Below are 72,089 nucleotides of genomic sequence, written 5' to 3' on the forward strand. Positions count from 1 at the left end.
TCAATACGTAACTTTGTCGAAAGAGTCCTTCAAGATAATTCCTTGATTTGCATGAAAGAGAAGGTTGAATTAAATATTTCATTCAGTCTGTTCTTAATTAAAACACCAAATAAAAGAAATTACGGTTTATAATAATATTCTTAATTTTATGACACCAGTATGACTACGTTTATTTTGATTGGATAACATGTAAAAAGTGTTTGTTTCAACCTTTTCTTTAATTTAAAAAAAAAACAACATGTAATGTAAAACAAAATTGGACTTATTAATCTTTGATTGACATTACAATGTAGTGCAATATAAGTGTAGGTAAATTCTTACTAAGATAAGAAGCAGTAATATGGGTACAAATAAAAATCAAATGACTCAACAGTCACAAATTTCTTCAGAATATATTTCGCTTACCAAACTACTCACTCGATAAAATAATTATCAATATGTAGTTTTTTCGAAAAAGTCGTCCCACATACAAGTAAGTGCTGGAGCGTTAATAGAGATTTGTATGAAAGAGAACAGTCACATATTTTAAAATTACGTAGATGTAAATAAAATTTCATCCAGTTTGTATTATAAAAAAGATATTCAAAAAGCACTAATCGAAAGACAAATTTAAGGATTTTTATTTTGCGCATACCCAAAGTAGTCGTCCGATAAAAAGTTATCAATACGTAGCTTTATTGAAGGAGTCCTCCCACATATATGTATGTGCTGGAGTGTTAATTGAGATTTGTATGAAAGAGCTAGATCAGTCACATATAAATAAAATGTACAAAAAAATTATCCAGTTTGTTTTTTAAATAAAGATATTCAAGGCACTAATTGAAAGGAAAATTTAAGGATTTTTTTGCGCATACCCAAACTAGTTCGATAAAAAAATATCAATACGTAACTTTGTCGATAGAGTCCTTCGCGATAATTCCTTGATTTGCATAAAAGAGAAGTAGTCATGTATTAGTAAAATTTGAATTAAATATTTCATTCAGTCTGTTCTTAATTAAAACACCAAATAAAAGAATTTAAGGTTTATAATAATATTTTTAATTTAATTACAACAAAATGACTAAGTTTATTTTGATTGGATTACTTGTTAGGCACCACAATATTTACACTGCATTGCAGCAGAGTGCAGTATGGTGTAGTTCTACTTGTATCTTAACAAGCACAAATATTTTACTAGTTAATGCTTTAGAAACATTCCCCACCATCCATCCTCCAAAGTTACCCTTTATATACAATTTTCTCTTGCGGCTGATTCTAAGTTGCAAAATTTGCATAATGTCAGTTTCTTACAAAGTTCGATAATCAAATTATGCCCCTTTGAACAACGTAGACAAAACGATTATGCAAATGTTCAAGCAAAACTAACGAATAACAGGCTTGTATACTATATAAGACTAGAGAGTCACTTACATGTTAAGTCTGGTCTTACAAGTAATGTGAGTCTATCTCACTAACCAATTACTGCTACCTAGCTAACTAACAGAAAAGCGCCTCTGGTTGTTCTGCAGAGTAATCTGGTGCTTTGTTTGATTGAATTTAAAACTGTTCACTTATCTGTTATACAGGAAAGTTTATATTTATTCTAATGTTGAACTTCATTAAAAATAAGTATGTTTAAAGTAGACAGTACGTTAAGCATGCATTGTAGTGCAATGATATTTTTATTTAAGAGTATCTACTTCGTTTTCCTAAACTTTAAAAAAAAAAGAAAAATAAATTGTAAACCGTGTTTGTTTCAAACCTTATCTTTAAATTTAAAAAAATATGTAATTTTAAACAAAATTAGACTTATTAATCTTTGATTGACATTACAATGTAGTGCAATATAAGTGTAGGTAAATTCTGATTAAGATAAGAAGCAGTAATATGCGTACAAATAAAAATCAAATGACTCAACAGTCACAAAGTTCATTTCTTCAGAATATATTTCGCTTACCAAACTACTCGCTCGATAAAATAATTATCAATTTGTAGTTTTGTCGAAAAAGTCGTCCCGCATACAAGTAAGTGCTGGAGCGTTAATAGAGATTTGATATAGAGATTTGAATGAAAGAGAACAGTCATATATTTTAAAATTACGTAAATGTAAATAAAATTTCATCCAGTTTGTATTAGAAAAAAGATATTCAAAAAGCACTAATTGAAAGACAAATTTAATGATTTTTATTTTGCGCATACCCAAACTAGTCGTCCGAAAAAAAAGTTATCAATACGTAGCTTTATCGAAGGATTCCTCTCACATATATGTATGTGCTGGGGCTTGTTTCTCAAAAAGTCGTAGATTTGGGCCTAAGTTAGTCCGACTAAGAAAGTTACGCCAAATTTTACACGGGCCTAAATCGCGTTTCAGAAAGCGTCGTAAGACTGGGCCTAAGACTTAGACCTCTCCGCTAGGTACTAAGCATGCGCAGATCGTATTTTATTTGGTTTAGAGACTACAATGACATGTGGCTGATAAAATTAATATCAAACTTAAACTTAAATAGAGGATGTAAAGCACGAGAAGCATTTTTTCCCTTTTCAAAGTTTTTCAAGCAGATATATTATGCAAACCCATCTGTGTTTTCAAGGTCAAAGCATTAACATAGTACCGGATTCAGTAATTTTGAAAAAGGGACAGATTTGGGTTTGGTAAGGGACCCACAGCCACACCAAAAATTGACTGAGTAAAGCTTTTGTTATTATTTTGGACACGATTGTGATACTAGTACTTCTATATACATTTGTACATGTTAAGCAACAATTTTGAAAGGCGGGGGAGGGGGTAACCAGTATCCAGAGGAAATTTTTCTCTAGAGTGAAGGGGCGGAGGTCCCGGCGTCACGGTGTACTACTGTGAAAAATTTAACATTTTCGAAATTATATCATACTAATAATAGTTATTAAAACATGGATGAGATTTTTGAAAAAAAATTATCAGTTGTCATAAATTTATATTTTCAATAATTTTTTTTTTCAATATACCTATATTTATAATGTTGCACTTTGGACATACAGTATTACATGAATGTATTAGATATGATAATTTACTTATCAGTCCATATAGAAATACGTATACATCACTTGCATTATAGCACACACATTCTCAATAATGGATTGCAAAAGTTTCATTAGTTTTAAATCGAATTCTTGTTATCCACATTATAGCAAGAAATCTAGTAATTTTTATAAATTACTGAAATATTTCTATTTGAATATTTTCAAATCAGATTTATTTAGATCGGAAAAGGTACAAAGTTAACAACAACGTATTTTCCTTAAATCTAGCCGCCATTACTTTTCAATTTCTATTGAGAATATTTCATACAATATTTTTTAGATGCAGGATGTTTCTTTAAGATGTAATCTAGACTTAAAGATTTTAAGAAGTCGCGATTTTCATACTCGTAAAAAGTTTTTGGGATATTTTCTGAATCTCATTTACAATAAAACATTTTTTACACATTATTGAGTAGTTTTGTTTCAAATGTAATAGGATTTATTTATCTGCTCATAAATCTATCAAAAGAGCCCCTTCAACCAAAACCCGTCTGAAAACAGGCACGTAGCAATAGGGAGGGGGGCTGCTCCCCCCCCCACTTTTTCCCAACATTACTTTTACTATTGAAAGAGCCATTGAAAGGCTGGTTGCCCCCCCCCCCCCCCCACCACACACACACACATTTTACTACAGTCAAGTGATATCAGGGAAATGTAGTATTGTATGCAAGAAAATTGGTACTGAAAGAAGTTGACATTGAAAAAAAAGTTCCAGTTAAAGGGGGAAATTAAAGATGCATTACTTAATTAAGGTGCATAAACTTGGTTGATGGCAAATTACCGTATATTTCTCATGATCTAAATATATTTTGAAAAATGAATATTGTTTTAGGATTTTATTGAAATATTATCCTTCTCAAAAGAAAACTATCCGAGACCTAGCATCGTTTTAAAAATGTAAATGGGGGATCAGTGGGGCGGGTGGAGGGTAAGTAATTGAGTAACCTAAATATTCAGCCGAGAAGAGATATACTGAAAGCGATCAGCCCATAAATTAAACAGCTTTTTTTAAAAAAAAAAACCAGTGTTTTTCCAAAGAACCGGCTACCGGCCAAATTGACTGCTTTAAATCCATCGAATCCAACTTGAATTCAAAATTCTTAGTTACACCGTTTGCGGGAAAAAGTCTGCATCCTCGATGGATTTAACTACCTTTCTATTTTCCTACATAATATACAATATTGTATATTTAATGACTTTTTGCATTATCATATAATTATGTACATATATATGAATAGGTATTGTATCATATACGTATAAATAAAATAGTTATTCTTTTAACTCTTTATGATTAAAACACATGCCTTTTTTCCAAGTTGTGTACAGACTAAGAACTTACGCCTACTCATGAACAGGTCTAGATTTAAACCCAAGTTTAGTCTCGACTAAGTCTCCGCCTTTTTGTGAAACGCTACTTAGTCCGATTCTCGGGTTTAGTCACTGACTTAGTCCGGACTAAGCTTACGACTGGTCGTAGGCCTTTTTGAGAAACGGGCCCCTGGAGTGTTAGAAACAGCTAGATCAGTCACATATAAATAAAATGTACAAGAAAAATTATCCAGTTTGTTTTTTAAATAAAGATATTCAAGGCACTAATTGAAAGGAAAATTTAAGGATTTTTTTTGCGCATACCCAAACTAGTCGTTCGATAAAAAGTTATCAATACATAGCTTTATCGAAGGAGTCCTCCCACATATATGTATGTGCTGGAGTGTTACTTGAGATTTGTATGAAAAAGAACAGTCACATATAAATAAAATGTACAAAAAAAATCATCCAGTTTGGTTTTTTTTAAATAAAGATATTCAAGGCACTAATTGAAAGGAAAATTTAAGGGTTTTTTTTGCACATACCCAAACTAGTCGTTCGATAAAAAAAAATATCAATACGTAACTTTGTCAAAAGAGTCCTTCGAGATAATTCCTTGATTTGCATAAAAGAGAAGTAGTCATGTATTAGTAAAATTTGAATTAAATATTTCATTCAGTCTGTTCTTAATTAAAACACCAAAATAAAAGAATTTAAGGTTTATAATAATATTTTGAATTTAATTACCACAAAATTACTAAGTTTATTTTGATTGGATAACTTGCTAGGAACCACAATGTTTTACACTGCATTGCAGCAGAGTGCAGTATGGTGTAGTTCTACTTGTATTTCAACAAGCACAAATATACTGAAAGGAAAAAGAAATGCATATTAAACTTTTAAATTGAATTAAAACTATTATTTCGAAAATGTGTTCCAATATTGTTATCAAACATTTTAATTCATCTTTAATCAACGAGTTACCAAATTCTTGTGTGACTTTGACTGATAATTCCTGAGTTATTGAAATTGATATGTCGATACCCCCCAAAAATATAATAAAAATTCTCATCATCTCCCTTGCACATTGTTAACAGCCTTGATTTTTCTGTTTAATGAGTTCACCAGGGCATTTATCTTTTTCAGAGGATTATTATTCAACCTTTCCGACAATAGTCTTCATGGTTGTACGTGGCTGCATAATTCCAAAGCCAACAAATCCCCCCGCCAATTGAATGCCACTGATTTTCGTTTTGGGATAGAATTTACAGAATCCAGCTGGTTTAGTACATGTGAAAGTTTGAAACAAAGTCTTGACAAACACTGGCTACATTTTCCCAGTGTGCACATGCTAGAAACATTACGCATACGACGCGTACGTGCGCCTGTGAGAGTAAAATCGATGTAAAAGTTGCCAAGCTCGCTGACCAAATTAGAGCAAAAAATTTCTGTCAATTTTAGGATGGAAAATTTGGGTATGATAGTCTGCTGTATAAATATCGGTTTCAGTGATAATGCATTGACAATAACTGAGGTGGCATGATGAAAAGCCCTATGACGTTGTTACGCGTCAACGTCACCGACATGGTTAGTTGGAAACCTTTTAATTTACCCTCTGACAACTGAAAAAACCCTTTTTTTTGAAAACTTTAAAACAAACTGCACAGCAACATCTTAATTGTTGCCTTTTTATTCACTTACGCAATTCAATTACTGGAACCAGTGTAACTTCCGTCAGCCGTACCATGATTGCAAGAAATTTATACTGATTGCAAATGCGGGAAAAGATGTCTATAACTCTAAAGCATCGATTAGCACTACAAATTGTGATCATAAAATTGTCATCATCAACATGTACGTGTTTTTTGGCTTTTTATCACTTCCCTACGTTATGCCATACATTTCATGGTTGAGTAGTTTTGACCAGCGATTTTAGTGCAAAGTAATAAAAAACATTTATGACCAATTTTCATTTCAATTAATTTTCGGCCACATAGTCAAAAAAATTCGCTTATTATGATCTTGCATATTATGCACTTATTACACACTTGCAAAATGTGTAATAATATTGAATTAATCTTGAGCATCTCAAACCACTTTTTTTTTTCTGACCCCACAAATCAGATGTTTCGAGCTTACCTACGGCATCTATCTTCCCTTTATATAATTTCTGTTTGTGTTTGGCTGTATTTCTTTAAAATTTGCATAATCTGAAGTTCGATAACTCTACATATATTTATGTTCCTTCGAATGACGTCAACACAACAGTCACTGTTTATGCATTATGCTTAAATATTTATCATTGAACTTGTTATTTTCTCCATTCTAACTTGGTTGAAAATGTCTATGTAAAAATATACGCTAAAAATAAACACTTGGAATCTTACATAAATACATGATAAGCTACATGAATGTTTCATAAGAGGAAACTTTTAAAATGTTTGCTTCTTCCAGTTGCTTGCCCCTTTCTTTGAGACCATTATATTTTTAAATGTGAAAATCATATAACACTTGAAAATCTTGGGGAAATTTATAGATAAGTATATAATTGAGGATCGTTAATTGCAGTCATATTTTATATTGCTGCATCTGAATACTAGTATCCCGGTGAATATTGTGTTTTTGTTTTAAAGTGAAAGAAAATACATGTAAGTGAATTGATGGATTTAATTTTCACATGCACCAGGGCGCCCAGGTGATGAACATCGCATTTTTCAACTACATTAGATTTACAAGCAAATACAAAGAAATGTGGCCCCCCGCTTTCGGTAGATGGGAAGCCATTCTTAGCAGATGGGAAGCCATTGCGTCAAATATGAACGCCCTATCATATGCCATTCAAATGTAATAACCAAAGTTGTTTTTTCATCAGGTCGAACAAAGGTAACAGTCAAGTTCTAAATAATCATTTCATTCTCCGAAAAAATTTTATCACAGGTAATAATAAGTCAGATATGAACGCACTATATTCGTTAAATTCTCAATCAAAAGTTACAAGGAAAGATAACATCTTTGAAAAGTAGGTCAACGTCAAGGGCAAAGTCATGAGATATAAAATATCATAGCATATTTAAGGAGGTCTTACTACGTGCACAGGCAATACATGTTTACATTTAAAACATGAAAGCCCTATCTTTCCTCTTTCAAAAGTAATGACCTTTTTTGAAAAGTATGTCAAATTTGAAGGTCAAGGTCACAGGGTCAAGATCATAGTATATTAGAAACATCTTACCATAGGTAACATATATGTATAATATAAAAGCCTTATCTCTTCTCATTCGAAAATTGTGACCATAGTTAAAGTTTTTGCGACAGACACACGGGCTGACAGACGAATACTGTGAGTATGGGATTTATAATGACCCCTCGCGAAAATGTGTTTCACACGATTAATATGTATCTTTGATATTAAAAAGGAGAGAGACAGATAATCTTCAAATCAAAAAAGAATTCAGCATCAACATTTAACAAAAGAAGCATGTGTTATTTTTCGCTGATAAGCATCTTTTTTGGTAGTTTGAGTTACTCCCCTTAGGCCTATAACAGTTTCCTTTTGGCGCGGCAGCTGACTCACAGTAGCACGCGAAGATGGTGCACATGGTGCGCAGCGATCGTCCGTGGTCTTTGGCTTTCGTTTCAAGGAAGGTAATGAGGTAAATCAACAAATTAAAAATAATAAGTAAATAATTAGGCCTGCTATACAGATGCATGTATTAAGTTACATGGACGGTTTTGCAACAGTTGGTGAAGGCGGAGCACCAATCTGTCTTTTTTGACAACCCTAATTGGCCCAAACGTTATATACAATGACATGTACAATGAATGTGTGTCTTCTGAATGTCAAGAAAAGTTGCAGTATACAATTAAGCAATTCAGACAGGTCAGTATTAATTTGAGTAACATAAGCTAGGTCATTCAATGTGCTTCCACCATAAATTCAAAAACGTTATTCTTATTTTTACCCCTCCCCCCCCCCCAAAAAAAAGCCACCATACACACAAAGTAAAGGGGGAAAAACACAAAATTTAAGCATCATTCTAAAATTTCCCATTATATGAGAATTCTTGCAAATTGTAACAAAATTAACCTATTACTTCATTGAAACAAAAACGTTTTGGGTACCGCTTTAAACAAGAGGCCCAGGGGCCACATCGCTCACCTGAGTACATCGGCTGGGAAAAGAACAAACTAGAATCTACACTACCCGAGGATGATTCCATATATATAATCACTAATCATGGCTTTTAAGTACTTGATAAAAAGATTTTAAAAGGTTTCCCTATATATTCCTATGTAAAACTTTGATCGGCCATTTTGGCCCCATCCTACCCCCGGGGGTCGTGATTTGAACAAATTTGAATCTACCTGAGGATGATTCCACATGAGTTTCATTTTTCCTGGCCCAGTTGCTCTTAAGAAGAAGTTTCTAAAGATTTTTCCTATATACACTTACTCCTATGTAAAACATTGATCGGCTATTTTGGCCCCATCCTACCCCGGGGGTCGTGATTTGAACAAATTTGAATCTACACTACCTAAGGATGATTCCACATGAGTTTCATCTTTCGTGGTCAAGTGGTTCTTAAGAAGAAGATTTTTTAAAAATGCCATTAATTTTTCTCTAATTCATAATTATCTCCCCTTAAAAAAAGGGCGTGGCCCTTCATTTGAGCAAACTTGAATCCCCTTTACTCTAGGATACTTTGTAGCAAGTTTGGTTGAAATTGACCCAGTGGTTCTTGAGAAAAAGATAAAAATGTAAAAAGTTTACAACAACAACAACGACGACAACGACAATAACGACGACGACGACAGACAACGGGCAATTTTTTATCAGAAAAGAGATGCCAATTCCAAAAGAGTACATGTAATTTGGATTTCAAAGTTTTGTATTTATTGATTTAGATGATTTAGATGGGTTTTTTCATAACCAATCTTTACATGGATGCTAATTGTAGAAAAAACTTGGAATATGGCCAAATTTATAAAATCTAATTAAACTTAGGACATGGAAATTAGTTAATGTAGACAAACATAACCCTCCATTTAGGAGTAATAATCTCAAAATAACAAAACAACATTTTTGTACTCCTTAGTTCTGTAAGTGGCAGTGGCAATATACTCAGGATATTGTCCAGGTGTGGATCTAGAAATTTTTCAAGGTGGGGGGGGGGGGTTTGAAGAGGAAAAGAGTTATTACAAGTATAAAATACATTTTACATATACCTGTACATGTAGTTAAATAACTCGATAGGATACAGGGTTGAGTATTTTTTTTTAAGTGGGAGGTTGATCAATGTGAGAAAAAAACTTGTACACTTATATACCAAACATAATTTTGGAGCTATTGTAAAAATAATTTTTTGGATATGCTAACCTTTGGTGAAACTTTAAAGGTGCATGGACACACATTTGAAGTTAATATTTTCTGTATATTATCACGACTAATATACTTTAATAGCATTTCACACAAATACAAATGTATATATTAAAAATTTTATTTCATCTTAAAGTTATTGAAACTTCAAATTTTTGGATGGGTTTGATTGACACAACCTTGCACTCTCACAAATTTTACTTCTATTCTTAATACTTAAGAAAAGTGGCAATCATGTTGTCTATTGATGAAAAATATTAAAACTTTAATCCAGAGAAATAATTATATTCAGAGTAGAAATGTTAGAAAGCAAAACCCCTTCACAAACTTATCGTCATTCCGCGCTATGTGTTGTGTACAGAGTTTAACAAATTGATCACACCCGTGAAACGTACACAGCTTTTGTGAAAAGGTCACAAGCTCTGTTATTGTTGATTTTTTCTTTTCGACTTGCTGACATTGTTCATAACTCTTAACAAAATCTGAAAACATTTTGCTTTCTTTTGTATCTTTGCTTATTTTTCCTGATTATAGTTTTGAGTTTAAATGGGTGAATATAATGAAAAATAAAATAAAAAAAAAATGAAAACTAGGATTTCTTTAATTTTTTTAATAAAAAATATTTGTTCCTGAAGGTGCAAATATTTGGACAATCAAGATAGCACTAAATTCGCATTTATTTATTTTTTTTTTTTTGTAATTTTCAGATTTAAAAAAAAAGATTCTAGAAGTTTTTTTTTTCAAAGCATGTTTATCAGACTGAAAATGAATTGGTAACATGTACATGTAAGCCATGGTATTCTTCACAAAAAAAATGAAGGTTTAATATAAATCTTAAATCTGTGTTATTGTTCCATATCCTCCTTCCTTTTTTGTTTTATAAAAAATAATTTTTGTCTTGTCTGGTTCAATTTTTTAAAAACAATTTTAAATTGAACCAGACAAGACAAAAAAAACCCCTCCTTATTCGATTTTATTTACATAACGAATATATGAGTATATAATCGAGTTTGCTGATATTGTAGATCGGCGTCAACTTGGGTCCTGTGTATGCTTTTCACAACTGAAAAACCTTAAAAACAAAATTTAATATGTTCAATAGTTTGTATACTGTTCTATTAAAAAACAATATGGCCGTGACCTATGTTGAATCAATTCATTAAGAAAATTATCACTTTTATTGTAAGCTTTTTTCAATGTATAAGTGATATGTGTTTATTGTATATACACTTTCATAAGATACAATATGCAGTTATGTCCAAAACATCTTTATTACGTATATAGTTCTTCCCTAAGCGCAATAAAATTGGTTGTCTACGATCCTTATGTACAACTGATAACATTATAAACATGCATCCTCGCAATGCCAGGGGTCCCGAGTCAACACGTTGCCTTTGGACCAACGGCAACGTGCTGACTCATGACCCCTGGCACTGCGAGGATGATTAAGATGATATAAGATGCAGAGTTTATAAACAATATTAAACATCATTTTTGGATATTGGTCGATCATATGAACATTTAAAAACTGTTATAATCACTGGAATGGGAATGAATAAGTTCAATCATTAAATATTTAATTTTAGTTGTATCAGTCCACCATATATATTTTACCTTTCTTGACCTCGAAAGCTTGTTGGATTTTTTGCGACTGTTGAGAAGAGCCACATTTGCTGGACTTTTACATTTACTGATCGCATTGGTAAATTATTTAAATGATCCCTACATTTTATGATTTATTTTTCTCAATTTAAACTCCAAGTATGAATTGTTTAAAATATACTTATTTGGACGTTTACAGATATCGACCAAAAGAATAAGGAAAGCAAAACCTGACACTAATCGATTTTATGAAAAATGTATACGTGCATTTGGTGCAATCGATATGTCATGCAAATTTTGTTTGAAATGTCGGTCGACAGTAGCATTTTAAACGTAATTAATATCGAAAGAACGTCTTTTATTATTTTTTAAACAGGACTTAAAATGTTTATGAAATTGATAAAGTTTCAACTAAATCAACAATCATTTAAATGATGCAGTACAATGCGCCAGAATTGATGAACACGTAGTCCAAAGTCCTTAAAGTACTGTAGACGTACTTTTTTCCACGGGTCAAAATTCCGCGGAATCTCAATTTCTGTTTAATCCGCGAGTAGAAAATTATGCGGATTTCTTAGTTACATTTATATTAAGTACGTTTGGACAAATTTCCACGTAAAATCTGTGACCGCGTACATAGCGTAAATTGATACCTGGCGGAAAAAACTACTTCTACAGTAATTTAATGTGAATCATATCTCCATGTCCATTTAAATAAAAAAATATCAAGTTGTACATCATATTCTTGAGAAAGAACTTTGTAAATTCCTTTCTAATCTAGCAGAGACACATATAAAATTCTATATCTTTGCAAATACCAAAAAAGTGGCCTCAACACTTGCATTAGGTCATAAAAATTTGATTGATTAATTACATATTGTTTAACGTCCCTGTCGAGAATTTTTCACTCATATGGAGACACCACCACTTGCCGGTGGAGAGGTGCAGATTTTGTCCTATACTCGGCACTCAGGGTCATCGAGCAGGGAGGTATCTTTTTCGTGTCCGCACCCACTGCGACACGGAACCTTATATGGTCTCATCGGAAAAACCGGTCTCCATGTCCCACAGTGGTATTTGAACCCGCGGCAAAAATGATCAACTCCTTACGCTCTAACCATTGCGCCACGTGGGCGTCCATGAAAATTTGAAAAAAAAACATTAAGAAAGAGATTTAAAATGTAAAACGTGTAAAAACAAGTTTTAACTTTTCCAGAAAATTGCGTATACGCAAGAACTGTTTAGGATGTATTGACAAGAGTGTCTTAGTCTAAAGTGATATTGATATTCGTTAAATATCGCTGTAGTCGAAGATAGGGGCATTGAAATTTTGACCTGTCCGTATGTTTGATTTTATGCTCAACAGGTCTGTTTGTCAAATAAAAAAATTTAACCTTGCCCAATAACTTTTGAATGGTTTATGCTAGGACTTTCATGTTTGACATGCAGGCATATTTCGTAAGACACGTTATTTCTATGAGTATCAATATATTTGACCTATTGACCTTGCAGTTTGACACACTTGAAAAATTTACAATTCAATTGAAATCAATTTACCTTTTATCAAACTGAAGCCTTACTTATAACTTTTGAACGGTTGACAGTAGATAAATTTCTTCATATATTTTTAAATTTCATTGAACTTTTTTTTAACATGCTTCCTCTTCTCCTCTGCAGGGCCCTTGTTGTCTGGTAAATTTTATATATATATTCTGAATTTAGTTTTCAGTACTTGCAAGTAGTTTCTGCGATTATTGATAACTAAAATGTTTTAATAATACTAAAGAAAAGATACAGATTAACCTTTTAAAAATACCAATCCTCTCGTTTCAGTTACAATGCCTACAGGGATATCTGACCTACCGGATGAACTTCTTGTGATGATATTTTCCTTTCTGTCATTTTATGACATTGTAAAGAACGTTAAAGTTGTGTGTACTCATTGGCGAGATTTGGGAGACAGGAAGTGTTTTTGGAATACACGTGGACTTCTGAAATGGGTAAAAGAAGCCAAAGACGAACAAGGATACATACAGCGTGTTCGCGTGATAGGAAGGCACATTGATGAATTGAAGTACTCAGAAATAAATGAAGAAGAACCTGACGAATATCTCGCCTCAAACATTGAAAAGTTTTATTTGAAAAGATTCTGTGACCCAGCGCCATTTCAGTCGAAGCATATCATGGATATGTATGAAGAATATAACGGACCTCTCTTATTTCTCAGAGAGGACATTCTCTGTCCGAATTTGAAAGCGATTTATACTGTTGATACAAATGTATCTCCTACCTGTTTCCGTAAACTGCTTGAAAAATATCCACATGTAACAATTATTGTGTGGGTTACAAGCCTCTTTTCACAGCTCTGTCCTTATTTGCCTCCAATACGACATCTACCGAAGCTGGAAAAACTAACAGTCGTCGAATGTCAGGATACGGATGACTTTCCAGGGTATGAAGATTCCAATATTGTTTGGAACCGACAAAACAGGGATGTTGAATTGCAGGATTTGGTGAGCGAACATCCCGAGTTAGAAAGCTTAAACTCTTCTCTGAGGAGTACAAGTGGGCGCACAATTAAGACAATATTTGAGAAGTGTCAAAACTTACGGATTTTAAAAATAAGTACTATTAAAACACACGAAACAGACGAATTACATCTCACTTCGTCATTGCCGATGCTTGAAGAATTATCTTTAGACAGTTTTGACATGGATCCAAATGAAATGAAAAACTTATTTGTCGCAGCATGTTCAAGCAAGAAGTTAAAAAAGCTTACTCTTTTGGATTGTGAGAACATCACAGAGGAGATGTACGAGTACATAAGCAAAAACTGCCCTCTTCTAAACACGTTTGCTGCATCTAAGCGAGAATTTGATGATAGAGATCTGCGCTTTTGCTTGGACCATTGGGAAAATACTTTCCTAAACAACAAAGCTCTGGAATATTTGTCCATTTGTAAAAACCTCCAAGAACTTATCATATGTTACTCAAATGAATCAGCAGTTACCGATGAAGGGATTATTGCTCTTTCACGAGGATGTGTTCAACTGAAGAAGATTTATATTGAGGGATGTTTAGGGATCACAGACTATGGAATCATGGAACTGTCTCGGCATTGCAATGGACTTTGGTTTGCCAATCTTTGTCACTGTCGTCATGTCACAGGATTTGGATTTAGTTGTTTGGTTATGAATTGTTTAAGACTTCAGGAAGTTCAGATGTACAGTTGTCCATTTGTTGAGCAAGTTGTTCTTTGTAATAGTCAACGTTTTCCGGAAATTCCAGTCTCTACTCTGCATCAAAATATTGCAGCAGACGACAATAAATGTGATTGTTATGAAGCCTTTAGATCCGGAAATTCATACAGCGAATCAAAGTGCTGTCCTAGAGTCATTCAAGGTCAAAGCGAAATCAAAGTTATGTACGGGTTAACTGATGAAATGATTAAGCAAAAGAGTCAAAGGAACGGAAATTTAGAAAATCAAACTACATTGCAATCAAACATTCTAGATGACTCCATTGTATTGAAAGCCTGTAAAACAATTAATCCATTGCAAGTTCCATTCGACCATTCCTGGATACAAAATCTAGATCTGTTCGCTTGTGAGAGAATTTGTGATTCTGATATTTTAAAGGTTTGCAAATATTGTCCAGAAATAAGAAACCTTAATCTGGCACACAACAACAATTTATCTGATACAAGCATCATTGCTTTGGCTAGACACCTAACATTGCTGAAGGAATTAGACTTGGAAGGTATCACAAAGTTGACGAACGCTTCCTTGGCTTGTCTTGTCGAAAGGAGTTTGGAGTTTCTCTCATTATCTGCTTGTCCAAAAATGTCTATCATTGGTTTTAAAAGTTTTCTTGTGTCAAGTAAAAACTTGCAAAAAGTGAAGCTCCTTCTGAACAAGGATGATCTTTCCGTGGAGTTGAGGCGAGATACAATTAGAAGTATGCTTTCCGAAGAAGACTGTGGATTTTTTATGGATCCTGATGATATTTCGTATTATGCTACACTTGAATCTAAAAACAGCAAAGATGACTAACATTGAATGAGTCTTGAAATCTTTGATAACGATTTTGCAAATCATGAAAGTAAAAAAAAGACTGAAGACATTCATTCAAATTCCTCTATTTAATCATTGTAACCATGGTGAATGGTAATAAATTCTGACAACCAAAAGTAGTGATCGCAATTCATCCTTGGATCATGGATTGTTATAACGTTGTTTCGCACTTCTATAATTTTCAGATCCTTGTATGGGGGGTATTTAATTGGATGGCTATATATTTGCTATATATTTGCTTCAACCAGTTAGGCATTGGTTTCATGTACTCTTTAAAATCCTTGTCTTTATGTTTGGCAATCGTTCACTTTTAAAAAAGGTATTTCCACCCTTCTGTGACGTCATAGGTTTTTGTAAAAACTTTCAAATAAGATTAAACTTTTTGCATTCTGGAAGTCTATATTTTGTAGAGGTATTATTCAAATCCAAGAAGCGAAATAAAATATGCTTAAAATATTTCCTTTACAGTTTACTTTCATTGAATAATTTGTTTTTATTTCCTCAATCTAATTAAAATTAAATCTTTCAAATCCACTATCTTTTTTGAGATTGTTATTGCCACTGCTCTCACAAAAGCGATGGGACATTAAACCTCATTCGTCTTTATCTGCAAGTCTGACACTGAGAATGTATAATGCTTTCATACTTCACATGTACATCGGCTGTGACAACATCTTTTCAAATATGCTATAACTTCGGTAGATAAATTATTATGCTGTACGGGTTTGGGAAAAGACAAGAAAAATTCGCATTTTTCTCCAAAAAGTGGAAATCTTTGGGTTTATATATCGTGAAAGCGTAAACTTTCCCAACCGAGGTTATACCGTATAACTTGGGTAGTTATCTTCAAAACCATCGCAAATGTTACCATCGAGTATTGGTTACAGACTACTAATTTTACCCCTATTTCATTGACCACGCAAATAGTTCCAGTTTAAAAATAGAGGTTTTTTCTTAAAAATTCTTTGGGGTGTTTATGGAGTGGAAAGGGGTAATTTTGGGGCATAAATGGAAAGGAGAGGGTCTGAAAAAACTTATAAAAATGATAGTAATGGGAAATTTTGCTTTTAAGTGCGTAGTAGGAAGGGTGTAAAGAGGCCCATATTTACCCTTTCCTCGTAGAGAAAGTGAAAAAAGCAGGGTAGGGGTTATTTGCGATGCCATAAAAGGACTTGCAGTCTATGAATGTTCCTGAGAACTTGGTAATTTTTTGGACTTGAAATGGTCTTACTCTGTGCCAAGTTTCAGGTAAGTTGAGCCGATGTAATTTTTAAAAAATATTTTTATGTTATTAAGGAATGTATAGCAAAATAATTGGTAGTCTGTGTCCTATTACAATTTACGATATAAAAACAATCGATGATTTTTTATGCCGGGGTCCTACGGTACCGGTGTACTTAACTTTGAAAGTCAGGCAATCGGTCAAAAAAGTTTTATACAATCATTTACCATGTTGTGTCAATAGGAAAATCAATTAATTATCTTCTTATGATGTTGTAATTGTACTATTTACATTTTTTAACACGAGAAAGACAGAAATCTAACCGAGTCTAGCGTTTGTGTATTCAAGGGACGTTACTCTGGTACCGGTGCAAATGTATGGCGAGCTATAATAGTCATAAATCAAAACAAAAGACGTCTTTTTTTATTATTAAAATCAACATAATTTCCCATTAAAAAATAATGTTAAATAAAAAATGGATTTATATGATATTATTAGAAATTATTTCATCTTAATTCGCTAAAATATATTGATCTAATATTTTTTTTACTTCATTTATTTTTTTAAAATATTACATTTCTTCTATTGATCTTATTGACAGATTTATAATCAAGTTAAATTATGCAATTGGTGAAATTTACTTTAAATATATATTTTTTATATTAATAATAAACATTATTTTACTTCAAAATAAACCAATAAAAAAAAACTATTTTTTAAAATCGATGTATTTTGGTACCTTTTCAGGTTGATTTGAATCAATGTCGTCACAAGCTTCATTATTATTTCGCCCTTTGAAAAACTATATCATTTCAACAAGAGCAGCCTGCCATATATTTTTTAGACATGACATGTGACCTAAATTCATCGTACGACAACAAAGCTGAAGACATTCAGGGAAATAATTTACATGCAGTATAGCTGTTTTAACACTTTAATCAAAGTCTTGTATGAAGTGTGGTGCAAAATAACACAGAAAATATGGGTCTTTTGGAAAATAGCAGATTACTTATCAAACATCGTAACATTTGAAAAATTAATTATATGGAGCTTGACAGCAGTTAATCCGAGATTCCTCTGACTCTAACCCCCGCTTTTATATTATGACTTGTGCGGGGGAGAGTCAGAGCGGACTCCATATTGAAAACTGGGAATTTGGCGAAACTAACTGGTGTCGCGACTCTGCCTACCTTTTACAACTTTATTTCGCGGAGCTAACTCCCGAGACGCGAGAAATCAGTAAAATGATTATTATTCTACTTGTTAATCGTCATTACAATGATGCTACCGCCGTTTAAAAGGTCCTACCACCGACAAATGAAGCATCACTTGAATTAAGTCGCCTCCTCGCCATTCGACTTCTTTGCGCATGACGTCAGCACACAAATACACAAAATTCCAAAGTAACACGTGCTCAAAACACGTGTGGACCTTTCGGAAAAATGTGAAAGTTTTGTGAAAAAATACATAAAACAATATAATGATGTTTTACTTATTTATTTATAAGGAAAGCAACTGTCAAAAACGACTTCTATGCTAAAATTAGGTTAAAAACTGCATTAACACCAAACATGATGTTTTCACGTGATAGTTTTGTTTGTGTATTTGTGTGTGACATCATGCGCAAAGAAGTCGAATGGCAAGGAGGCGACCTAATTCAAGTGAAGCTTCATTTGTCGGTGATAGGACAATACCTTTTAAACGGCGGTAGCATCATTGTAATGACGATTAACAAGTAGAATAATAATCATTTTACTGATTTCTCGCGTCTCGGGAGTTAGCTCCGCGAAATAAAGTTGTAAAAGGTAGGCAGAGTCGCGACACCAGTTAGTTTCGCCAAATTCCCAGTTTTCAATATGGAGTCCGCTCTGACTCTCCCCCGCACAAGTCATAATATGAGGAATCTCGGATTAGACAGCAGTGTAACACTTGTCATGTCCAAAAATAGCCAGCCACTAAGTTTCGTTCTTTGCACGTGAGTAACGAAAATAGAAATACCGCGGTACCGTAGAACCACAGGTATCATAGGAATGGAGTATATATATTGACAAATCATTTTCAGATATTTTACTGAAAAAGATTAACAATAACGTTTTTAATGATAAACAGGTCGAGACCACTACCTTATATGGAAGGCACCTTTCAACACGTGACGATAACTTCGTCACACCCGTTCGCCAATCAAGTGAATGAGTCCGATAGCATGACACTCTACTGCGTGTTTACGATTCAATGGCGACACGTGGTTTTCGTCGATTTCTGCATAATATTCACTTCACCCCTACTAATGTTATTGTGATTTAAATTCAAGACACGTGGTTTAGGTTGATCTATTCAAAGGTTATAGGGTAGAACCGGTTTTATAAATAAAATTGGTAGTAAACATGACATTGCTATAGCCTGTTTCTGTTGAAAACATATCCTGTAATAAATGTTTCCAGACCTTTCTGAAAGACCTTCATGATTTTCAACAAAACAAGGGTGGCTAAAGGAGGGGGTGTTAAAATAACAATTTATCTTATATACTTTCGGCGAAAATTAGAGCCCACTAGTGACCGATTCGTTGGTAAATATTGTGCATAATCATCTACACTGACAAACCTTTGTTTGGCTTATATGGCTATTGTTATAAATGCGCACAGAGGATCTTACCACGAGAAACTGACCAATCGTTGAATGAATAGCAACGCTTACGCCAAATACATGATAACATTTTACTTCGAACACGTAGGTCAGGTCAATCTTCGATCATGTTATTGGAGTGCAAAATAAAAAAAAATGTTCTTACGAACAAAATACAAAGATAAGAAACCACGAAAGATGTTACGGGCGTTTTTAATTTGTTGTTAAATGGAAAAAAATGTTTAATAAAATGTAGTTTGCGTCTTACTCAGAACACCAGCGCTTCAAGGGTAAGGAAAACGAGTAGCATTTAAATGGACAAAACTTTGTTTACGTTCGGGATCACGTGTTCGGCCAGGGAATTCACCTGGCAATTGTATTCACCGATAGTACAACAAAGGAATTAATACAGACGAAAATCGCTTTTGGAGTATGACTTTCAGAAACCTAGACATCCACCGTTTATTTAACAAATGAATTGTTTGTAATTATGAGCATGAAAATAATATTTTTAAAAAAGCTTTTCATTTACCATAAGGTTTTCCTATTTTCAAGCGTTAAATTCTTGTAGTATTTGTAGTAACCCATAATGCAATACTCATTCAGCTGATTGGTCAGTTAAAATCATGCTGGTGCCTCATTTGCTAATCTGACGCCAAAAAATATAGTCCTGGTTCCCATGCAAAAATATTTGTCCAAAAAGAAATTTTAGTTCAAGACTGCATAAAATTGTATTGTAGAGAATACTTATTTAAGTCTGAATGAATGTAAAAGAGATCGATTGATTGAAGTACATTTCTACAGACATTATCAGCTAATTCTAGGGTGGTGAAAACTGAAACGCAACATAACTTTTCTGTTTACCATGCCTCCACGTGCTAGTCACTTCCTAGCCACATTTCCGTGAATAATTTACCCTATCTCGCTGAAGTCTCGCTTACTCTCGCCAGGGCCACTGCCAGAGCTACTCTGAACTCATCGGGTTTTATATTTTGCAGAACACCGAAAAATAAAAGGTTCCGAACACATTAGTAGGGGTGCACTTCGTCATCGGAAAAACCGTAGAGCTTCGTTGTCACTTTTTAAGTCCGAAATTGAAAGATTACATTCTCAAGACATTGCTCCATGCTCACATTTAATATTGGAGTTGTTTTATATAATTAATAGTTACATCGAAAGTTCGAATAATGTGCAAACGCTTTGATGTTTGCATGTACATTAAAAGACTCTTTGATATATTTAGGGGTTAAATAATGATAGCGCACCTTGTACTGCTGTCTAAAACTATGTACACGTATATCACGTGAAAAAAAACTCAATGCTTTATCGACACGATAGCACCTACATGTACGTCTCTTCGAACAATGGTTTAGGCCAATGTATTATAAGTTGATATATAAGGCTTCATAAAGCAAATTTTCTAAATGTGAGCATAGAAATGAAAGATTATACATCATTTTATATATTTCTTCCATAAATTTCAAATTAGAATTGAAAATAAGTTTCCAAGGGACAATTCAAGTTGGCCTTCATTTTCAACATAGCTGAGTACTTGTAGTAGCCCACAATGCATTGCGACTCATTCATCAGTGGGTAAAGTAAACAGATAGCTAATTTACATGCAAAATAATATTGCAAATTTATTCTGACGTCAGAAAATCTAGTGGTCTCGACCTGATAAAGGTGATGGCATTAACTTTTCAAACGTCACTTCCCTTACTCAGGCAGCAATATGCCCTTATCACCATCTTCGCTAGCCAAGGGTTTCTAATATGCTACTCTCCTTATGAAGGTTATCAGATACGGGTATAATAGCTGTTGCCAGACATCTAACACTACTGAAGGTTTTGGACTTGGAAGGTATTGAAAACTTGTCAAATGCTTCTTTGAATTGTCTTCTTGAACGGAGTTTGGAGTTTTTCTCTTTCTCCCTTATTCACAAGTCTCAGTCACTGTTTTAAGAAATTTTCTTTTGTCTAGCAAGAATTTTAAAGAAATTAAGCTCAGTTTCAAACTGGATATTTCCGCAAAGTTGACGCCAGGTTTAATCAGAAGTTTGCTTTCCGAGGAAGACTGTGGATTTTTCATAACTCTTGGGGAATTATCGTCGTATGTTACCATTGCATCCAAATGTAGAAAATATGACTAATCATTCTTTTAAGCATTGAAAGATTTGTAACAATTCTACTTATTAAAGGATTGAATAATCATTTCTGACAACTTATGAACCATTGTATTAGTGTTGCCATGGTAATTCATAGTGATAATTTAACGAGGCCGAGTGTAATTATTTCTGTCCTAGGGATTTTGATAATTTTTTGATAACTAATTTTTACTGTTATATTTATTGTTTTAAGATTATAAAATCGAATGTTTACCATCCCGATTTCTTAGGGGGGCATCTCAAAAGTTGGTAAATTTTACAATTGGACCCTACGGGATTGGTTGGAAAAGCGCCAAATATCACATTTTCCCCATATTTTTTGTATTTCTGTCCTAGCGATTTCTTTTTCATTCAAGTAGATGAAAGTTATTATAAAAAGTCACCAAATTGCGAAATTTCAAAAAAGTTCACCATCTAGATTGGTCTTGGAATTAATTACAAAGTTTATGTTTTCAAAGCCCAATACTTCTCAAATTGTCATATTTCGGTATAAATATGTATTAGTGCAGATGAATTATCGGCGCATATGATTTTTTCGGTAAAAAAAATAGCAAAGTTTAGATTGCTGTTATGTTTCTTTGGATGTCCTGTCCTTTGTTTTTAGTATAATATCCATATATATACGGCTTGAACATACAAGCGAGTCATGCGTCATCCTTTAGCGTCATGCATTGCTTACAAAGTCAGAAAATGGTAACGTCGTTAGAGCCATTTCAGAATTGTTTCCTAATTATTTTCGTAAAATCATATTTTCAGACCAGTAGGGGTTACAGATAACGTTAATTTTGTATTAAAATCAAAATATTTGGCAAAGGTGTTCTGTCGCACAAATGACTGCATGAAATTAAAAAGCTGCGCAAAGTCATGCGCACTCGAATTAGACTCGGCCTCGTTAAATACTAGCAAGCCACTTATTGTCCTATTGACCTTTGACCTGTCATTCATTTGTGAACTTCTCAGATCCTTAAAGGAAGGTACTTGGTATTTGATTCAAAAACGAAAAGTAGGATTTTTTAAATACAAAAAATTAGCTCTTGATGGTGCAAATATTTTGACAATCAAAATCGCACTAAATTCGCTTTTTTGTAATTTTCAGATTAAAAAAAGATTAAAAAAAGATTCTATCAGTTTTTTTTAAAAATACATGTATATCAGACTGAAAATGTATTGGTAATATGTAAACCATGGATGCCTTTCAACTGCAGCTAGGTTTTGCTGTTATGAACGATAACTCGTTGCTGAAACTTGTTTCGAGCAGGTCCGAGGTATTGAACTGTTTATACACAAGTTGGTTTTTACCATTTCCCAAGTGTTTCTTTGCTAACAGTAGAATCCAGTGGTTTTAAAAGTTAGCACTAATTTTAAACTCATTTACTATATAGTTGCGGACACCGTTTAATTACATACAATTAAAAATTTAGATTAAAATAAAAAGTGAAGTCTATCTTCCTTCTTAGTTCTAACCTAATTTGATTTTATACTCGTTCTTCTTCGTGCTTAGTAACACAAATAAGAAAATTAATTGTTGCATTTACTTGTAACAAGAGGCCCATGGGCCTTTTAGGTCACCTGAGCATTATTGCAACAACTTTCCAGTGATTGAATTTGATTCATGTTTTAAGTCAGATGCTATGGCATTCACAATTTTGAAAGAGGCATCATTGATCATCATAACTATACACTTAGCAGTTGCTTAGTTTGTTTACTGAATACCCATATACAGGGTAAGGGAACAAAAAATGCATTTCAACTAATCAGAAATTTTCAGCAATAATCAGTAGTGCCCCTACCACACATGAACCCCTGACCCTTAGGCCTTGTTATTTTATTAATACCAAGGAGCGGATTTCAAACAATTCATTCATTTTCAGTATATAAGTACAGCCCCCTCTCTATGGTACCCCTGACCCTGGGGCCTTGAAATTCACAATTCTGGAAGACATGGTCCCTTGTCCAGCATAACTATAGGTAGTTCATCTGCTTAATACCCTGGAGCAGAGAAGAAAATTTTCAAAGATTTAATGTATTTTCACAATATAATCAATAGAGCCCCACCCTAACACCAGAAACCCCTGGGGCTATAAAATTCACAATTTTGGAAGAGGCATTCTTGCTCATCATAACTATGTACTTAGATAGTTTATTTAATACCTAGGAGCAGAGAGGAAGATTTTCAAAGAATTCATGTATTTTCAATATATAATCAATATAGTCCCACCCTGACACCAGAATCCCTGACCCTGGGGCCAAAAAAATTCACAATTTTGGTAGAGGCACTCTTGCTCATCATAACTATGCACTTAGTTAGTTTATTTAATACCTAGGAGCAGAGGAGAAGATTTTCAAAGAATTCAGATATTATATAATCTATAGAGTCCCACCCTAACACCAGAACCCCTGTCCCTGGGGTCATAAAATTCATAATTTTGGTAGAGGCACTCTTGCTCATCATAACTATGCACTTAGTTAGTTTATTTAATACCCAGGAGCAGAAAAGAAGATTTTCAAAGAATTCATGTATTTTCAATATATAATCAATACAGTCCCACCCTGACACCAGAATCCCTGACCCTGGGGCCAAAAAAATTCACAATTTTGGTAGAGGCACTCTTGCTCATCATAACTATGCACTTAGATAGTTTATTTAATACCCAGGAGCAGAGAAGATTTTCAGAGAATTCTTGATTTTCACTATATTATCTATAGAGCCCCGCCCTAACACTAGAACCCCTGACCCTGGGGCTATAAAATTCACAATTTTGGTAGAGGCACTCTTGCTCATCATATCTATGCACTTAGTTAGTTTATTTAATACCGAGGAGCAGAGGAGAAGATTTTCAAAGAATTCAGGTATTTTCACTATATAATCTATAGAGCCGCACCCTAACACCAGAACCCCTGTCCCTGGGGCCATAAAATTCATAATTTTGGTATAGGCATTCTTGCTCATCATAACTATGCACTTAGTTAGTTTATTTAATACCAAGGAGCAGAAAAGAAGATTTTCAAAGAATTCATGTATTTTCACTATATAATCAATAGAGCCCCGCCCTAACACCAGATCCCCTGACCCTGGGGCCATAAAATTCACAATTTTGGTAGAGGCACTCTTGCTCGTTATAACTATGCTCTTAGTTAGTTTATTTAATAACCAGGAGCAGAGTAGAAGATTTTCAAAGAAATAATGCATTTTCACTACCTACTTATTTAACCCCGCCCTAGCACTAGAACCCCTGACCCCAGGGCCATGAATTTCACAATTTTTGTAGAGGACTCATTGCTAATTACAATCATGCAAACAGTTTGACTGCTTGATGTCCAGGAGTAAAGAAAAAGATTTTTAAAGATTGCACTAATTTTAGTGGTTTTGGCCCCACCCCTCAGGCCCCAGGGGGGCGGGGATCATGAAATTCACAATTTTTTGTTCATCTTTACCCATAGATGCTTTTTGCCAAATTTGGTTGAAATTGGTTCAGTGGTTGCAGAGAAGAAGCTGAAAATGTAGAAATGTTAACGCACAACGCACGACGCACAACGCACGACGACGGACGAAAACAGATAGCAATAGGTCACCTGAGTTAACTCAGGTGACCTAAAAATATATATGTCTCTACAGGAAGCGCAAAAGTGCGCACACAAAAATATGACATAAAGGGGGTGCTTAATTGGTAGGTTGAATTTTCGGAATTGGCGGAATTTACAATCAAGTTCGCCGGAATTCAATTCCCTATCAATCCCGTGTTGAGAGGTGGTGTGAAAGGAATTAAAGATGGCGACTACACAAATGCACATTTGCCGAAAGTGCAGATTAAAACATTATGAAGTTTTCCCTGTATTTGGACCATAATACAGTCCTATAGACCTATTTGCAAATTAAAATTTGATATTGTTCTCACAATATTATTCAAATCATGTTAATTGTTAAGTAATTGTTAAGCTGCACACAGCAAACATCATGATATTCTGTTCTTCACAGCATTCACTCGCACTTTCATCCTCCATTGCGTATTACAATAAATCATTTATTAAGAAGAAATTCTTTATTTGTTGAGCTGCAACCAATTGTGAACTAATTCTGATTCCAGTTTTACTTGATTGGTATAACTTTTGGAACTCTCGGAATTGAAATCTGACTTTACAATCAAGCACACCCATTATGATGTTCGGGTTATTGAAAAGACAAGCAAAATTAGCATTTTTATCCAAAAAGTGGAAATTATCATTAGGTGTATTTATCGTTAAAGCGTAAAACTATCCCAATCCAGGCTATGCGGTATAACTTGGGTAACTACTATCTTCAAAACCAACGCAAATGTTCCCTTAGAGTACTAGTATTACCATATAAAAACAGTCAATGATTGTTTACATATTGACGAATCAATTACAGATATATTTTATTGAAAAAAGATCAACAACAAAGCTTTATGATAAAGTGATGGCTTTAACTTTTCAATCGACAACTTCCCTTACTTAAACAGCAATATACCCTTATCACTTGCATAGGGGGTTTATATCTTTCAGTTGATTAGATACGCAAGAACATGATCTACGTATGGACAATTTCTTAAACGAGGCAAGTTATTGACAAACAAGTTGATGAAACAAGAATATCAACTGTCTCGTTTAAAGTAATCATTTCGTAAGTTTCTTAAGTTCTAGTTCAATGACTTTGTCAGCAAATACAATCTATCATTAAGTCAAATGCTAACTGACATTTTTATACTATTGTTAGGTCATTATATACACACCGATTTGTCGACGGCTTTTTCCTTTATTTCCCGATCTTATCTGATATGTCTAAAGTAAACGATATTTAAGGGATTTATTAAATTATATTACAGTAAAGATATTAAACTATTTTTTAAACTGTAAGTTGGCGATCTTCCATATCAAATTGCCTAACAAAGGATACATCTCTTCCCCAGCTTGGTTTCACTGGCGACAGAACAAACATCACTTTTTAACATCACCCTTCCTTCACTTAAAACCGTTCATGGTAGCTCAGTCGGTAGAGCGCCTGCGTGATCGGGAGGTCGTGAGTTCAATTCTCGGCCGCGACTGAATTAAGTCGCTAAAAAGTGGGTAGTAAATGTTCCTTCGCCATGCGACTTTGAAGTGAAAGTTGCGGGTCCTTCGGATGAGACCTTAAAAACCGAGGCCCTTTGTCAGCGGTAGGCGTTGGCACAATAAAGATCCCTCACTGCTCAATGCCCCTGAGTGCCGAGTAAAGGTCAAAATTTGAAGCCCTTCACCGTGACGTCTCCATATGAATGACAAATTCTCGAGAGGGACGTTAAACAATATACAATAAATCAATCAATCCTTCACTTAAACAATCAATCCAATTAATGACTAAACTACTGGCAAGGCTTTAATTTGTTTTCACAAACCGGGTACAAATTATTATAAGCTTCTGCAAAGAAATTTCCAAGATTTACTTTTAACGTTTCTTAAATACGACTGAGTCAACCATTTTTGTCACAAATGACCTACATATTGACGTCATTTTCACATTGTGACGTCACAAACATGGGGCAAAACATTTCATTACATATGCTATTTATAGAGTCTATGTGTACCAACTTTCATTCTGATCTGAATTGTGGTTTTGTAAATATAGAGATAGATCGCGAACTTTTTGATCACCACATACTAAAAAATGCTCTTGCATATCGAATTAACTGACAGATACAAAGCCCGTATGCAGGTGATGGAGATATATTGCTGCAAATTAAGTAAGGGAAGTTGACGCTTGAACAAATAAAGCTATCACTTTTATCATAAAGCTCGGTTGCTAGATTACCATCAAAGTCTTTTTCATATATGTAGATTCTATATATATATATACATAGATTCTGTAGTATCTTTAATCTGAAGCTCACAGGGATATATCGTATCGAATGAATGGAAATAACAATTGTTTATTGACAATGCATCGACAATTATATAAATCTCGAGTTAAATGCCACGGTAAGTGTTTTCTCCTTTTCATGTATAATATTTTGGACAATGATTTCAGAAAAAGGTCTGCTATTGGTACCCATGGGAATTCCAATAAATAGTTCGAATACCCATCCTGAGGATGTCGAATACCTGGCCCCAAAACCATAAACTGAGAATAGACTTAAGTCAAAATTTTAATTTTTAATATTTTCAGTTCCATTCGATGTATTAGCTTATAAGTTTGCAACTGTGTAAAATACTTCAATTCAAATATTTGTTAAAAGTTTTATTTTATAATCAAAATTATTTCCAAAGTTATATCAATTTGAAATTTTGACTTAAGTCTGTTCTCAGTTTATGGTTTTGGGGCCCGGTCTCCAAAAACCACATACCGGGTAGATATTGTCAATCAGATACTCTTGAAAGCATCTTTTTAATGTCAACTTCAGAGTACTTAAATTATATGACATCAATCAGAATGGTTTTTTACCAAAATAATTTTGCATTTGACAAAGTAGGTTCCATTTTTATTGAAAAAGCAGCTGTCAATGATAATAAAATACTGTATAGAGAACTGGCCAAAGTGATTCTTTGATATTGTTACATGTTATACAAATTTAAAAAAAATGAAGGGAAAAAAGTCTTGTTTAAAGAATATAGTATTGCCATTTCAAATATGTATACCTAAATGCATGTTTGTCCGCATCATTGTAATTAATAAAATATTAAATGTTATTAAAAACATAAGAAAAGAAATAAGAAAAAAAGACTCCATTCACACAATGTAGTTTTCACAAAATACGATATCAAGTTAATCTTTTTGTTAACACCATCGATGAAACCAAAACAGGTCTTTTAATTAAATGTCCAGTTCCTGAAGCCCCGCGAGATGCGGAATAGTTCCGGAGACAACGAAATCCGTCAACTGTAATCGGCCGTTAATGAAACAAACTGCTTTATCTATAACAGAAACCATTTTTTACTTTTTACATTTCCTAGGAACATACATGTATATTGTAAGGTTGATAGAATTATGTAGAAATTCTTGTTTGTAAATTCAAATTATATTAAATAAATATGATTTTCCAACAATCTACAGATTTGTTAGCTTTTGCTTATCATTATACATGACTACTTAACCAGTAAACACATCTAAAAATATTGAAGAAAAAATATACGAAGCACGCAAAAGACCAATATACTAGTATTCCAACAGTCATTTGTTACGTATACGGGGTACCCCCCAAACTAAGAAATGTCCCGTATATGAAACAAGTGTCTGTACCTATTTCCTATGTAAATGGAAATTCGGGATAGCCAATATCCATTTTAGTTATAGTGTCTAGTATTTATCTTAATTATGCACTATCATCATATAGCCGGTATGTCGTAATATTTTTAAGCGAAGGAAAAAAAATTATCTTTTTAAATAGAAATGATCATCACATGATTAACAACAGTGAGAGAAAGAGAGATCAAATGACAGAAAATAATTTTAGGCTCCCAATCATTGAAGCACAAAAATCTTTGCTAAAAGATTGAAGGGTGAACACTTTAGACACATTGTATATAAAAGAGATTGATATATCACGTGGTTAAAGTTAACCAATGAAAAATCTAAAACAAGTCACGTGTTTTAAATATATCCAGGTACTTACCAGGTTGTTTATAAGGTCGCAAAATCGACCCCGAGGCTTTACATTTATAGTTTCTGAATGAAACATGTTCGTCATCGTTCTTTCCCTCCTTAAAGAAAATAACTTTACTATCAACATTTTGCATTGTGATTAAATATTTTAAGTTTGCAAAGAGATGAAAAGCAAATGTGTTATTTTGAAACCTTCTCTCTACAAAGAAGCTTTCAGATAAGTTTCATCTTTTTTGGGGGGTGGGGGATGGGGGTGTTTTCTTGTTTGTAATTAGAGAAGGTTTTGATCTTTTTGGGGGGTGGGGGGAAGGGGGTGTTTTCTTGTTTGTAATCAGAGAAGGTTTTGATGGCCCCAGACCATTGTTTATTCAATAATAATATCTCTTTGGATTTATTACGGGTTAATGCATGGTATATTTGTATGGTTAAAATTGATATAGTGGTTTATGACCAGCCTGACCAATTTCAGTTGAAAAGTGTTTATTTGATGGTCATGATTCTTTTCCCTTTCAATTCTGTATGCTTTGCAGATTATCTCCAAGAAATATGTAGACAGTTGGCTGTTTTGTAAAACTATGTCTTTCTCTGCATTGATTTTTTAAAAATAGTTTCCTAATCATAATAAAATTATCAACTTTTTCAATTTTTTTCTATAAATCTCAAATAATGGAAATTTTTTTTTTTTTACTTTTAATGATTAGTTGATTCCTTAAAAACTAACCACTAAGTCGATAGTTTCACCATCGGGTGCCAATCCCAGGAACTTGGAACTTTCCGTCACAGACTGATATGCATACAAATTAAAGATACGGGAACCGTCCTCGCATTTAACGGTCCGGTGACGAACAAAGTGACCACCTAAACGTAACACAAGACATCAACAATGTGTTATAATTATCAGTAGAGTAAAGTATACCTTTTAAAATTATATTGAGTGATATAATTAATTTTTAATACGGAAATTCGTATTTCAATACTAGATATTGCCGTATTGCCGGTATAAAATATATGTCCCTACAAGTTGTTCTTTAAGATCAATATTACGACACATTCCTCAAATATCTGTACTATATGGAAAACAAGATGTGTTTGTGAAACACTATTGCGCCCGGCGGCAACAAAGTTCTAAAAAGCAATTTGTTGCAAATAGGTCACAGTAAAGGTCACACGATCATTGTCCTTAGTGTCATTTGAAAGCACTTAATTAGTGGAGTATGCATACCAAATATAAAGTCTCCATCTCCTATGGTTCAAAAGTTATGGCGAAAGTTCAGAAAAGCTATTTTTAGCATATAGGTCACAGTTAAGGTCACAGGGTCATTGACCTTGGTGTCAGTTGAGAGTGCTTAATTAGTTGAGTATGCATACCAAATATGAAGTCTTTATCTCTCGCGGTTCAAAAGTTATGGTGAAGGTTAAAGTTGAAAACACACAGACAAACAGATAAACAGATAGACAGGACAAAAACAATATACGCTCCGAATAAATTCGGGCGCATAAGTATTCACAATCATTATTATCTTGAGACTTTTAAAGTGTCTTCAAAATGTCTTAAAAATCAATAATTGTTAAAGTTTTTCAATGACAATTTTTTGGGGGAAAAAATATAAAATTGAGGAACGTGTCGTCTGACCTTAACAGTGACGTAGCATGCATTGTTTTTGAAAGTTTGGAGCCAAATGTGGAAAAATTTTTAACTAATACCTGAAAAAAGAGGAAAATTGTCCAAACTCGAAAATCCTGTTTCGTAGGGGATGCAGGTTGGGGAGGACGGTTAAAACTTCTTTTAGTACCATATATTTTACTCAAACATTGCATCATCCTTATATTTTTCTTATCTGACAGATCTGCAACCAAAACTGGGGGGGGGGGGGGAGTGATCGGCCTTTCAATATGAACATTTCCTTTAGAAAAACTTATGTCTGAAAAAAAAAGGTGCATCCCCACAAAAAAAGCTACCTTTCAAATTTTATCATAAGCGTTGGAACCGGAATGGGAGGGGGTTGCTTACCTTCCTGGCCTCTCAAATTTTTTGCAAAGATAGACATAGTAAAGGCATTGAACTTTGGGATGCATGTTTAGCCCCTCTCCCCACTTTCAAAACACACAGGTTGAGTGTATTCAAAGAATGGTAAGTGATTGATTTTGAAAAGAAGTTTCATCTTAAACACCCCCCCCCCCCACAAAAACGCACCCTCACATAAAAAAGAATTTTCGCGTTTGAACAATTTATTTTTCCTTTTTGGCTTTTCAATTTTTTTTTCCAGTTTTAATTTTTCCCTATTTCAATGCCTTCCCCCTTTCAATTGCTTCCTACCAAGTCATACAACATTTCACCGACAAATATTTTGGAATCAAATTCCAGTGTTTATAAATATAATTTTTTTTTACACAATTATTTGAACAATTCTGGAACGCAAAAATTAAAAAGAATTCCTATTAAAAAATATAATAACTTCGGATAAAACAAGAAGATTGGTAGAAATGATGAAGAACTCTTTTTCCAGTCCAGGCTTACTTTGGCGTTTCTTAAAATCATCCAGTCTCGAGAGTCGAAGGTGGCCGTCATCATTTATCAGAAATTGGCAAGCATTGGCGACTCTGAGTGCTGTTACCAACTGATAAGGGCTATCTGTTGGATTCTTTACAATTATTTGCAAGCATTCTACAAAATAAATTTACAAAAAATAAGCTGAGCATAAGAAAGGGGACATTTAGAAACTTTTTAAATAATATTTGAAATTTTTGTCATTTATCGAGAGAATATTGACGTTAAGTATTTGAGTGACATAATGGAGAATGGATTAATAATTTAATACCTAAATAAATATTTAATATAAGGTTACATCAAAGATGAAAAAGGTGTTTAAGAAATGTTCAAAGTATATTAAAATATAGGAAACATACTCTCTGTCAATTAATTAATTTATTTAGCTCTGACAATAAAATCCAGTTAAAATACTACAGAACGTGCCATAATTACCATCAGTTTCTTCGGACCAATCTATAAAAAAGACGAGTTGAAATACTACAGTAGTTTGTATATTTCTATCACAAAATGTGTTAAAGCAAAAAGTCAATTAATTCTTGATTAGGGGCACAACGTACATTAATCGTGATAATATTTTCTCCTGATATACATGTAGCATTAGTATTCATTTATTAGTGATGTTGTTTTTTTTTTACCTTCTAAAATGTTCTTTATACAAAATTTAAGCTTGAAGTACACATATTTCTCACTTTTGGGTCTGGGTCTGCATATCATCTATCAAGAAAAAAAAAATTGTAAAACTGCATTGGATATACAAGTATGAAAGCTCTGCATATAATAGAGCTTGAAATGTTTTTTTTTTAAATAAATTTAATAATTAATTTACATGGTTTATTTTTATTAAAATTTCTTTAGATGAATGAACACTGGGATAATTTCATAGCAAATCTTTATGTAATTATTTATAAAGATAATCATCATATCTAAAAAAAAAATAAGGTGGATCTGAGGTTTGATGGCTGGGTTCTGATTATGTATGTATTGCTGTAACAGCAAAACAGGATTACAGCGAGCACGCTGACAGGCGCGTAGCCAGGCGTACGTTTGTACGCAAAAACGTCCACATCATTTTTGAAAAAAAAGGGGGGGGGGGAGAAGGGGTAATGATAATTTCATGGCTCTTAAACTTTATACATCATTTTGCAATAAGTAATTAAAATTCATAAATATGTTTTAAGTAAAATTAATAATTTTTAAAATAAAAATAATGAAGATTTAGATTAGCGTTAAAAAATGCATGAAAATTACCAAGATATTCAGTTTAAGGGGGGGGGGGGGGCAAAGATATTATATGCACCAGTCCTCTCTGAAATCAAGATTTCCCCCGGAAATTTGTTTACTACTGATCATGAGTATAAATGAGGGTTTTTTTTTCTAAATGCATTACATTCTTATTTTGACTTTCCAATCATACAGCGATATTGGACAGATCCATTCTCAATATTGAGATTTTGTACAGAAACAGAACAGGCCTCAAATATGGGTGCGTAACAAACTTATAAAGTATCAGAGAAATGAGATCAGGAGGATTGATTATGTACATCCAAATTGTAGAAAATTCACTAGCTTCTGGGGGCTTCGCCCCCTCCTCCCTCCGAACAAGTTTTACCCTGGACCCACTTTGGGCTTGAAGTCGGCCCCTAAACCCCCTGCCTACTCGGGCGTCCACATCAAAAGTACCCTGGCTGATATTGAAATAACAATAAAAGCCATGTGATGAATTTGATAGATGTAACGAATTATGTCCAAATCATATCGCTGACCCCTGATAAATCGGTACAATTGTACTCTAAAATACTAGTCAAACCAATCTAATCCGTTCTAGATACCAGTCTTTTTTTAAGTTTTAAAAGTAGTCACCATCGTACTGGACTCGTCAAGCGTAACCTTCTTCTGGAAATAATCGATGACTTCAGCATGACCGACTGGTGGTAAGACGGAAACATCCTTAAAGTTCAGTGATACAAGGATGTCGCCATCTCTAAGAAAAAATTTGTATTTTATATTCATCAAAAAAGTAATTTAACAATGATTTTTTAAAAGCACTGTCAGATGCATTCGTGAGATATCCCCATATAGTACAATTCACATGTGACCCACTCTGTCTTTAACGAATTTTTCCCTAAATAGAATGTCAGAGTATTTTTCAAAGAATTCTAATCCACTCACAGAAGAGAAAGATATCAAATTCTGTAGCAGTTACCTGATCGACAAAGATTTGAACAGGACTCCATTTTGATCAACGTCCTCAAATTTATGAAGATAGGAGCCATTCTTCCTTTTTGTTGAACAGATAAAACCTCCTAAAGACACGTCTCTTTCGGTCTCCATGTTGGCTGCATGAACTTCCGTCCTAACTCTTTCCTCGCACTAAATATCGATATTGAGAAATGATAACCGAGTTTAGTAGATTCACTAAGATTTTATCGATAACATTTTTTAAAAAAAATATATACATGTATATATTTTACTTCCTTATTAAAGCTCTGTGACCCAATCGCCTTAATCTCAGAAGATTTACTATAATCATCAATTTACACTGTTAATGTAAAAGAAGTTTTTTACTCTCTGAAAACGTACTCAGTACTCTAATTTACATCTGTCCCAGAGAAAAACAAGATGTTTTTTGAGAAACAATATGCGCTCGGCGGCAACAAAGTTCGAAAAAAAAAAAATTAACATATAGGTCAATGTGAAGGTCATTGATATATACATTGGTACAGTTTGAAAGAACTTGATAAGTGGAGTATGCGTATCAAATATGAAGTTTCTATTTCTCATGGTTCAAAAGTTATGGTTAAGGTTTAAAAAAACTATTTTTAGCATAAAAGTCACAAGGTCACAGGGTCATTGACCTTGGTGTCATTTGAAAGAAATTAATAAGTGGAGTATACATACCAATTATTATGAAGACTCTATGTCCTATGTTTCAAAAGTTATGGTGAAAATTCAAACAAGAGGCCCACGGGCCACATCGCTCACCTGAAAATCTTTTGTCATATTGTTCTTTACCAGATTTCCCCCTTGTAATACATATTCTGGCCCCGCCCTACCCCCTGGGGTCATGATTTGAACAATTTAGAATCTACACTACCCCAGGGTGCTTCCACATCAGTTTCAGCTTTTCTGGCCCAGTGGTTCTTGAGAAGACGATTTTCAAAGATTTTTCCTATATATTTCTATGTAAAACATTGATGCCCCATTGTGGCCCCGCCCTACCCCCGGGGATCATGATTTGAACAATTTAAAATCTACACTACCCTAGGGTGCTTCCACATTAGTTTCAGCTTTTCTGGCCCAGTGGTTCTTGAGAAGAAGATTTTTAAAGATGTTTCTTATATATTTCTGTGTAAACCTTTGATTCCCCATTGTGGCCCCGCCCAACCCCCAGGGGTCATGATTTGAACAATTTAGAATCTACACTACCCCACAATGCTTCCACATGAGTTTCTGCTTTTCTGGCCAAGTGGTTCTTTAGAAGAAGATTTTAAAAGATTTTTCCAATAAATTTCTATGTAAAACTTTGATTCCCCATTGTGGCCCCGCCCAACCCCCGGGGGTCATGATTTGAACAATTTAGAATCTACACTATCCCAGGGTGCCTCCATATAAGTTTCAGCCTTATTGGCCCAGTGGTTCTTGAGAAGAAGATTTTTTAACGACCCCACCCTATTTTTGTCTATTCTTGATTATCTCCCCTTGTGAGGGGTCTTGACCCTTCATTTTAACAATTTAAATTTCCCTTTACCCAAGGATGCTTTGTACCAAGTTTGGTCAAAATTGGCCCAGTGGTTCTTGAGAAGAAGTCAAAAATGTGATAAGTTTACAGACGGACGGACAGCTAGACAGACAGACGGACAGACGGACGAACGACGGACAAAATGTGATCAGAAAAGCTCACTTGAGCCTTCGGCTCAGGTGAGCTAAAAAGCTATTTTAAGCCACAGTCACAGTCACAGTCAAGTTCACAAGGTCATTGACCTTGGTATCATTGGAAAGGGCTTAATTAGTAGAGTATGCATACAAAATATGAAGTCTCTATCTTTCATGGTTCAAAAGTTAAGGCGAAGGTTAAAGTTTGCAGACAAACAAACAGCCGGACAGATAGACAGACAGACAGACAGACAGGACAAAAACAATGTACGTCCTTGATCTATCGATCAGGTCGCATAAAAATTATTCTACGAAAAAATACAAGGACTGTTGATAAAACATATGCGGATCATTGCTTCAGTAGTAAGTATGATATTCCATGAGTGCATAGACAAGGATCGATCAATATATAATGTCAAGGGCTACTTTAAGATGAAAAAAGCACGTAAAATAGATTCTTAATGTTTTCATTCCCTCAAAGAATCCTATATCACCCTCTACACATGCCTATAAGTCCTTGGATCTATGACAAGAAAACCTCAGCACGCACATCTTTAAGAATACCCAAATGACACTGAGGAATAGTACTTCTCATGACAAATCCGAAATTGTACAATGTACTTAGTAATTATGTTCCCCAAACGAAGTTGGGGAACATATTGTTTTTACTCTGTTTCTTATTATTATTATTATTATTATTATTATTATTATTATTTTTCTTCTTCCTGGGAAAATTTTGTCCACGAGTGATCTTGTAAACTACACATCCGACTTATGTGAAACCTTTTTAGGGTCAGTAGGCATGTTATGTAGAGTTGCCAAACAAAGGTCATTTTGCGCGCACGTGCTTGCAAGAGCACGCACGTGCAACATGTGAAATTACCAATATAATGGATATTGCCATAACTTTTCTATTTTTTGATGATTTTTTTTTAAACTCTTAATGTAAGGATACATTAGTAGTATAGACAAGATAGCATGGTCAAAATAGCAAGATCTCACGCGCATGCACGTGCGCTTTGCTCTGATTGGCTGAAATTAAAGTCTCAATAACTTTCTTGTTTCATGTCATAATCCTTAGAAATTTTGAACATAGTCCTACATTATGAAGGTCTACCACATGATATATAAGAATTTTCATGAAAGCATGCGCATGTGCGCGTGCTGCAAGCTGATTGGCTGAAACTTTAAATGGCAATATCTCCTTTGTTTTTTGACGAAATTCTTTGAAATTTAAAATATAGTCATGCATTAGGGTATCCTACAAAATGATATAGAAAAAAAAATCATGAAATCACGCGCATGCACGTGTGCTGCAATCTGATTGGCTGAAACTTTAAATAACTATTTATGTTCCCCAAACGGAGTTTGGGAACATATTGTTTTTACTCTGTTTCTTATTATTATGTTCCCCAAACGAAGTTGGGGAACATCTTGTTTTTACTCTGTTTCTTATTATTATTATTTTTCTTCTCGGGAAAATTTTGTCCGCGAATGATCTTGTAAAGTACACATCCGATTAAGGGGAAACCTTTTTGGGGTAAGTGGGCATGTTATGTAGATTTGCGGAACGAAGGTCATTTTGCGCGCACGTGCTTGCAAGAGCGCGCACGTGCAACACGTGAAATGACCAATATACTTGAAATTGCCGTAACTTTTACATTTTTCGATGTAATGCTTTGATATTTAGAATATATAGACATATTATCAATGTAGATAAGATGACATTGTCAACATGCCATTTTGTGTGCACGTGCTTGCAAGAGCGCGCACGAGCAACACGTGAAATGAACGATTTAATTGATATTGGCGTAAATTTTTATCTTTTTGATGAAATGCTTTGAAACTCATTATATAAGGATATAGTAGTAGCATAGACAATATGACATGGTCAAAATAGCAAGATCTCACGCGCATGCACGTGCGCTTCGCTCTGATTGGCTGAAACTAAAATCTCAATATCTTTCTTGTTTTTTGATGAAATCATTTGAAATTTTGAACATAGCCATGCATTAGGATATCCTACAACATGATATACAACAATTTTCATGAAAACACGTGCATGCACGTGCGCTGCAATCTGATTGGCTGAAACTTTAAATAGCTATAACTCCCTTGGTTTTCAACCAAACAGGATGGGATTTGGAACATAGATAGATATAATAGACTTCTACAAGAAGGTTTGATCACAATGCACATCCATACACGTGCGTGAACGTACACTGCGATCTGATTGGCTGAAACTTTAAACAGCTATAACTCCCTTGGTTTTCAACCAAACGGAGTGGTATTTAGAACATGTAATGGACTTCTACAAGAAGGTATGTCACCATGTTCATGTATGCACGTGCGTGCACGTGAAATGAGTAAAATCAAAAATACAATTGAATGAGCGTATTTTTTAATACTTTTGGATTAATTACTTTTATATTTAGTATATTAAAGTATATAGATTGTGTAGACAAGATGATATGGTCATTACGCACATGCATTCACATGCGCACGCGTACAATGCTAAAATTTGAATGAACTTGGTACCCTTCTTGTTAAAGTCTCAAATGCATAAAGTTTGTTTTATTTAATGAAGCTTACAGGGAATATGGCACCAAAAGGGAAATGGGGAGCGTTTGGGGAACATCTGTAACGGTCCCCGTTACAATTAGCACTAGTTATTATTATTTTTTTTTTTTTCTTCTCGGGAAAATTTTGTCCGCGAATGATCTTGTAAAGTACATATCCGATTAAGGGGAAACCTTTTTAGGGTAAGTAGGCATGTTATGTAGATTTGCGGAACGAAGGTCATTTTGCGCGCACGTGCTTGCAAGAGCGCGCACGTGCAACACGTGAAATGACCAATATACTTGAAATTGCCGTAACTTTTACATTTTTCGATGTAATGCTTTGATATTTAGAATATGTAGACATATTATAAATGTAGATAATATGACATTGTCAACATGCCATTTTGTGTGCACGTGCTTGCAAGAGCGCGCACGAGCAACACGTGAAATTACCGATTTAATTGATATAGACGTAAATCTTTACTGTTTTGATGAAATGCTTTGAAACTCATAATATAAGGATATAGTAGTAGCATAGACAATATGACATGGGCAAAATAGCAAGATCTCACGCGCATGCACGTGCGCTTCGCTCTGATTGGCTGAAACTAAAGTCTCAATATCTTTCTTGGTTTTTGATGAAATCCTTTGAAATTTTGAACATAGCCATGCATTAGGATATCCTACAACACGATATATAGCAATTATCAAGAAAACACGTGCATGCACGTGTGCTGCAATCTGATTGGCTGAAACTTTAAATAGCTGTAACTCCCTTGGTTTTCAACCAAACAGGATGGGATTTGGAACATAGATAGATATAATAGACTTCTACAAGAAGGTATGGTCACCATGCACATCCATACACGTGCGTGTACGTGCGCTGCAATCTGATTGGCTGAAACTTTAAATAGCTATAACTCCTTTAATTTTCAACCAAACAGGATGAGATTTGGAACATTGATAGATATAATGGACTTCTACAAGAAGGTATGATCACCATGCACATCAAAACACGTGCGTGAACGTACGCTGCAATCTGATTGGCTGAAACTTTAATCAACTAGAACTCCCTTTGGTTTTCAATCAAACGGGGTGGGATTTAGAACATAGATAGATGTAATGGACTTCTACAAGAGTATGTTACCATGCTCATGTATGCACGTGCGTGCACGTGAAATGAGTAAAACCAAAAATACACTTGAATGAGCCTATTTTTTAATACTTTTGAATTAAATACTTTCATATGCGCACGCGTGCAATGCTAAAATTTGAATGAACTTGGTACCCTTCTGGGTAAACGTTGTTAAAGTCTCAAATGCATAAAGTTTGTCTTATTTAATGAAGCTAACAGGGAATATGGCACCAAAAGGGAGATGGGGAGCGTTTGGGGAACATCTGTAACGGTCCCCGTTACAATTAGCACTAGTTTCATGTGTTTTTAAGGGGAAACAAGATGTGTTTGTGAAACACTATGCGCCCGGTGGCAACAAAGTTCTAAAAAGCAATTTTTAGCAAATGGGTCTCGGTCAAGGCCACACAATTATTATGTTCCCCAAACGAAGTTGGGGAACATATTGTTTTTACTCTGTTTCTTATTATTATTATGTCGCCCCGAACGAAGTCGGGGACGACATATTGATATTGTACGCATGTTTTTTTTATCCAGGCTGTTTCTCGGAGATGGCTGGGACAATCTTCCTGAAACTTTCCTCAAAGGACGATCACTGGTTGTAGTTGTGCAGTGAGGTCGTTCAGTTCCAATATGTCTACCGTTGCCATGGAAACCTGTAAAAAGCGACGAATTTTGTCCGCGAGTGTTCTCTCTGGTCCCTTAAACGTTCGTCATGAAACTTTTTCTATTCTAATGATTAATATCTGTAGTTGTGCGATTTGCATTTAAAATTTTCAAATAATCGATTATTGCCATGGAAACCAGGGGAATGTTAAAATTCTTTAATTTCGATTTTCTCAATAACTACTCAAGCAATCGTTTTGAAACTTTCAATGTTAATTCCTTGCAATGTGTCAAAGTGATTTCTACTTTTAAAATAATTGTAACGAGTCGCTCACAGTTGTCATAGAAACGAAACAGAAAAAAAGGTTAAGATGTACACCTGTGTTCTCCAAGGTCTAGGTCAAAGGGTCAAATTTCTTCGTGTCCAATAAAAGTTCTTTTCACAAGGATTACATATTTGAAATACGAAAGCCCTAGCCCTTACCGTTCAAACGTAAGGTACCATGTTCAAGACGACCCCCCCCCCTTTTGAAGCGCACTGCCAGGTAGAATACACAGATATAACATATACAACTTACAAGTAACGTTTTAAAAGTTTCATTCATAAAATTAAGTTCTCCTGATGTGATTTGATAGTTTGCCAACATTCATTCTTCTTCTGTCTTGTCTCTAGATTTTATAATTATTTTATTTTATCTATATAAAAAAATAACGATTGTCAGCTGCATTTATTAGCATTTCGCGTTTTTTTTTGTATATCTATTACTTGTATATTATTAATTTCATTAGATAGTGCAAGTATAAATTAGAAAATTGGTACGTTATTTCCATAGTTTTTATTCATTCATAAATACTGGGATCCGCTCCTACAGGTGCGCGAAGCCTTGATCACTACTGTAAACAAAACATTCATCTCGCCGAAAATGTTCATGATTCCGCTAAACTGAGTAGGGAAATTACAGAGTTCTCACTAGTGTTATAATACACAAACTAATTCGGCTGATCTTCTTAATAAATTACATTTGCCAAGCCTTTTTGGTAGGAAAGATACTGCCAATTAACAAGTATGAGGCTCAGTTCAGTACATCTGCCCAATTTCTTTTATGCAAGTCTGCAAATTTAGGAACTTGTAATTTTTTCCTGTACTACTTTCTTCTCCTACCGATTCTTAAAATAATTAGTGGGATGTACCCAATTAAGGTCTTCCGTTTCCAAAGGAAAGGACTGATACGACTCGATGGTTGTCCAAGCTTAGCTAATGGACCATTGTTTTAGTGATGATAAAAATGAAAGCCTTGTCCAGTACGGGGCGACATATGCTATTGCTTGCAATAGCAGACTTTCTAGTTATGTTCCCCAAACGAAGTTGGGGAACATATTGTTTTTACTGTGTTTCTTATTATTATTATTATTATTATTTTTCTTCTTCTTCTTCCTGGAACTTTTTTGTCCGGGAATGATCTTGTAAACTGTTCGTCCGATGTAGGTAAAACCTTTTTAGGGTTAGTAGACATGTTATGTAGATTTGCGGAATCAAGGTCATTTTGCGCGCACGTGCTTGCAAGAGCGTGCACGTGCAACACGTGAAATGACCAATATAGTAGATATAGCCACAACTGTTCTATTTTTAGATGAAATGCTTTGAAACTCATAATGTGAGGATATATTAGTAGTATAGACATGACGACATGGTGAAAATAGCAAGATCTCACGCGCATGCACGTGCACTTCGCTCTGATTGGCTGCAACTAAAGTCTCAATATCTTTCTTGTTGTTTGATGAAATCCTTTGAAATTTTGAACATAGCCATGCATTATCATGAAAACACGTGCATGCACGTGCGTTGCAATCTGATTGGCTGAAACTTTAAACAGCTATAACTCCCTTGGTTTTCAACCAAACAGGATGGGATTTGGAACATAGATAGATATAATGGACTTCTACAAGTAGGTATGGTCACCATGCACATGCATACACATGCATACACATGCATACACATGCGTGTACATGTGCTGCAATCTGATTGGCTGAAAGTTTAAACAGCTATAACTCCCTTAGTTTTCACCCAAACGGGGTGGAATGTAGAACATAGATAGATGTAATGGACTTCTACAAGAAGGTATGGTCACCATGCTCATGTATACACGTGCGTGCACGTGAAATGAGTAAAATCAAACATACACTTGAATGAGTGTATTTTTTAAATAATTTTGGATTAAATACTTTAATATTCAGTGTATTAAAAATATAGATTGTGTAGACAAGATGATATGGTCATGACGCAAATGCATTCACATGTGCACGCGTGCAATGCTAAAGTTTAAATGATTTTTGTACACTTCTTTGTAAATGTTGTTAAAATCTCAGATGCATAGAGTTTGTCTTATTTAATGAAGCTTACAGGGAATATGGCACCAAAAGGTAGTTGGGGAGCGTTTGGGGAACATCTGTAACGGTCCCCGTTACAATTAGCACTAGTTATGTTCCCCAAACGAAGTTGGGGAACATATTGTTTTTACTCTGTTTCTTATTATTATTATTATTATTATTATTATTCTTTTTTCTTCTTATTTCTTCTCCGGTACTTTTTTTGTCCGGAAGTGTTCTCAGAAACTGTTCACCAAACTAAGTTAAAACCCTTTTAGGGTTAGTAGGGATGTTGTGTAGATGTGCCGAACGAAAGTCATTTTGCGCGCATTCGCATGCACGTGCGGGCGCGTGCAATGAGTAAAATGACTGATATATTTAATATGGTTGTAACTTTTATATTTTTTGATAAAATGTTTTGAAACTCATTATATAAAGATATATAAGATGTGTAGATAAGATGACATGGTCAAATGTGCATGAACTCACGCGCATGCACGTGCGCTTTGCTCTGATTGGCTGAAACAGAAATCTCAATATCTTTTTTGTTTTATGATGAAATGCTTTGAAATTTCTAACATAGACATGCATTAGGATGTACTACAATATGATATATAAAATTTTTCATGAAATCACGCGCATGCACATGCGCTGCAATCTGATTGGCTGAAACTTTAAATGAGTATAACTCCCTTGGTTTTCAACCAAACAGCATGGGATTTACAACATAGATAGACATAAAGGACTCCTACAAGACGGTATAGTCACCATTCACATGCATGCACGTGCGTGCACGTGCGCTTTGCTATGATTGGCTGAAACAAAAATCTCAATATCTTTTCTGTTTTTTTACAAAATGCTTCGAAATTTAAAGCATAAGCATACTTTAAGATGTCCTACAATATGATATATAATAATTGTCATGAAAATACGCGCATGCACGTGCGCTGCAATCTGATTGGCTTAAACTTTAAATGACTATAACTCCCTTGTTTTTCAACCAAACAGGATGGGATTAAGAACATAGAGATACATAATGGACTCCTACAAGAAGGTATGGTCATCATGCACGTGCGTGCACGTGCAAATGAGTAAAATAGTGTAGACAAGATGATATCGTCATAACGCTCATGCAATCACATGCGCACGCCTGCATTGCTTAAATTTGAAATACTTGGTATACTTTTGGGAAAACGTTGTTTACGTCTTAAATGCATAGATTTTGCCTTCTTTAATGAAACTTACAGGGAATATGGCACGAGAAGGGAGTTGGGGAGCGTTTGGGGAACATCTGTAACGGTTCCCGTTACAATTAGCACTAGTTATTATTATTTTTCTTCTTCTTCTTCCTGGGTACTTTTTTGTCCGGGAATGATCTTGTAAACTGTTCGTCCGATGTAGGTAAAACCTTTTTAGGGTCAGTAGACATGTTATGTAGATTTGCGGAATCAAGGTCATTTTGCGCGCACGTGCTTGCAAGAGCGCGCACGTGCAACACGAGAAATGACCAATATAATAGATATAGTCGCAACTTTTCTATTTTTTCATGAAATGCTTTGAAACTCATAATGTGAGGATATATTAGTAGCATATACATGATGACATGGTCAAAATAGCAAGATCTCACGCGCATGCACGTGCGCTGCGCTCTGATTGGCTGAAACTAAAGTCTCAATATCTTTCTTGTTTTTTGACAAAATCCTTTGAAATTTTGAACATAGCCATGCATTAGGATATCCTACAACATGATGTATAACAATTATAAAAGCACGTGCATGCACGTGCGCTGCAATCTGATTGGCTTAAACTTTAGATAGCTATAACTCCCTTGGTTTTCAACCAATCAGGATGGGATTTGGAACATAGATAGATATAATGGATTCCTACAAGAAGGCATGTCACCATGCACATGCATACACGTGCGTGTACGTGCGCTGCAATCTGATTGGCTGAAACTTTAAACAGCTATAACTCCCTTGGTTTTCAGCCAAACGGAGTGGGATTTAGAGCATAGATAGATGTAACAGACTTCTACAAGAAGGTATGGTCATCATGCTCAAGTATGCACGTGCATGCACGTGAAATGAGTAAAATCAAAAATACACTTGAATGAGCATATTTTTTAATACTTTTGGATTAAATATCTTAATATTTAGTATATTTAATATATAGATTGTGTAGACAAGATGATATGGTCATTATGCACATGCATTAACATGCGCACGCGTGTAATGCTAAAATTTGAATGAACTTGGTACACTTCTGGGTAAATGTTGTTAAAGTCTCAAATGCATAGAGTTTGTCTTATTTAATGAAGCTTACAGGAAATATTGCACCAAAAGGGATTTGGGGAGCGTTTGGGGAACATCTGTAACGGTCCCCGTTACAATTAGCACTAGTTGTCCTTGTTGTCAGTTGAAAGTGCTTAATTAGTGGAGTATACATACCAAATATGAAGTCTCTATCTCTCAAGGTTCAAAAGTTATTGTGAAAATTCGAAAAAAGCTATTTTTAGCATATAGGTCACAGTCAAGGGCACAACGTCATTGACCTTAGTGTCGGTTGAAAGTGCTTAATTAGTGGAGTATGCATACCAAATGTGAAGTCCCTATCTCTCACTTTTCAAAAGATATGGCGAAGGTTAAAGTTGACAACAGACAGACAAACAGACAGACAGGACAAAAACAATATGCGCCCCGAATAAATTCGGGCGCATAATAAAAATCTTATAATGGCTGAGATTTGACTAATATGAGGGTCGATAAGCTCTTTTGTCTTTTCTTTTTTCGAAATGTTATATTTCTTTGTGCTCATTTGTTCAAAGCAGTCCCAGGTGACCAGTGTTTAAACATCTTATGCAGGAAATCGGCGTAAATTTCTTATAGTGTACTACAGTAATTTTTTGGGGGAAAAAAACCCCAAATGAAACATGTTTGGAGCCCTTGTTTCTCTTTAGAATACTTAGTAATAGGGCGAGACAGTTTTTTCTTCGATTCCAAATTTTATGTTCGATCGTTCTTTTGGGCTACAAAAAGTACATACGTTTTGTTATTCTTCATGCAAAATATTTTGTTTGTTTATTTTTGTTTGAAATATTTTCTTTTTAAATAGACCATTGGCACACAATTTAAATAACTTTCTGATTTTGTACATGCACATGACAATTTTCCGTTGAGAGAATCAGAAAGATTACTTAATTCTGATTTTGACATGCTGGGAATGAAGAGGAATTTGAACAGCCAGAGAAATAATGATTTTACTCACGTGTACTCTTTCAATGGAGTTAAGTCTCCAGATGCATTTCTTCGGATCACCATCTATTTTCTCTTCGCTGTGTTTGATTTTAGTGAAGGTAAATTTCTTCTCCTCCAAGTTTAAATCCTTTAGAAAAATATGAAATTTTATTTACAGAGACTGCAACATCCTGTTAAAGGATGTACAAGTATGCGTATTCACTTGAACATTTTTTAAAATTTCATTTGACGCCCATTCTCAGTAATAATGTGCAATTACGGTATATCAGAGACGTAAAATTCAACTTGAGTATACGCTCAATTTTTTTCCTGCAAAGTTTTCTCCAGATAATTCTGAGTTGTATGGTAAAATATCCATAACACCAATGTGTTGATGACAAAATTATGACAAATTGAAATACATTGCATTTTTTCTTTAAAATCACCCCAATATATACGTTACTGTGTATATTGATTTAGGAAATACAATGATTAAGGCATTTTGACTACTTCAGAAAACATTTATATGCAGGAATATAATTTTTATTCGATGCAAGGGCAAATAATCTGTACTTTTTAAGGCATAAGAGTCAATAAACCTCTTTTTTAGAACAACTGAAGAACACTTTTAATAATTACTGAATAATGTAGTATGTTACGTTACTTATTACTTCTAATTGCCTTCATGAAAAACATGACCTGTATCAAATTGAAATAAGTGGACGATGGAAAAATCAATAAATTTAAAAACAATCATAATTATAATATTTTTAAAGAATAATATACGGTCTCAGAATTGTGTACGTCTAAAGTAACGTAAGTATTATCTAATAAGGTAATTTGGTAACTATCAACCGTAATTAGATTACACTGTTTGAATACTTCATATGGATAAGTTTACATACTATTTTGAAAATCCAGACTATAACTGAATCAGAATATGAAAACAAATGATAAAATATTACGTTATTGTCGTAACGTAAAATCGTTACATACGTTACTAGCTATGACAAAAGTTTTAATATGATTTGTTGGGTTAAAGTTTAAAATCTTGCAATTTTTGTGTTTATTTCTTAAGGTATAGAACTATCAAATTGTGTTTGTACCATTATCAACAAATTTGGTCATCTATTGAAATAAACTAGGGGAAATTTATAAACAAAGAAGTACTGAATAGATCAAAGATTTTGTAGTGATTAAAAAGAGTATTAGGTATAATGAAAATAAAGTTTACGAGATTAACTATAATTTGAAATGGTAGACTTACTGTCAACATAACTCCTGCCATTATAAAAACCTTAATTTTTTTAGTTAAAGAAAAGAAATGAAAAATTAAGGCTCAGTTAATACCAACGTTACCGAATGTTATGTAGGTATCCGAAAATTTCGAAGCTCTTTAAGATTTACTGATATGCATGTACTACATTGATATTTATTGCATATCTGTATTTACAACCATGATTTTCTTACTTTAAACATCAAGTAATGAGGTACATCATGTGGAAAACACGTGATACAAGAATATGCGTAATATTCTTTCAGTAACGTAAGTATTGGTAACGTATGTAAATTCCGGTAAGTTAATACACTGTACATTTTTCAAATGTTGAGAATGATTTAAAAATGTGTATGCAATAAAAAATATGAACCATTTCCTAATCATATAAGCACCATTAATAGGGCCTAACACATTTATATACTTTTAGAAAGATGTATAACGTATGTATTTGCGAAAATACAACCGACGAAGTTTTATAATGCATATAAGTCGTTTGAAAATATTTCAAGGAAAGTAAATATCAGATAAATTTTACAAGATAGTACAAGGTGTCTACTGTTTGATTTTCTTGAAAATGAAAATATATTTGCATAAACATAATTTACAAGCTCAGTTATATGATGGCGTTACGTAGGTATCAAACAACTGGGCGACAACGACATGCTGCAAAATATTTGCCATTTACATGTGATTTATGTTTTACTTTTATAATTATTTTTTACTCTCATATGGTGTGCAGTAAATTTCTGTGCATAAAAATACACGTTTATTAGATTTGAGTTTTTCAATTATGTTTTATTTTTGAAATACGGATTTGGCGACAGTAACGTATGTATTGTTTTCATAAATTCAGAGACGTATTTATCTCGGAAGACTTTTCCCGATTTTGCTCATTTTTGTGGATGTTTACGGACCATAACCTATGTTTACTTGCTCGTGCTGAAAAACATTCTTATATTATTAAATATCGAGTAACAAGGGAACGACATTAATTGCACCTTATTGCTGAGAATGGGCGTTGAATTAATAATAAACATTTTTCCATTCACAAAATTCGATGAAAAATTACTTTAATTTTTCTCATTATTAATTTTTTTTTTACCTGTATGATGGATTTTTCAATTTCTCCTAGTTCTTGGTGGGATGGAAAGTCGTTGTTAAAACAGGGCTACCAGAATACAGTTAGAAAAATAAATATAAATCTAGATATGTAAATATTATTTGTTAGTCTTTATGAAAACCAGGAGAGGTACATTTCATACGTTACATGTAATGAGTATGTTTTTAGTACTATCGTCCAGAATTCAAAAAAAGGTGCATACATGTAGCAAAAAGCCCACTTAAATTAAACAATTGTTGATTTCATGCAGAGAATTGATGATAATATGACAAAAATCAGTCTTGATTTGTTATATCAATAGGCCGTGCATCTTTCAGAAATAAATACACGTATTACGATACTTACATTGCAGGTCATTGTTGTATTCATGGCTGGAGACCTGTTGGAAACTGAAGTAACGAACCAAGGAAAAGATATTTATATACAGCCAAGATATCAATCTTGTTCTAGGGCGGACGGAATTTTATATCCCTCAACTTACTACGTTCTCAATGGCGATAAAAAGGGGAATACATTTATTGACTTAGCTTCGAATCCAAATAAGTGTAGGTGGTTTATCTTCTGAACATCTTTCAAACAATGAATGTAGGAACGTACCAGGGGGAGGGTGGGTGGTGTTGGGGGCCCCCTACTCCACGTCTCCCCCCAGCTGTAACTTTTTATTACTGATGTCCATTGAAAGACTAGACAGGTTGTCTCTCCCCTTCCCACTTTTTGTTGCGGTATAAAAGTTGATACTGCAAGAGGTTGGAACTTTAGCCTACCCACCCCACGAAATAGGATTTTCGAGTTTCGTCATATTTCTCTCTGGTCCATACTTTCAAAAAAAAGATGATATGTGCCCCAGAACACAATGATCTTAAATAAATACTTAATAATCATTTCAAACATTTGAACGAATGCAAAATGGATGTAGGAATAAGTTTCCTTTCCTCAAAAGTAGGTATTTAGTTCTGTGTAGGTCAAAATTTCAAGACATTTGATGCGAATGTTTCAAATGTTATTTCAATGTTGTTAATTCTAAACGTCGGTATAATATAATTTACACTGTATTTTTATAGTCAATGGAAGATATAAGATATGAGTACTTATAGACCAAGACAACCATGCAGTACATAGATTTGTTTTGTATCTGCACATACATGTATATATTTCCGATCAGAGGAAGAAACTGCTTATTGCAATATCGAGTAAACATTTCTTTTTAATCGAAGAATACGATCATGTTTATGCAACAAAACATGCGGTAATCAATAAGTAGGTTAGATTTAGATTAGAATCCCAGTTACACCAATGAAATTTAAGCTGATATTGGATTGGTATTCCTCCATAAGAATGGGAGGGTAGTATGGGTGATTCGGTTCCTCACTTTTAGTCCGGTCGTTGTTTTATTAACATACTTCCTCATACTGGAGTGAACTGAGTTTATTGCCGTGACGTGCTGTTTAATTTGAATATAAAATGCTTTCTTTGGTTGTCAGCACGGGTATTAATGCCGCAGCTGTTGCAGGAAAAATACATATATAATTTTTTTTCTGCAATTGCTGCGAATTCTCGAACTAACAAACAAAGAAAGCATTAATTTTTATCGTTTATATTTACATCTGTATTAAAAATCATTCAAAATAAAAATTACATTTGTTAATTATTATTTTTAAGATGAATATGTCATTATATGTAGAACTGATGGAACAGCCATTGTTCAAGAAAACTACATACGGGGCTTGCTCAGTGTTGTTCATGCACTGATTAATGGCAATGGGCTTCATAGGAAAAATATCTATTGGATGTAAATATATTGTCATGATCCGAAACTATGCAATCATGCTTATAGAGCTATATTCTGTGCAAGATTTCTAATTTTTGGAATTAGATAAAGTTTGTGCTTTTAACAACCTTCTAATGCTTCAGAAATTCGACCTACAAGTTAATGTTTTATCTCATTCTTCTAAACAACATATCGTATATATCAGTATACGGACAACACTAAAGAAATGATTTTTCTAATTTGTATCCCGATCCCGCTTTTGGTTTATTCCCCCCACGAAATAGGTTTTTTTTTGACATTTGGGCGAGCTTAGGTTTTTTTTTTTTTTTTTTTTTTTTTTTGCTTGTCAAGAAATTTCAGGAGTTGGATTTTTTTTTGACTGGGGTGGACCCCCCTGGAAAAAATTTCTGGATCCGCGCCTGTTGGACTAGTCCAATACTAATAAACAACGCAGTCCAACAAGTCATGATCTTCAGATGCATGATCTATTATATGTCTCTCTTCAGATGCACACAATAAAGAAGAAACAAGTGCAAAATCTTGGATTTTTCTTTTCATAAAAGTCTGACCATTGAATTTATTTATTTCATACTTATAAAAGCTATGTTAGATCTAACGATTATCTATAATCGTTCCTCATTCTACCTCAAATCACCTGTACACAAAAAATTGAAAATATGCTAAGTCCCAAACTTACCCGCTGTTTGCACTTTTATCAAACAATCATTAGAATTGAGAAATAAAAGGTCCACATCGGTCCATCGTCGCCAGGCGCGGATCCAGGAATTGAAGTTAGAGGGGGGCGTAAAAAGTAGGCAAGGGGTCTGGGGGCCGCCTTGAGGCCCCCAGTGGGTCCAGGGCAAAGCCCTGTTGGGGGCCCAGGGGGCAAAGCCCCCGGAAGCTCCTGGATTCTAGAGATTTTGTAGGGTAAAAATGAGGTCTACCAAGTATACATATTTATATTTTCTAGAAGAAACTGTGATTTACGTTAATTTTGACAATTTTAGGGTGGGTGCGCGCGCTGGGTGCGCCCCCCTTAAATCCGCCACTGGTCGCAAACCACGGCCAAAATGTACGATCCTCTCGGAGAGAGCTATATGCGGACTCCGGACCGTGGCTTGAAACGATGACATCGGTGTAACATTTAGGAAATAAATTTCTGAATGGATATTGTACATGTATATATAATTCATTGTTCTTTATTGTTTTGTTTTTCTGGTGTATTGCTTGACCCATATGGGTGTAATATGCAGTAAAGATTATATTCTCAATATACATGTATGATAGTGGCATTAACCCCCCTCCCCTTTACGAAAAAAAAATAATGAATTCACATTACTACTGTTTACTTCAGTGGAGAAAATACACTCCAATAATATGTGTATTTTAGATCCAAGGGCAGGTCACTCCACTTGCACAAACCCCCACAGAATAACAACTCTTTCTTATATGTATGTAGTGTAGAGATGGTTCTTCTACAAGTTAAATAAAATCAAGATTTCATTTACACAAGGTTCTCAAAATACTAGTATAAAGTAAGGACGTATTTTAAACCCACAAAAGTATAGCTCAAAAGGTTTATCACTGCCCAAGCAGATATTGATTGAAGTTTAGTCTGGCAAGCGTTTTAAAAAGCTGTTACTTGTTATTCTCTTCACAAGTTTACAATTGTATGCAGATTAAAAAAAAAAAAAAAAAAAAAAAAAACAGAACACCCACAAAGTTGGATTATTATCATTAATTTACAAAATTACATGTAATTGTCAATGTGTAAAGTAATTTCTTTAAAATTTATCATGCAAAGTCTGTGTATACTCTGTGTTTAATTTAATTGACTTTGAATATCTCAGACCAGTTTCAATTTTCTAACCTCACAGAGAAGACTTTGAATTCACTTGCATTACCTATCGAACTTCCTTTCCTTCAACCTATATAATTTTTGTTTGTGTTTGGTTGTATTTCTTGAAATTTGTATAGTCTGAAGTTCGATAACTCTTATTTTTGTCCCTTGGAACGATGGCAACACAATGGCCACTGTTAATGCATACTAATAAATCAAATGTTCAGTAATCGTTTTGAATGTCGTGTAACAGGGAGAAAACCAGTGGGTTACAACGAAGACCAGGAACAACCCTTCAGAATAAATAAGTCTTTAGAGTTTCAGAAGCTTTCACGCGCGTATCTAGAGGGGGAGGGTGGTGGTGGTCCGGACCCACCTCCTGGAATTTGCAGAGTTATTCAATGTATATGTTATACTTTCTTGTAAATTAGTTGAATCTGATTGGTCGAGAAACATTTGTTAAAAAACACTATTACCCGCTGAATACTGAAGCCACGCCCTCCAGCGTAGCAACAGTCAACAGTGCTTGACGACGGGTGATATTCCAAAAAATAGCGACTGTGCAGAATTTATGCGCGCACAGGTTCACTGTTATATGTATTTGTATAAAACATTGTATAATATAATAAATATTGCATGTAGTTCAGTGTAACATTGAAAATTTTCACAGCTCGAAAACCATTGTCAACCGAGGCGCAGGCTCAACTACATGTACATGCAATATTTATATAATACTGAACCAAGTTCAATGGGAGAGGACTATCTAAGTTTTTGGAACTTGTGTCCAATCCCTTTGACATATTGTCAATAAAATATGTTCAAAACGAAAACAAACCAAGTAAAATTACCTTGGACCCCCTTAAAAATCGGAGACTCCTCCTCGAAAACACTGTTGTATGTGATACTGGTATGAAAAACATAGACCTGTGATAAAAAGTCATTAGTATGAACCTTTGAAAGTAGATGACCCCCACTCCCCTGTGAAATAGGTTTTTCACGATTTCGAGACGTTTTTTTTTTTTTTTTTGCTTGTCAAGAAATTTCTGGGTTGGAATTTTTTTTTTGACTGGGGTGCCCCTGTTACATTTTTCTGGATCCGCGCCTGATTTTGTTCATCAGTGATTTATTAAGTGAAAGAAAAAATAAGTGAGTTGATGATTTATATATTTTCATCTTCACTGGAGCTCCTATAGGTGATGAACATAGCATTTTTCTACAAAAAGCAAATTAAAAGAATTGTAGACCTTCACGTTTGATGTCTTAGTGGATGCCATTGTGTCAAATATGATCGCTCTGTCATATGCCATTCAAAAGTAATCACCATAGTTATTCTTTTTAATTCAGGCCGAACAAAGGTAAAGGTCAAGTTGTAAAAAATATTGCATTCCCCGAAACAGTTTATCACAGATAATGATAAATCAAGTATGAAAGTTCTATTTCTTCTCAATCAAAAGTTAAAAGAAAGATAACTTATTCGAAAAGTAGGTTAAACATCAAGGTCAAGGTCATAAGGTAAAAAAAATCATAACAGTATTTGGAAAGGTTTTACCAAAGGTAATAAACATTTACAATATGAAAAAAAATATTTTCTTTCAAAAGTTATGACCAATTTAAAGTAACGTTAATTTTTTTATAAGTATTTTTTTTTAAAGGATCAAGGTCATGGGATCGTAAAAAATCATAGTATAATTAGAAACATCTTACCATATGTAACATACATGTACATAATATAAAACTTTCACATGCATCTTTGCTATAAAAAAAGCATTATCTCTTCTCATTCGAAAGTTGTGATCAAGATTCAAGTTATTTTGACAGACAGACATGCTGACAGACGAATGGTATGTAATGAGCCATCGATTTCACGAAAATGTGTATTACATTATCAATACATAATGTATCTTTGACTTAAAAAGGAGGGAGACAGTTGTAATTCAAGTCAAACAAGAATTCAGCAAAGAATCGTTCTTCTTTTCGCTGATAAGCATCTTTTCCAATTCGGCAGTTTGAGTTACTCCCCTTGGCATATATACCATAACAGTGTTTTATTTTGGCGCGGTGGCTGAACAGTTGCACGTGCAGATGGTGCACATGGTGTGCAGCGATCGCCCGTGGTCTTTGGCTCTCGTTTCAAGGAAGGTGATGAGGTAAATCAACAAATAAAAAATAATAAGTAAATAATTAGGTATGAGGATATGCAGATTAATTATCAAATATAACAGGGGGTAAGATAAAATTGTCTTCAAAACAGGTTGGCAGTATTTAAAAATAGAGTTACTGTGAGCAAAGAGCTCACTTAATGATACCCCCTGCTTCCCATATGAATATAATGACAGTGTCCATGTCACAAAATATATTATGTCAGAAACATATGTCTCTATCTTTTGGATGATTTCTTGCACTCTATTATTTTACGGTAACATGTAAAGAGGAATAACTTGTGGTATTCCATGTTTGCAGCCACAGTCCACGCCTGTGTAATGGCAGCGTCCATATTTTGCTATGGGAAACCCAAAATATGTGTCAGAGCAAAACGTAAAATATGAGGTCACAATGGCAACATTTCGCTCCGTTTAGAATCCACCCTAAATTCAAAATTCTACCCCCCCCCCCCCCCAAAAAGTCATTCTCATCATCATCTGAGAATTCTCGCAAATTGTCCATTACTTCATTGAAACAAAAACGTTTGGGATACCATGACCACTTAAAAAAAAGAGAGATGTCTGAATCCCAAGAGTAATTTGCATTTCAAAGATTTGTATTTATTGATTTAATTGTGTTTTTTCATAACCAATCTGTAGGTGGATGCAGAAAAAACACTTGGAATATGGCCTTTTTTATTAGATACTTAGGAGAACAGCTACTATTAGAACCAAGGAGATTAGGTAATGCAGACAAACATTTCTTTCCATTTAAGAGTATCTTCAAAAAAACATTTGTACTCGGTCTCCTTATTTTTGTAAGTGGCAATATACTCAGGATATTGTCTACTGCTAAGTTATTTGCATAGAGGCAATAAACAGTGAAAATTTCTTCAAGCCAGACTCAGAATTTCTTTGGACACATATTTTTTTCCCCTTTTTTTCCACGACCTTTTTAATCATTGTTTCTAAATTACTGCAGTCAATTATAATCATTAAGTATCTTATTCCAGTCCAAATGTCTCACAGTTTTGTCAGTATTTTATGCTGGATTGAGTGAATGATTATTTTTCTCGCATTATTTTATCCAAAGTAACGGCCTGTCAATGACGTCGCCATGATGGGGCTAAAAAAATATTTTTAATTTTCCATCTAATTAAAAATCTGAATACACCATCGGAGAGAACGTACCTGAAAATGGTTTACACATAGTGTAAACTGATAAAATAATTTTCAGTCCGTGTAAATTAATCAGAAAGATAAAAACTGGGAATAAAAAACTTTTTTCCGACAAAGCGAAAGTGTTAATTTCCCGATCTAAAAATAGTGCCATTAAAAAGTGAAAATACGACAATATTTTGAATTGAAATAAGTTTATATTAATAAGTTAAATGACAACAGTATAATTATGTGTTATATTTTTTTTACATTCTTACAATTTCTTCATATAATGACGGAATGTTTACGTTCTCGTTCGTGGCGTAGTAATACACAGTGTAAGACAGAAAAATCTCACACTGCTGTCTCACACCGGACAAGTCAATCTTACACTGGTGATTATGCGAGAAAAAATTGTCTTCAAAACAGGTTGGCAGTATTTAAAAATAGAGTTACTGTGAGCAAAGAGCTCACTTAATGATACCCCCTGCTTCCCATATGAATATAATGACAGTGTCCATGTCACAAAATATATTATGTCAGAAACATATGTCTCTATCTCTTGGATGATTTCTTGCACTCTATTATTTTACGGTAACATGTAAAGAGGAATAACTTGTGGTATTCCATGTTTGCAGCCACAGTCCACGCCTGTGTAATGGCAGCGTCCATATTTTGCTATGGGAAACCCAAAATATGTGTCAGAGCAAAATGTAAAATATGAGGTCACAATGGCAACATTTCGCTCCGTTTAGAATCCACCCTAAATTCAAAATTCTACCCCCCCAAAAAAAAGTCATTCTCATCATCATCTGAGAATTCTCGCAAATTGTCCATTACTTCATTGAAACAAAAACGTTTGGGATACCATGACCACTTAAAAAAAAGAGAGATGTCTGAATCCCAAGAGTAATTTGCATTTCAAAGATTTGTATTTATTGATTTAATTGTGTTTTTTCATAACCAATCTGTAGGTGGATGCAGAAAAAACACTTGGAATATGGCCTTTTTTATTAGATACTTAGGAGAACAGCTACTATTAGAACCAAGGAGATTAGGTAATGCAGACAAACATTTCTTTCCATTTAAGAGTATCTTCAAAAAAACATTTGTACTCGGTCTCCTTATTTTTGTAAGTGGCAATATACTCAGGATATTGTCTACTGCTACTATTTGCATAGAGGCAATAAACAGTGAAAATTTCTTCAAGCCAGACTCAGAATTTCTTTGGACACATATTTTTTTCCCCTTTTTTTCCACAACCTTTTTAATCATTGTTTCTAAATTACTGCAGTCACTTTATTACGTGAAATGAATGTTTCTTTACATCATTTGATTTCTTTAATCATTATAATCATTAAGTATCTTATTCCAGTCCAAATGTCTCACAGTTTTGTCAGTATTTTATGCTGGATTGAGTACATTGATAATTTCACAGAGTGCTATAAAGAGAGCTACAAAGTCTTGAGATTAGAAGGCCTATAAAGAGTTAATTCCCTTTAGATTGAGCGAATTATCTGAGATGCATTTTCATATTGCACAAAGCGACTTAGCCTCATCATTACATGTATTCGTTTCATTCCCAGGGGCTTCTGTTCTCTCATCTTGTTTCAACAGACAAATTTGTTTTAGCTACAGATCATTTAATTGCATTTCTGAAATTTCCTTGTTACTCCAAGCAGTTAACCAGTTTGGCGTTTTCTTCTCTCTTATATCTGGTATTTCTGTGGTTTCATTATTTACACTTATTTCAGGCCTCCCAGAGCAGAACTTGGACTTCGCCAAAATACTGTAAATTCCTAAATATAAGCTTGGAATTAAGAGCCATTCTCTGTAATGATTTGAAATTTTATATAGGAGCTGTGGCACGCATAGTCTCAGAATTTCTCCAAACTCTCTAAGATAAAAGTCATTGATACCCTAAACTGAAATCAGGCAAAAATTGGTTGCTATGTTTTATAGTTACCATGGCAACATGTCTTAAAGTTCGAAAAGTGACATTTTTTAACATGTTTAGAGCCCCATAGATAACATTTGCGGCAAAGCAAACAATTGGCAATGACTGTTTCCAAAAGTTGAAGGTCAGATGTCTCAAATGCATGATAATCATGTTTGGTAAATCAACTATTACATACGTTACTATGGTAACAAAGTATTCAAAAGTAAAAAAAAATATTCATTGAATTTTATAAAGTCATACACGTAAAAATAAAAAGCAATTATAGGATGAAATGTGACCAAATAATAGAAAAAAGAGCCTTGAAACATATACCAAGAACAAAATATGATATTTCATTTTGGTTGGCAATGGTTGCCAAGGTTTTATACCACAGAGAGCCTTCTAAGTAACACTATGTATGTTTAAATCTGATCCTCTCTTTTAAAAAAAGCATATTTCCTCATAACTAATGATCAATTTTATAAGATGTTGGTGTGCTCCAAGTTTTCCCATTTGAAAAAAATCAGATAAGATTCTTTAAATAGAGCGTTGCTATGGAAATAAGCAGAAAACATATGCTTAAAAACCTGAAAAATATTTTCTTTCCTTGGATACGTACCCTTAAATGTAGATTCCCAAAACTTTTATGATTGATATTTATTAACAGCTGACTTGACTTTTAATTTTGACTATCATCCAACCTCTAAGTGGATGCAAGAAGTTGGCACACAGGGTTTAATATTGATATAAAGTTCACAAAATCGAACATTTTCCCTTCTTGGTAACCATAGCAACAGTGTTGTTTTATTCATCAAATTTTATCAATATATGATATTCAACTTCAGTTCTAACAGATAAGTACTATTCAAGCTGAGTCCTTTAATTTGTTTCTTGATTAAATGGCAATTTAATTCTTAATGAAGCGAAAAATAATTCACTTTTAAGCACTGGTACTTTGTTTCCATAGTAACACTACAAAGTAGCAATTATACCCAATTTTTCTTATGGTTTTGGTGTTGCAAGGTCCTAAGGATGCATATTTGCCAGTCTTGAATTTTTATGTTTTTCCTCAAGAAAGTAGCATTAACCCAATCTTAGTTACTGGTTTTGCATGGTTACACTGTGTTACCATGGCAACCATAAAAGTTATTTATAGAATAATATCGCTTATACTTATATACTTAAAGTCAAACATTTTCATTGTTTTACTTAAGTCGTTGATTGAGTTTGAGCATGTAACACCTACCATTAGTGAATACTGAGCGTTTTTAGCATATTTCAGCATTTTAAATGTATTCCAAATGTACCCTTGGTTACCACTTACTTAGAGATATATTCTAAACAGTTTCTTTATAGTATAAGTGACATCAAGGTGTCATGTTTTTGTGAGAATGGTTTGTTTGCTTTTTCTAGTTTTTATTAAGCCACAGTCAAGATTTAAAGTGGCTACAAATCTCGATTTTTCAAACTTTTACGGCTGTTGCCATAGCAACCGAGACACATAGCAACGAAATTTTGTTTGATATTTGTTTCTGGTGTCAAGTACTAAGCATGGGTGAAGTTTCATCAAAATCGGTGACCATGCGTGGCAACGAAGTTTAAGTGGTTACAGAGAATGGCTATTAATTATCACATAATTTCATGAGAAGTACCACACACGAAATAAAATTACTTACTAATGTAAAAATCTTGATCAACTGTCCAATCGCAAATCATTATTAGCGCGATTTGATGTTAAAGAGCCCATTCACGATAATAAGTACTCACGAAAAGTAAGGAATCTACATGAGTAATCATATGGGAGGTGGGGGGTATCATTTAGTGAGCTCAGTGCTCACAGTGCCTCTAATTTCTATTGGTGGCACTACAGTTCTCTGGTTGTCCATTGTAATTTATTCACTCCAAAGAACTACAGAATTGCAGCAAATAAGTTTATGGTCTTGTGATTAGAATTTGAATGCAAATATACTGAAAACCAAATTTTTATGATAATTGAATCTTACCATGTTTGAGAAGAATGTACTTTAACTGTAGTCAAATCTTTACCTTATCATCTTTTTTTTTTCTAAAATAAAACAAAAAAATTGCATTTTGGTGACCTTAGCTGTACAGCAAAACTCGTTTAGTACAAACTCGGATATAGCGAATTTTCGGATATAGCGAAGTTATCTAAGATCCCCAGCTATATAGATTTAACGAATTCCTTACACAGATCAATATAACAAATTACGGATATAGCAAAGTAATTTTATTGGTACCTGTGACCTCGTAATAACCGAGTTTTACTGTATATGTTTTAATGGCCTAATACTTGTCTTTATGTCACAAAATCTAGATTGATATTGTGAAACCATTTATTAGAATAATAAGAAAATTCAAAATCAGATTTGAACGATTAACTTAAATACATATTGTATGTACCTAATATTTTTCATACAGATGTTGCATTTAGATGTTACTTTAAGAATTAATGCATCACCAGATTGTATTGAATGGATTTTTTAATCATATATTGATGAGATAAATGCTGCCTTTCAGTGTTTTCAAAGCATCATTGATTATTGCATAAGCAATTATGGTATTAAGTATCTTAATTAGCTCCTGTGGTCTCGATTGCTTCATTTAGTTACAGGAAACTGAATAGATTTAGATGTTGGAATTCATGTTTATACTGTCTCTGTAAACATTTTGATACCACTACAATTGACATTTATGTTGCCTTTTGACTTTAACCATAAATTAAAATGACCATTGAAAAATTTAGACCTCAATCTTGAGTTTTTACCCAAAATTAAGTATTTTCCTCAATTTAAAAAAAAACAAACTATTTTATTTCTCAGAAAATGAAATTTGTGCCAATATATATATATATATAGTTAGATGACTTATTTTTCGTATTTCAACTAAAATATTTAATGTTAAAAAAATGAGTTGAACCAACCTATAGGGTTTATATTGTATGTAATTGTTTTAAAAAAAAGCGTGTAAAAAGTCTCACTAAAAGCACTGCTTGATTTATAACAAAATTAACCTCAAAACTTTAAATTTCATTGTAGGAATTTGTAGCATTAGACAGTTTAGTATACTGATTTTATTGAAAAATTGGGTGTAACAAGAGGCACATTACACTCACCTAAATCAATACTCAACTGAAAATTGAATATATAGGTAAATGAAATCCCTAAATAGGACCATAAAAAAGACCTTGATTACAACAATGTTGAATTGTTAATTAGAATTGGAATATCAGATGCCTATAGTACAATTCTCAGTCAACCTTGGACTTTCAGTAAGGCATGGTATTCTCCATTATTGACGTCTGAAATTTACTCAGCCTTTCATTCACTGTTGAAATATACATTCTGGTGAATGTCAGCGAGTGTAGAAATGACCCAATGATAGTCTTGTGTATGGCAAAGACACAGGGACTTGAGACAATCTTAGTAAAATCGGATATAAAGTTTAATATTATACTATATACCCGATTTTTGCTAAGATTGTCTCTAGTCTCTGTCAGCAAAGAGGTGGGGCTTAAGTCATCCCATTGTTGTCAACAAAAAATTTAAGCTGTTGATGTTATTATTTTCTTGACCAATGAGAATTTATTTGCCTAAGAGACGCTAATTATGTAGGGTCCATAATGTCACACTCTCCTGAAAGTCCAAGGTTAACTGAGAATTGTACTAAAGATAGTTCATTCAACAACAAGAAAAAAATTCTCATATTATAGTCCCCAGTTGTATATATAGTACATAATTTTGGATGAAAACTGCTGAAAAACACTGAAATATGAATTCCCACAATGTTAAATACTTGTTTTTTCTTCTTAAGATTGTCATGACCTTGAATGAAGGTCATTTTAGCAAGTTTAAGGTCACTATCAGAAAAAAATTTAAAAAGAAACTTGTTTGAGCTATAATTTTGTAATGGAGAGTCATACTTGGTATAAAAATTGTTAATTGTGTAAATGTATGTCTTGATTTTCACCAAAGCTAGGTCATTCCAGCAAATTCAAGGTCAAGGCTGCAGAAAAAACTATATTCAAAGAGACTTTTCTGAGGGGAAATTTATAATGGAAAATCATAAGAAGCTCTTACTTGATTCAAAGATTGTGACAAATTCAAGATAACTGTACAAAAAATTGTAAAATTTATGACAGCACGGTGTATGTAATTTCAAATGCATGGATAAGAATTAGATGCTTTATGTCCTTATTTTACCCAAAGATTATATGAGCAGAGGACATGTTTAAAAAAAATGGCTAATAGGCATTTTTGAAAATTTCATCAAAGAGTATTATTTTGTAAGCTCACTCTAAGTACCTCTGTTTATTTTGTAACAAAGAAATCCACTGTGCTGAGATCTAGGGCTAAAATATGTCCTTGCAATTCAGTTACTACACCATTCGTTGCCTCCAGCTGCCCAAAGGCTTAATGTATTTCCATCACCAATGAATTCTCATTCAACAGGCAATCGTAATATTAGCTATGTATATGGAGCATTGATATACCATAAGGGCCCCATCAAACACTATACAAGACAGATTTTTGTGAAATGCTTAGTAGATTTTTGTGAAATTCTTTGATTTCCAAAGTAGAGCTTAATTATTATCTGTCAGCAGTGCCCAAGTTAGAATTTTCAAGCATTTCAGCACTGCATTTTGTACAAATTTACAATAATGATAGATTATGAATTATTTTTTTTATCAGTTTACTGAAAGTCTGTTCGATTGCAAATTAAATGATTGTCCAAGAAATTTGAAGCTTAATTGCCAGAGGTTATGTTAACTTTTCTGATCAGAAAGTTTTAGTTATCATCTTTCTGTTCATCTGTTGGTATGTGTATGCATATTCTTTGCTGTCTTTCCTTACTTTTTTTTTCATACCACAGGTCAAGTATCAATCAATCGTGCCAATTAAGGCGCAAAGAATCATTGGTCGAAGGGGATATAAAGTTTGTTAAACTGAAGAGCCACACCAATTTTAAATATGCTGAAAAGAAGGTAAAAGTCAATTTAATAAATATTATGGATTTGTTCCATTTTAATTAATGAAAAGTGAAAAATATTGTAGTTAAAAGTAAGTGTATTTCGATTTTGAATAAGATATGTCATTTTTCTCAGTAAATTTTTACTACCTCATTTGATTAAAAGGCTAAATTTTATATATGTATTTTTTCAAATTTTCAGAAATTCAGTTGTGGCAAAGATTTCATGAAAACTAGAAGTATGTAAATTGAGAATTGTTACTTGCACTTCTAGCTATGACATTGATGTAAACCATTCAGCTAGGTTTGAACAGAAGGTCTGCAAAAGAATAAACGGAAGGCAGGTAAAATGACATTGGAATTGTACTAATTAGATTGCTTTTTACATGCCAAACACAGTCATTTCCTGAAAATCATATTTCCTCAATGATTATTAATTGAAAAGTTAGACTGACTATAGGCAAATACAATTTTTATCAGCAGCTGTTCTGATGAAAATGATGTTATTAAAGTAAAACAAATATTTTTTTTTCACACAGAAAAAAAAATAGTTAGGAAATATGTTACCTGTAAATTGACACAGTTCATGCTGTAACAAATAAATTATTCAAATCGACTGTCAGTTGTAAATTTTCAAGTAAAACATATGAATTGAAATTGTCCATTGTTTCTGTTGACAACCGGCAGATGGGGACTGTCAGATCCATAGTACTGTTGTACGGACGAGAATCTGGCTTTGTACTATTGATCATGCAACAGATTAGCAATGTGCTTTTCTTTAAGAAGTTTTGTATTTGACATGTTCCATCCATTTTTGTCTACTTGTATGCTGGCTAATAGGTTTGACATCTGACAAGGACAGATTAGATTAGTCGTGTGATTTAGCTGCCGGACATCATTGAATATTTATTCATGAGTCTATTTTATATGGGAAATAAAATGATTCAAATTCAATAAAGTTTTATACGGTGGTGGCCTAGCTGAGAATATTCCACAAAATGATGAAGTTTTTTTTCCTTCCTATGTGATGTGAAGTTACTTGGGTATTTTTGAGTGTCCGTATATACATAGAGGCTGCGGATTGGACAATTCAGATAAAGTGTTGGATGACACTTTGATTAAATTGTTCGATCATTTGATCGCTAACAGAAAAAAAAAGTTCCTTAATTATTATCTCGTTGACATTGGCTGATTGAAGCCATCTTTTCTACTGTACAATCTTTCATGGATTACTGCAGATAATGAAATTTTTTAAAGATTGATTAAATTAAATAATTATGTTCGATTGAGTGTTTTAATTAACAATATGGATGAGCCTTGGAGAAAGATACTGATGAATTTGGTTCTATTTTATCCCCATGTTGCATTATTCAGCATCCCAGTGGGGACACTTGCATGTAGCTTTCAGAAGGACTGTGATATGTGGACGGTTATTAACAAGGGAGGAAAAGGCACATTTGTGGAGGCTGACACATTGCCAAAGACAATGACAGCCCAGGACTCAGTAACGAAGTTTAGTAGAGGTAAGCTTATTAAATTTGTAAAATAAAGATTATAGATATTTTTGGGATTAAATTAGCATTTAACTATCTTTTGTAATATTGATGGACTTAAATCGATGATGCTGATAGTTTATTGTTGTTAGTTTGAAAAGATATAATTGTGTGTGATATGAAAGTTTATACCACACAATATTGTGAAAAACGTTGCATTTTATTGAATAGATACTGTTTTACTGTATGTTAGTATTGGCATAATTTTAAGGCACTGCTTATAAGAAATCGCACTACTAACCTATTAGGAAATTAAAATTTCAAGACTTGTAGACTACAAAGGAATTGAATGAAAATTTTGATTGCATATCTTTTTTAAAAAGACATTTCTTAAATAAGTTTTGGAAAAAACAAAAGGACCAACAATCATACATGTAACAGGGGGAGAAAATGTATGGCTGGACCGGGAATCGAAGCTGGGACCCCAGCATCTCCAGTCAGGATCTCTACCATCTGAGCTATCCAGGCCGATATCCATGGCCCAAACCATTACATTCCTCCTTCCTTAAATGATCTTTGCATGGCCTCGAAGACACAACCCAAGTTCTTGTTAGCCCCTGACAGGACTTTCATCTGCAATTCCAGGGGTGGTCAACGGCACCAAATCTGTAACAGGAGGGGAGAAAATGTACGACTGGACCGGGAATCGAACCCGGGACCCCTACATCTCCAGTCAGGTGCTCTACCAACTGAGCTATCCAGGCGGATATCCATGACCCAAACCAATGTTACATACATAGTAGCCTCTTATTGATATATGTATTGTAAAATATCTGCTAAAACATTTTCCAGAAGTACAATTTTCTCCTTTTGTAAAGATGGCAGAAAGGGGGCAACTATTTGGTAGTTGTGTTGAAATCAAATGAACAGATTGTATCGAAGAGTTCAAGTCTGTATCCTAACCCTATCCATCAAAAGTTTAGTGGGTTTTAAATAAATTGTGGATTGTGTCAATTTTTCATTCTTTGTTCACACAGATTGATGACATGGTCAGTTTTATCTAACATATTTCAACTTCCAATCAGTTATGCATGCATGTAATTCTGATGGTCTTGGAAAACTTTGATGAGTCCTAAAGTTCAAAATTGGAAAAGAGGAGGGGGCTTTATTTTGAGACTCAGTAGAAGATACTCCAGGGTGCTTATAGGGGTAGGGTCAATTCATATTAATGACTTTGTCTGTTGGTATATTTTAGAGGAGTTACATGTTTCTTAGCTGAAGTAAAAAAGTGAAAAAAGTTGTTGGGGAGGTAGGGCAATATAATACCCATGTCAGTGATAGCAAGAAAAAAGTCAATGAAATCATATGTATAATGTATGAAAAGGAGAGAGAATTCACTTATTTCAACAAACATCCCTTAGGCTAATTAGAAATACAAGTTAGTCCATTTCTATACTGTAAACCAACTTTTATTCGCATACGAAAGATTTTCCCAAGGTTCTCGCACATCGCAAATATTTTTAGGTGCGAACTAGTCCTTATAAAGTCTCTGTTAACAACAGATAAAAAAAAAAAAAAGCCTGATCCTGAAAATTAATCTTCTTGAAGTAATTTATCCCCGGTAAATCATGAAATAAAGTCACCGAAAATAAAAGTTGGTTTACAGTATGTCTGACTTGTAATTTCTTTGTTTCTTGGAGCAGTACTGTAAAATCACTTATTTTTGTGGGGTTGATTTTTAAGGTGTTAGGAAAAAATATTGGTTTGTGTGGATTTGATTTCATGGTTGGAAAATGTTTAGTAGTAAAGCATAAGGAATTTTACATTTTGTGGTGGTCATTTGTTTGCTTTTCAATTTCAATGTCTGAGAATGTGTTGTTTAATCAGTAATACTGTAGAAGTACATTTTTCTGCATAGTATTAAACATTGAAGGCATATATAGTGGCAATCGAAAAAATTCATTAAAATTTCTACCTGCAGATTGAATGTGATTGTACGGAAATATGTCCCTATGAAAAAAAAGTATGTTGACAGTAATTTTTTTTTATATATATGTATATATTTGAAATGGGATTGAAAATGTGGGACCAAATTTTATTTATTTTTTTTTATACATTTAAAAGAAAATCAATGCATTAAGGACAACATTTGCCTGCAAGAATTTTATCTTCTCAAAGTATAGTTGAATAATGTCATGGTCCCATGGCATATTAAAATCAGGAGAAAAATGTATTAGCATTTCTTCTTTTGGAAAATGTCACCAAACATAAAACTCTGTGGAGATTTACAAAAGATGACATATATGGTTATATGTTTGTAATCCAGATAAAAGTATACTGTATATGATTTACAGAGGAGGAAAAATTGTGGGGTGTGTTGTGTTTTTATGGGGTTTTGTACAGTTTAAAGATTTAATTTCCTGATCAGTGAGATGTTTGTTTGATTAATCACTAAAAATTAAGTGATATTCCATTATCTTGTTTACCTAGTAGTCAAAAATAAGGGGTCACTATGGGAAGATAGACTCATCCTGTGAGTTAATAAACCCCCTACCACATTACTGCCAAGATTTTTTAATTTCCACTTTACAATTCTCCATCTGACTGTCTGTCTGTAAACAAATTTACTCAAAATGCTACTCCTCCTACAGTTTTGGTTTCATTTTCAATATAATTTGGCACACAAGTAGACTACACTAAGAATCCTAGTTTTTTATTTCAGTACACAGTGGTTATTACTAAAAATAGAAATTTCTGTGAAATTCAAACTACTCCTCCTACAGTTTAGTCTGATTATAATACAAAATGGCATACAAGTAGACTATACTGAGATACATAATTGTCTTCATAGTTTTTTTTTATTTTGATGAATGAAGTTGCCATGGTAACTTGTATCAAAATTTCTGTAAAACTCTTTTGAGAGGCCACTCCTCCTTCAGTTTAAATCTAATTGCAATTAATCTTGCCACAGAAAAGACTTAACAAAGGGTCTTATTTATATTTATTGCTGTTTCAAGTCCAAGCGCTTCTTTTCTCTTTCTTTGTAATAAGTGCAAACCAGTAGAGCTACATTCTCGACAGAGACTTATTTGTTTAAGTGATTAAAAAAACAAATTCAAGCTAGCTGTATAAAATGTTGTATTGATATAGCTGAAATATCATTCTATTTTTGGCCAATATGGCAATATGATATTTTTTTTTACCTGTGAATGATCTATTTGCCTCATTAATTGAAAGGGCTCATAGTGGATGTGACCAGTCAGCAGGGTATGTTTCTGTAAACTTTTCAAATTTTCAACTTCTTCTCGAGAACCACGGGGCCAATTTTAATCAAACTTGGTACAAAACATCCTTGGATGAAGGGGACTTTAAGTTATGGAAATTAAAGGTCAAGTTCCCTTCCAAGCGGAGATAATCGAGAAAAGGCAAAAATATGGTGGGGTCACTAAAAATCTTCAAATCATGACCCCCGGGAGAAGGACGGGGCCACAATTGGGAAGTTTTACATTGAGATATATATGCAAAACCTTAGAAAATCTTCTTCTCAAGAACCACTGGGCCATAAAAGCTGAAACTTATGTGGATCGAAGCATCCTTCGGTAGTGTGTATTTTAACATGTCCAAATCATTACCCCTGGGGGTAGGGCTGGGTCAGAATAGGTATTACAGGGGGGATCTATTAAAGAACAGAATGGTCAAAGTTACTCAGGTGAGCAATATGGCCTATGGGCCTCTTGTTTCACTACCTACTCAAAGTTAAAATGATGAGTAAAATGGGTATTTTCTTTTTTTCTCTACTGGTCAGAGAGTCCGTCGCCCGTCTGTCTGTCCAATTTCAATACTTGGCACACAAGTAGACTACACCAAGATACAGCTTACTCCACTTATATTGAACTCGCTTATTTTGGTCAGAGAGTCCCCGTTTCGCCCGCATTAAAATAACGGTTATATTGAAATCGGATATATTGAAATTTCGCTTATATTGAAGCCACTAATCGGTCCCCACAGGTGATAATGAGTTGTTTTCCAATTTCAATACTTGGCACACAAGAATTCTTCACTATGCGTCCATGTATATTCTTTGCTAAACGTAATATAGTAACCCCCACAGATAGGAAAAAAACATAACTTTGAAATTAAATACGTACGGACGTATTGAGAAATAAAAAAAAATATTTAAACTTTCAAGGTACTATGTAATCTGTTCACTGTTATAGATAAACGATGAAAATTTTTTCTTCTGGTCAGAGTTCGCCCGTCTGAACAGACACCAAGATATATGATTTAGTGCATTGGTTTTTGATTTCCATGACTGGTGTTGCTATGGTTACAAAAACTAGAAATTTCTCTGAAATTCCTGTGAAAGATACTCGATCCTCCTACACTTTTGATCTGATTTCAATATAACTTGGCACACAAGTAGACTACACTAAGATACATTTTTTAGTGCATTGGTTTTCCTTTTCAATGAACGTTGTTACCATGGTTACTAAAAATTTCTTAGAAATGCTTTCAAAATGCTACTCCTCTTACAGTTTTGGTGTAACATCAATAAAAATTGGCATGCAAGTCAGGGATTTTCCACTACCCCGTGTAGGGCCGAATATGGGCCCCATTCCCAATTGCAAAACCCCTCCCTTTTTCCCAAAAATGAACTGCCTATGTTCAATTTTTGAAAGAAGAAGATCTCAAGAAGGTAACCTGAACATAATTCACAAAATACAAACAAGTTTAGGTTAGGAAATTTGAATGAAATGAACAAAATTTTGAAGAATCTTGGGTTAAACTTTATTATAATGAACAATTCTCTGATTCATAGTTCTGAATAACTAAGTAAAAGATCAATTCATCTTAAGTTTTTATTTCTTGAAAAACATCATACAATAAAATTTCCCAATAAGTAATAAAATGTCATAAAATTCCCAATTCCAAGGGCCTGGGCCCCATTCCTAAAAGTGAGTGGAAAATCCCTGCAAGTAGACAGCACTACTGTACATTATTGGCATACATTAGTAGACTACACAAAGGTACATTATTCTAATTATTGCTGCCTTAAATTCTTTTGTTATATGTAGACTAGTAGAGCTACAGTCTCATCAGAGATCTGGTTAATTTTTGGCTATAGAACAATCACAATAAAGAAATACAATCACAATAAAGAAATACAAATATACTCAAAATTCATTACAGCGTCTGACACCCTCTGAATCATAAAGAAAAATACTGCACTGCAGCAGTTCAACATGATCAAATGAGGGAACGACGGCAAATAAAGTGTGTAATTTACTTCTTATTTTCTGTTTGTGGCTGTTCCATGGAACTGATTTATTAAGTGTCTCTTTGAATTAGTATATAAATGTTATAGTCCAGAAATTTGTAAATGATAAGCTGTTCTTTATCAAAACTCTATAATCAGTCAACAAAACATTGAATCAAAGTTGTTTTTCCTCATAGAGGAAATAATAAAACCAGTCATAATTACAGAGAGACATAGTTTTGTGAATTTGTTTAGAAATAATTTAATTCTAGTTGTAACACGACATTTGATTGGATAGAAGATTTTATCCATTTCGTATAATATAACTTGCCTACGTCACAATGAGTTACGTCAAAAACGTATTACTCCGCTTGACGTTACTTTTAAAATAATGCTCAATATGAAGCCTTTTTCCGGAGAAAATATTGTCTCATTGTCTACTCTGAAATTAGATTATAAGGAATGAAGCTTCGCGGTTTATAAAGCGTAAACTGCCCCAAGTTATGTTATATCGGATAACATAAGTTGAAATAAGCTTCATTCCTTAATTAATACTTGCTTATATTGGAGTCTTTCTTGTCAGTAGGAACATAGTATTTTACATTGACTGACTGGGTGTTCTAGGGTAACATATGTTTCACGTACTGTACCTGATATCTAAATTTAAACCATGTATTTGCTCGAGGTTTTAGTTAGCCAAAAGCAACAGTTTGATTCAAGAGGTCAGAAAAATTGCATGTTGTTAACTTTACTCTATAAAAACCCATTAAATAAATGCATTCATGTACATGTATTACTTGTGCATTGCAATTTAAAGATTGATTTCTATCTAGATAACATTCTGATTTGAATTTCATTTACCTGCAAATTGCAGGGTTAATTGAGACACTACATTTTAATTTTTGGGCCACCCATATAGATTTTGTATTGGATTGAACAACAATTTATCCATCCTAAACAGAGATTAACAATACAAATTGGATGTATATCACATCAGTCCAACATCTCGGTCCAACAGCATAATTTCTACCTAAAATCATCTGTATGGTCATACACTTATAATAAAAATTGTTTAATTCATTAAACCAAATCCTGACCATAATCTAATAAATGATGCGTTCAAGAACACAAGAGATTAACCTATCACAAATATTGCAAATGATGTGAGGGTATGTATTCACCTCTAGTTAAGGTCATTCCAGGAAAATCAAGGTCATGTGCAGAATCCTGTATGTACTTATCAGATTGAGGCTAATTAGAAATTGGTACTTGTATTTGAAGAAATGACTTTGGTATTTTAAGAAATGACTTAATTAAGGGTTCATCAATTCTAACCCAAGGTCAGTTAGTTAAAGGTCACTGGTAAGTGATAAATTTTAGTGAAAAAGTGAAAAGGAAAAAAGTTCTTAAAATCTTTAACTTTCTAATGGATAAATATTTGAAATGTATACTTCACAAAAATATTACTTATGTCTTAAACTTGTGTCTTTGAAATTGACCTGAGGTCATCCAAGAAATTCAAGGTCTCTTGCAGATGACATGCAAAATTTATGTCAGGTAGGTTCTTCAGTTTTCAAATAAAGAAACACTGGATATCCATATTTCATCAATGATTTATTATGACAAGAGGATGTAGGTCATTCTTTTTACCAGGGTCATTTTGGTAAGTTCAAGGTCACATAAAATTGAGAAGCAAAAAAGTAATTGCAATGGTCGTAAGTATTTTTTTTGCTTAGCTTGCACACAGTACCTTGCATTTTGTCTAAAGCTCTGTTCTGCATTTGAAGTAAATTATAAATTAAGTTTTCTCATATTTTTTTTTCAATCGGTATTAAGCTGTAACATTTTTGTAGCCTACATGCAATTTGAAATGGCTATTGGTAACATTTTGGAAAAGCGTTTTTATGCACCTGGATCGATAGATGGGAGCATTTTTGTCCTGTCTGTCTGTTTGTTTGTCTGTCTGTTGTCAGCTTTAATTTTCACCTTACTTTTGAACCATGAGAGAAAGAAACTTAACATTGGTATGCTTACTCCATTTATTAGGCTCTTTCGAATTACATGAAGGCAATGACCTTGTGGCCTTGACTATGACCTCTATGCTAAAAATAGATTTTTGAACCTTGCCATAACATTTGAAACGTAGGAGATAGAGACTTCATATTCGGTATGCATACTCCACCAATAAAGTTCTTTACGATGATGCCAAGGTCAATGACTGTGACCTTGACTGTGACCTATATGCTAAAGCTAGCTTTTTTGAACCTTTGCCATAACTTTTGAACCATAAGAGAGGGATACTTCATATTTGGTATCATACTCCACAAATTAAAGGGGATGGGGGTTGTGGCCATTTTTAGACTATATTGGTCTCCTTTAGAAGAAGAGCTCTATATGAAGATATACAAAAGTGATCAAATTATAAAACTAACATTTTTGAAATTTTTCTTTGCCAAATGATAGTTGACAACTTAAGATATCATATCTAAAAAATTCAGTTATATCGGGTGGTTAATATGTTGACCCCTCAGCTTCCTAAAGTTCTTTCAATTTAAATGACACCAAGGTCAATGACTTTGTGACCTTGACTGTGACCTATATGCTAAAATAGCTTTATTGAACTTTGTTGCAGCCAGGTGCATAGTGTTTCACAAACACATCTTGTTATTAAAATGTTTAAATGTTTACCCTATCTAAGGCTTCTGGTAATTGTTTTTCAAGGGTGCAACCCCTCACCCCCCCCCCCCCCCCCCCCTCTCAAAAGTGAGTATTGTCCACAATAAGGTATTTATCCTTTAATCAGTAAAATACACTTATGAATGATTGAACAGTTTGGGAACTTTAGTTCTTTTATTTATGTATGTCGGTGCATATCAATCCCCCCATAGGCAGGAAAGCTATTCACTTACTTTTTTACAGTGCTAAGATGATACTTTACATAAGATATTTCCTGAATGGTGTTGGGTTATATTTCTCCTACACAGGGTTTTATGTACATCATTAAACTCTAAGTAGCTGGGATGAGGAGCTAAGTAAGGATTTACATAAGGTGCTATGATAATTTGCATAAAGTTTTTCTTTTTTCCCTTTAGGCCCCAATACACTTAGTGATGAATATACATCATGCATCCGGAGAAGCAATTCTTACTGTCAAAGAATACTAAAATGTTTGATATAATGGATATATTTTTTTAGGTCTGGAGGTTTTTAGTTTCGATAAATCTTTAGAATATTCACCTGATGTAATTGCCAATTAATTCAAGAGATTTTTTTGGTTATAGAATGCATTAATGTTTTTGGACTATTTTGAACATAGTTATTAACTTATTATCATGAATGTCATTGAATACTTAAGTAAAACACAGTTATATCACAAATTGCTGGAGACTGCTGAAATTGTTTTGGCATTATGAGTGCTGTACTGTAAATCAATTTTTATTTGTGCAAACTTTATTTTTTAGTACATACTATAATTATATGAGATCGTCTCCTTGCAAAAAATTTATTGACTTAAATATTAGTTTTTGAAAAAGCAAATTATCATTTTTTTTCCCACTTTTAATGCCAAACAATTGCACAAATAAATTTTCTTGAAAAACTTTGGTAATTTTAACTACAGTTATTTTGTTGTGTCTTGTTTATAGACACTCCCACCTTCCCCAGTTTCTCATTGTTGACCACGCCAATTTTTTTCCCCTGCAAATCTGTCTGCTCTCATGTCAGACCTTGTATGTTGAGGACCAGTAGAGTTATAGGTGTTTGATATTTTTCTCATGATTGTATTGCT

The 72,089-nt window shown here is 33.8% G+C and overlaps 3 protein-coding genes across 4 annotated transcripts in view; 2 read left to right on the top strand and 1 right to left on the bottom strand.

Moving 5' to 3' along the window:
- Nucleotides 1-11,356: 11,356 nt before the first annotated feature.
- Nucleotides 11,357-15,808, top strand: LOC134279201 (uncharacterized). The gene is made up of 2 exons (XM_062761550.1): nt 11,357-11,426; nt 13,160-15,808. Exon 2 carries the CDS (start codon nt 13,165-13,167, stop codon nt 15,376-15,378), a length of 2,214 nt encoding a protein of 737 aa, XP_062617534.1. The 5' UTR covers nt 11,357-11,426; nt 13,160-13,164; the 3' UTR covers nt 15,379-15,808.
- Nucleotides 15,809-27,909: 12,101 nt separating this feature from the next.
- On the bottom strand, nt 27,910-48,159 carry LOC134279202 (uncharacterized). Of its 2 annotated transcripts, XM_062761551.1 has the most exons (11): nt 48,066-48,157; nt 47,703-47,768; nt 45,353-45,469; nt 33,753-33,919; nt 33,410-33,530; nt 32,185-32,263; nt 31,982-32,002; nt 31,517-31,663; nt 29,720-29,856; nt 29,009-29,096; nt 27,911-28,310 (listed from the first exon to the last, which is right to left on the bottom strand). In XM_062761551.1, the coding sequence occupies exons 1-11, from the start codon at nt 48,087-48,089 to the stop codon at nt 28,210-28,212; spliced, it is 1,068 nt and encodes a 355-aa protein (XP_062617535.1). In that variant the 5' UTR covers nt 48,090-48,157; the 3' UTR covers nt 27,911-28,209. The 2 variants fall into 2 exon arrangements, with proteins under 2 accessions (XP_062617536.1, XP_062617535.1); XM_062761552.1 differs by lacking the exons at nt 45,353-45,469; nt 47,703-47,768 and having other exon boundaries at nt 27,910-28,310; nt 48,066-48,159.
- Nucleotides 48,160-62,834: 14,675 nt separating this feature from the next.
- The window catches only part of LOC134279188 (MAM and LDL-receptor class A domain-containing protein 1-like), a 96,968-nt gene continuing 87,713 nt past the window's right edge, over nt 62,835-72,089 (top strand). The window contains exon 1 of the mRNA XM_062761539.1: nt 62,835-63,075. Within this exon, the coding sequence (XP_062617523.1) occupies nt 62,859-63,075 (217 nt within the window). The 5' untranslated portion in view covers nt 62,835-62,858. The remainder of the gene's footprint in view (nt 63,076-72,089) is intronic.

Source organism: Saccostrea cucullata, unplaced genomic scaffold (genome assembly GCF_032062105.1).
Source record: "Saccostrea cucullata isolate Sc308-1 unplaced genomic scaffold, CSIRO_AGI_Scuc_v1 ctg229, whole genome shotgun sequence".
NCBI classification, from domain to species: domain Eukaryota; kingdom Metazoa; phylum Mollusca; class Bivalvia; order Ostreida; family Ostreidae; genus Saccostrea; species Saccostrea cuccullata.

Excerpts from the sequence above, each read along its gene's own strand:
- LOC134279202 (XM_062761551.1), bottom strand. The coding sequence starts at position 48,089 with ATGAATACAACAATGACCTGCAAT. Across the intron at positions 31,664-31,981 it reads TTGGTCCGAAGAAACTGATG|AATGCTTGCAAATAATTGTA; the intron begins GTAATTATGGCA and ends TTTATTTTGTAG. Across the intron at positions 29,097-29,719 it reads GTGAAACTATCGACTTAGTG|GAGGGAAAGAACGATGACGA; the intron begins GTTAGTTTTTAA and ends ATTTTCTTTAAG.
- LOC134279201 (XM_062761550.1), top strand. The coding sequence starts at position 13,165 with ATGCCTACAGGGATATCTGACCTACCGGATGAACTTCTTGTGATGATA.